Source organism: Gymnoscopelus braueri, assembly GCF_963280865.1.
Source record: "Gymnoscopelus braueri genome assembly, chromosome: 22".
In the NCBI taxonomy this organism is placed as follows: Eukaryota; Metazoa; Chordata; class Actinopteri; order Myctophiformes; family Myctophidae; genus Gymnoscopelus; species Gymnoscopelus braueri.
The window spans coordinates 19,451,195-19,523,283 of NC_137624.1; the positions used below are offsets into that span (position 1 = coordinate 19,451,195).

Sequence of the window (72,089 nt, forward strand, 5' to 3'; positions counted from 1 at the left end):
GGGGGTCCCCTGTTCAAATATGATTATTTTGGGGGGTCGCAGCCTGAAAAGTTTGGGAACCCTTGGATTATAGAATGGTTAATTTCACCTTTTTTACTTGGTTTATAGTTAGACAGACAATGGTTTAACCAATTTAGACATGTCCTGGGGCCTTCTAAAACGCCTTCTAACTAACGTTTTCTGATTTGAAAAAAAAAGAGTGATTATGTTATATACTGTGTATATATGGCAACAACTTATGTGACACAGATGCTGTTCCGGATTGAAAGGTATAAATGTATAGGTTTAACAGGTCTATTGCTTGGCTCAGTCTAGAAACTACAAAGAGCTGGCCATTAAACCATCTCATGGTTTTGTGATCTCATTACATTTTCAAGCATGTAGAAAAGGCATGCTGGAAAACGTACCATCCTCCATGTGATGGTTTGTTCACGTATAGCCTGCCCTACACACATTTATTTTTGTGTAGGGCAATTTTCTTTACTACTGCGACATGTTGTGTTGCTATAAGCATTGAGACAAAAAAGTTAAAGCGTGCAGTTATGTTTCTGACTATGCGCCTTGACACAGCAGCAACGAGAAAGATAATCCCAGTCTGACTTTACCAGTAGCAACACTTTTCTCTCATCAGACCGTACAGGAGCGGGTGTGCAATCAATCACTTTAAAAGTAGATTTATTAGAAATCACTCACTGTAGTAATTATTCTGCTGTAAATGATGCATCCTGCCCTGTGAGGAAGCTGAACTAAATTAGTCACATCACCCCAGTCCTCCACTCCACCACCTTAATGTGATGTTGTGTGTTTGTCCCCTCCAGCTGCTGAATACAGCCCATGTCAGTACCAGTGATGTGTCAGGACTCTACGCTAAGCTGGACAGGAAGAAAGGGGTGATACTCAATTTCTTTTTTTTCCAGATGGATTTTGTGCATTCTAGCTGATTTTATTTAGGTTTCAGTAAGACAATCCAGTAATCCATTTTTTTTTTTTTTTAAACTCCAGGTGGATCACCAGAATAGTCGGGTCCATCAGTGTCCATTCCTCAGTCATCTCCTCAGTCATCTCAAAACTTGACTACTGCAACTCCCTCCTTACTGACCTCCCGGCATGCATCACATAAGCCCCTCCAAATGATCCAGAATGTAGCAGCACGTCCTAGCACACCTCGGGACAACGCTCCACACGCCGACCTCACCCCCTAGCACTTCACTCTCCCTGTACCCCTTCCTGCCACCTTCTGCCTCCAAGATTTTGGTCATTCGTTCTCATGTTTTTGTTAGTTGTATTAGGCTTGTTTTTCTAGACCACAATATTAAGAATGTAATTTAGATTAGCAGTTTATTTAAACGGATGCTAGGTTCGTTTTTTTTTACCTGGTATCCTATAGTTTCAGTATACAGATTAATATTTTTGATATTGTTTAAGCTGATGCTAGGTTCTTGATTAACGTTTCATCCTAGTTTCTTGAGGCACTACTACACTGTCTCTCTACTACAATTAGTCCATGAGCCAGACAAGATTTCATTATCGAAAGAGTGGGCAAAACCAAACCTATATTAAATTGTTCATAGGGTCAATACGAGTAAATAAATACATGATAACCTTTCCACAAGAGCAGCTTTTTCATGGTTATCACACATTTTGTCATTTTCCCCATACGTACATGACAGGTGAAAAAATGACAAAATTTAAAAAAGAGTTATCATAATGAAACTTCCTGAGTTGATTACTTACATGAAGACAATGATTTATCGTATTACAAGTTTTCTGAAATTGTATATTTAAATATGCAAATTAGGCATTTAGTCCATGAGCCAGAGCCCCAAAATTGAGCCAGATATTGAATATTCCCTCGTTAAAAACCTTTGACTCCAACATCTTAACAAAATGAAATGAGTATGTTGACTCTGGCTTTGTCCAATATTCCAATGTTGATTCTGGAAAGTTATGCAAATTTGGGCATATTTTCCTAATGCCTAATTTGCATATTTAAATATACAATTTCAGAAAACTTGTAATACGATAAATCATTGTCTTCATGTAAGTAATCAACTCAGGAAGTTTCATTATGATAACTCTTTTTTAAATTGTCATTTTTTCACCTGTCATGTACGTATGGGGAAAATTACAAAATGTGTGATAACCATGAAAAAGCTGGTCCTGTGGAGAGGTTATCATATATTTATTTACTCGTATTGACCCTATGAACAATTTAATATAGGTTTGGTTTTGCCCACTCTTTCGATAATCATTGCTCAATTTTGGGGCTCTGGCTCATGGACTAAATGCCTAAATTGTAATAGACCGCCGAAGTCTGACGTCATTTACACATCCTTTGTTTGTCTACCTGGTTTGCAGTTTTCCACCCCCGTTCTGAATCCCATAGACGTATTGAATATCGCGTCAAATAAGAACTGTGTTCCAAAAATAAACACATGACCCCGGCGGGTTGACTCTTATGGATATGAAGCATCAACTGACGGTGAGAAAACGCTAATGTTACTTCCGCCGAATTAGTTACATTTTCGCCAGAAACAGACTGTATCAAATATAAGTGACTGACTATCATAAACGATACAGAACCTCCTCCCTGACAATAACGCCGACACGCGGTGTTTATTTTTGGACCACAATTCTTATATGAGACGATTCTAAGATGACCCAATGTTATTCTCCATAGAGAAATTACTTCCGCAAACCTGGGGATGAACGAGTGACGTCAGGACTTCGGTGCTCTATATTGAAGTGATTTATTATGTGCTCATGCACTTTTAAAGAGAAATCATTCCAATCCGTATACAACTCAGACCACCAGAAGTGGGCTTGAGTCCTGTGGGGTGTACCTGAGTGAGGTATGTTGAAAAAACAAGACGGGTGCTTGGACCCCTAATAATTCAGGTCAATTCGGCCTAGAGTTAAATGAAGAAATGGAATGTCGTCATTGTGTAACTGATTGTGCCAGATTATATTTGAAGTTGAAATATTTTCTTAGTTAAAATAAGTGTTAAATACTCTGTATTTTGTTATAGATGTCTGTTCAATAACAGGGGTCTCCCCCCATATCTCCAGTTCTTTAGAAAATTGAAAATACATTTTGAAGGATACCAATTGTTTTCCAATCAGGAGAGAGAACGCATATGATGACACTGTTGGGCCAAAGTTCCAGTTGTCCAGAATATATCTCTAAATTCAAATTTGTGGAATGCAGGATGAACCCTACTGATTATAGTGACCCCATGGCCTTTCCTCTAGCAGTGGTTCTCAAACTTAAAAATGTCAAGGACCCCATAACTCTGAGAGTGTACAAATGGAACCTTTATTATTTAGTTCCATTTGTACACTCTGAGTTACAGTCCTGGCTTTTAGAACCACTGCTCTAGCACCTCCTTTGAATACACAATGTAAGCCCCCTTGTAGTGTGACTGTATACCAATCCTGTGAGGAAATACTGGTTTTAAATATATATATATATATATATATATATATATTCCATTTGGAACAAAGACTGAGGGTCTTCTAGCTGTAGATGTTACTATATTATGATAATTAATTTCTGAATTGCAAATGTTTTCAAATGCGGGTATATTTCTGAAGGGGGGGGGGGGGGGGAAAGGAGATTTCAGGGGCAATTTATGTATGTTTTGAAATGTGAAAGATGGCTACATGAAAGAATTAATTGGAGAAATTGTTTGGGAGGAGTATGAAAAAGCATGTTATCCATAAGAAATAAACTCAGCCTTGTGGAAAATCTACTGTGATGGACTTGGAAAGTGGTGGACTTGACGTTTACAAAGCATGACATAATGCATATGTGGATAGAACCTATAGTGTTAAAGCATCATAACATTATAGCGGCTGTGGGAGATTTCCATGGTAGGAGTCACAAAGACTGCCTATACATTTTCTACAATGTTTCATGCTGCTATATATTTATAGAAACTGTCAAATGTTTGTATGCTACCAATAGTGTAGGCTAAGCTAATATACAGCAATTTTGATGTTGGGCAGATTAGATGTCTCCTGTCAGAATTGACAATGAAAGGCTTTTATTCCTGAGGTGGGAAAACATGTTTTCTTGGAAGTTTTAAGAGGTAATATTATTTAAAACGGAAATAACATAATTGCATCCATCTCATGGAATGACATTATGAAATAGTTAATTCAACTCCAGTTCAGTGCATAGAGGTATAATATAACTAGAGGGCGGATTGCCCCGCCCCCAGCTATCATTTCAATGAATGTGCATGCCTTTGGCCCAGAATGCATTTACTGTAAATAGCCTATTGTATGTAGGCTACCCAAACATTTATGCAGTTATCTCACCTGCTTTCAAGGCCCAGCATTTGGTCATTATTGAAGATAACTCCAAGAATCTACATGTAAAAAAAGAAAATGCAAGGTCATGACAATGTTAAATAAAAGATAAACCGTTTTGCATTAATGAAGTCTCTGAAACATGTGTAAATAAAGCATAAATAAATAGTAATAACTTGAGCTCTAGCTGAGCTTCAAGTTCAGCAATCAGAGTGTCTTATCTTTAACGGTCTCCTCTACAGGATGTACCATGCCTTGTTCTACAATCAGACTAGGGGAGAGCTTCAGCATGGCTGTGTTGGATGGTATCTCTGGTGCATCTTTAACTGTGGTTGTTTCCTCTCTACAGGTTATTTCATTCCTTGTTTTGCGATCAGTATCAGTCAAGAGGGCTCTGCTGGGACAGCATGGCAGTGTTGCATGGTGTGCTCGTTTCCTCTACAGCAGCGACCCCCAACATGTGCCTCCAAATAATTGGCCAAAGACTAATATTTTATTGATAATTTAACATGTATATAAAAAAAAATCATGCCACTTTTTCTTTAAAACCTTGAAAAATGCATTTTCATTGTGATAAATCACCTTTTGCTTAATCCAAAATGGAACACAATCTATTGATTGATCATTAAAATAAACATGCTCTGAAAATGCATGCCTAACTAAAAACCAAACTAAAACCTAATGAACAAAAGGAGGAGGACTACCGGCCATCTGGGCCAAACTAAAATAACCAACTATGTCTAGCCTAAATAAACACTGTGGGTTGAAGTGCTGCTGGGTCAGTGTCCACCCTGAGGACTGGACAGGTTGGTTTTTAAAGCAGTGTTGGAGATGGGGCTGCAGCAATTTGGGATAGGCTGCAGGTGTGCCTGCCTGATGGGAGAGGAGAGACAATTAGTTCCACAGCCACCCATGAGAGAATGATAATGAGTGAGTGATGTCATGGCCTCGCGCAACAGTAACCAGTATTTTTCATAGGAATATGATAATATACACTACAGGAAAACTGTGGAATAATGAAACGTAGAATAAAACATACTCCTCTATTACGGTGAAATGTTTTTAAACCATTTCTACACAATTTGTCATAGATTATTTAGAAAAGGGTTTTCTCAGCATTACTGATCAATGTCACAAAACAACAAATATATCTAGAGATAATGCTAATAATAATCTGTTTTTATTTGATATTGGGAAACAAAGTAACGTTTTTTTTATAAGAATTCTTTCATTCACTTCAAGTGGATAATAAAATATTCAATATTTCAATTGTTTATGTGGTTACCATTTGATATTTTCAGGCACATTCTGAAATTTTCACCACAGTGTGGAATTGCAATCTGTTCCTCTCATAAATGAGCGTGGCTGATATTGCATGTTACTCATTATTAAAAATTAAGCTGATCAGTGCCCATAAGACAGCGAGCCACCGGATGCTACACTACACGTAGTGTACCAGTTTGCAAGAACAGGCAACTATAGCATGTATGCTATAGTTGCCTGTTCTTGCAAACTGGTAGGCTAATAGATCTATAAGTGCGCCTACCCAGGAGTGATACAAATGTTCTTATTTGCTGAAAATAAAATCCATGCTACTGTTTAATGCTTTAAGAACAGTTATGTAATGATAATAATAATAATAATATTTCACATACATGAAATATGTCCTCTGCATTTTACCCATCCTCCAACTACTAGGAGCAGTGAGCAACCATTGGTTGTAGCGGTCGGGGAGAAGTTAGGGATAAGTGTCCTTTGCTCAGGGACACTTCGACACATTGCTGAGGCCTGGAATCAACCATTCAGCTATGGCCGCCCTAAATGTTTGACTAATCTGCTCTATGCAATACAAATTTCAACTCATAATTTGCAAAAATGAAAGTACACATGTTTCTACAAAATATCAAATTTATTTTGATTAAAAAAATGTCCTTTTTTTCACATGCATACCCACACAGTTTATCACCATAAATATTGTCCAATGACACTTTTTTATTTTTTATGTTTTTGTTTGTTTTTATCTGATTCACAGAGCAAGCACATAATGGTGGACTGAAACATTTTATTTGGAAGGACACATGGAGAACGTTTGCACTCTTACAGGGAGAGGAAATCTCAGTGCACTAAAAAAAAGGCTGTCTGAAAATCAAGTATAAACATTTATAAATGACCTACAAATGGATCAAAGTACAAAAGAGAAACAGCTTTAACAGACACTACACCCATTCACAGATGATTTGGTATTTGGACTGTATGTACTTTAACTCCATATTATTACAACTAATGCATAAACATATCACAGTAAAAACCTCATTGTTAATTTAATGCCAAGAGCATGGGTAAATGTTTACACTCCGAGTTAAATTAACAGAGGATTTTGTTGTGTAGCTTTGGAGCAAAAATAATAGAATGTAAAACCTATTGCCGACTGAACTTTTCATACATTCCTTTTTGGCAAGGCCTCACTGCATCACTCAATTTCTGTACTAAATAAAATAAAGAATCTGAGAAGGAACCCTGTCATTTCTGTTTTTAACATATATGCAACTCATGTCTGCCTTATCGCTTGAGTGCAACTCTGTCATACACATGAGTCAACTGTCAATGAGGAAGAAACCACATTTTGTTTGCGTGCCAAGGCTATAGTATACAAGTCCCTCAAGGAATCCCTCACACCTCACTCAATATGATGAGCTTTTGAAATCCTTCTGACTTCCAACATGATCTTTGTCCATTTAGTACAAATGTCATCTTTCACAGAGCCACAAAATTAAATTAACTGTAATGTCAACAAGGGACACTATATGGAACGTCTCTAAAAATGATCAAGACAAGATTCTATAGACTGTTGCTTTGACAATAATAAAAATCTAAAAGTTTCTAGTGATCAGGTCAATTTGATGATGTACAGTATGACTTTAAACCCCATATGCAATTACATAAATTTGTTATCAGCCGGCGTGGTTCAGATGATGACGTAGACTTATGGTTAATCAGAATCAATCTTTAATAGACCTGTTCATTGTGTGTCAGAACAGGGCTATATTATATGGATATAGATCTGCTCTGCAGTAGATTTCCCCTTGAATTCTATTGTATATGTGCAATATTGAATGTTTTTGTACTGTATATATGATCCTTGCAAGAAAACAAGACATCTGGAGCGTACGTGGTCTTAAAAAGCAGCGACAGAAAATATTTAGACAACTTAAGAGTTTGTGTTTCTTTCTAGGAGACCTCTGTTGGATGATAGAAAACCAGAGGTCAAACCAGAGGGTAATTACTTTGAGGTGTCAAGATGGCCCTTTATATCACCAAAAGACAAACTTAAACAGTACACAGGCAATGGAGGTAGCAGCACATCACTATTTCACAAGGCCAAAAACTATATGGCCTCTTCAGAAACAAAAATAAAAAATGTATGCATCACACACACGTACTACACACACACACACACACACACTTTTTTTTTGGACCAATCATCAGACAAAGCACACATTTTTGTGCAATAGGAAGACAAACAAAGGTTGTCTCGAACTAGGCGTTTCATGACAGTTTGACAGCTATGACAAAAAAACACTTTCATTACACGTTGCACCAGTGATTCTTGGCAAAATAAAAACTGGTATAAATGCAAAATCAACTTTGTCAAATGTACAAAAATGAGGAATGTCATGCTCATATTGTATTGTATTTTATAAAGGCCACTTAGACGGCTAAGCTTGCCTGATGTCGCATCATGTCCTATTTGCTTTAATGCCCTGTCGCCAATCTGCAATCCTGTTTGATTTCCTTTCATCACAGAGCCTCTCCTCGCGCGCCAGTCCACCACAAGCACGAGTTCAAACAATGTTTTTCTTTTCTTTTTTTTCATAACCATGTGTGGATCAAACACTCATATATGCTTCCAGCGTTCTATGATATTGCACTGAATAAAGCCTTTGTTAGCAGCAGCATTTCAGAATGCCTCAATAACAGTGACAGTCTTTTTCCATTTTCTTATGGTCTCGATCTCCTAGTATTGACATCAATCCATCTCCGATTCGTCCCCAATATACTGTAGATGTTCTCTGTTGTTATTTTTTGCTGAGTAAGTACTGTATATTAGAAATTCAGATGTAACCCAATGTGTTTTTCCATGGCTACCCTGCTTGACATAAATACACCAATAAAGTTAATTTGATTAACAATGATAAGAGGAAAATACATGTCATGAAAATCCTAGTTTTTCATCGTTCCTTGATTTAAAATACATCACAGTAATACTGTATGTGCGTGAGCTGACCTTTCTCTTGATTTTGGCACACTGCACAGTACATACACAGTAAAAAGAAAATGGACCCGCAGGGACCCTATTTTTACGCTCAGAGTAAAATAAACTGAGGATTTTACTGTGTAAGTAACTCGTTTTGGAATAATCACCGAACAATAATTATACCACTGGTTATATTCAACTAAGCTCACACAAGTCCTTTATACATGACTCTTCACCGCCATGTGTCGTTGGATCAGAATTGATTGCATTTATGCACAATATATTATAGAGCCCGCCGTGTGCATTAAATGCACAAATATGTGTTTTACTTCACAGGGGACAGTCTCTTTAGTAGTTTCTTCCCCTTGGACAGCAGTCCCTTCTTCTTCTTCGATGCCAGATCTTGGGAATCCCGTGAGTCCAGTTGAAGTTGTGGGCCCCTCGGGGGGCTGAGGGGCCTCATGGTACCTGGGAGGAGGAGGGGCTGCACTATGGGGGTTGGTGCGCGGATGGGCAAGGCATCACTGTCAACCGTGTCAGTGGTTTCTGTGGTACCCTGAGGAGAGAAGCCATGGGGAGGTGGTGGAGGCATGGGGTTGGCAATTATAAAGGGTGATTTATACTTGGTTGCGCGGCCAGTGTTGCACACAGAAAATAGCCGATCTACAGGCTCTCAGCGTGAAATAGCTGATCTGCCGCCGCTTGTACATCAGCTATTTGTGGTACTATATGTACTGTAACAGCGCAAAACGAGGTGCGTCGAGCCCTTAAAGCAAGCAGCAAACTAAAACATTAAAACAAACCTTATTCACTATAGTGACTAAATGTTTTACTCCAGAGGGTAGTATGCTGAAAGATTTGAAACCTGATTTGTCAGTACAATCTCAATAGTTAGCCGTCAGTGTAGTGACTGTCAGCGTAGAGTCCATCCACATTCAACTGATCCTCACACATGGAAACAGACCCTTTACTGAGAAAAAAAAACATAACTAAATAGATGATTAGTTGGCCATGATTGTTCAAAATACATTTGTCAATACATTAAATGCCTATTTTAAAGTATATATATATATATATATATATATATATATATATATATATATATATATATATATATATATATATATATATATATATAGGAATGTAACGTTACTCAACTAAATCTAAACGTATCATACATTTAATGGTGAATACTCTATTACTGTAGTTCCTTAGTTACACTTTTTACTTTCCAATAATCTTGCTCGTTAGCTAGACAGATTAGCCTCACATTTCAACCCATTACCATGGAAATTAGTTGATATTTGGCCAACTTATACTTATACTATAACTTGTTAACTATAGTTAACAGATGCCATATCATGGGACGTTTGTCATGTGACAGAACGGTGATTGGGATTTATGTTTTATACTGTAAAAAAAAAAAAAAAAAAGTAGGAAGACTTTGTATGCCAAGTTGCCAACTGGTCATTTCCTTTTATGCTAGATACAAACAGCAATAAGCCATAATTAAAAAAGGGAGTTGACTGTGCCCAATAAGGCTTTCTTATCACGACAATTAATCCATCACTGAATACACATTCAAAGCTTTCACTTTACAAGTAACAATTAACTACAGTATTGTCGAGGTCAATAGGAATAAATGAACATAAAATCATATATAGCCTTCTTATAAATAATCCAATTCATGTATAGTATAGTTGGTAGCCTACAGTACTAGAAAGAAAGAAAGAAAGAAAGAGCGACTTTTGGCCACAAGGTGTCATATGAGATGTTTTCACACACACATTCATCTACGAGGAAGAGACACAGGAAAGGACATCAAACAGCGAGCACATTAGTACACCACAGTCAGATAGGCACCAACAGTATATATATACATATACAACACACAGGGACACAACTGTAGATACCAAGCCTCTTGTCTAATGCATTGGCTGAATACATAAACATACTGTATATTTTCAAAACTTCAGGAACAGTATGTTTTTTTAGTTTTTAGTTTTTTTTTATAATCATGAAGAGGAATTACTGTAGATCAGAGATAGAATTCTGAAATGTGATTTTGTGATCTGAACAATGAAGACTGTAAAACACCTTTTTCAGGTCTTGAAACATAAAAAAACGAGTCTTAACTTATAGCAGATTTTGGTAACAATGAAACATTGCAAAAAGTACCGGACTCTGATCTGATCTGATCTGATCTCACCATCAAACAAAGCATTCCTGAAATACTTATTAGGATTTTCAGTTTGGTATCTCAAGTTGCTGACGTACAAGACGGCAGAGCCATTTATGGTGTGAAATGAACAATCCTCTTTTGTTTCCTTTTGGTTACTGTCAGGCGGAAACCTTGTATGTCCTTGTATGTTCCAATGGGTCCATTGAAGCCACACAAGTCACAAGCTCTTGTTAATACTTTTCATTGGTTCAATATTTAAAAAAAAACAGACAGACAGACTTAACCACTTTAAACCTGGCGCCCATATTTTGGGCATGTCAAAAATGTTCAAATCTTCTCCTTTCATAACTAAAAACAGCCAATCTACAAGCTCACAAAGCATTGCGATGAGTTGTTGTGAGCTTGTAGATATGCAATTTTTGCAACTTTTGCATGACACCGTCATACGATGAAGTATAGGACATAAGAAAAGAAAACATAAAAATGATGAAATATGGAGATACAAGGTTTCTGCCCAACAGCAACGTTTTGTTTTGCCAAGCAGGTGAGGAAAAAAGAAACCAGATGTGGCAGCATCTTCATCATCAGTAAAACCCACAGCACTATGAAAAATGAAAATAACAACAACATCAACACATGAACACAGAGCGCAAAGGGATTTTTTTTTATATCCAATTTTTGTCTTTTATTGTTCCATTATAACAATACAGTATGGATGTCTCAGTGTAGCGGCTCCTTTTTCTTTCTCAGATCAAACATGGCATATGTATAACCACTTTCAACAGGCCTGAAAAATAGATATTTTGATGTGTGCGCAGTATACAAAAAGAAACAAAGCCTCTTTGAGTAAATACAGCAGTTGGGCCAAGAAAGTTATTATAAAATGTATCAAGTTTACTTTTGAAAAAGGCATGTTTTTTCTCTCCTATCAAACTTGAGATCATTTTCTTATTCAAATCTTTTCTTTCAGTGTCGTGGAGAAACAATTGGTATGTGTTCATAAAGCACTTATTTTCATACACAGCACCCATAATTAGATTTTGTGTGTCAGTGCAAAGAGATTACCAAATTATTTGTGTAAAGCCTAATTTATATATACTGTCGCACGATGACATGGCTTGTTGAAAAATAAAAAACATTTCAAGCTAACCACGTCGCGTGACATCGTACAATGGAGTATAAATTAGGCTTAAGGAATGACTTTAGCCTTTTGTCTAATCTTAACCCCCCCCCCATTGGCAATACTACATGCATAATCACACATACAGTTCTCTGTGTCCATATAGGGCTTTGCTTCTTCCTTTGTTGTGTTAAGACAGACAGGGGGGGGGGGGGTTATCCCCTTTTCCAAAGGGGAGGGGGCAGGGGGGGGGGGGGTTAGTTTGAATAGAGTCACCACTGTCACCACATGGACAAACACACACACTGAACAGCACATAGACGGCAAGTGGAGGAAGCAAGAGACGAAAATCAAGAGAGGACGAAGGATGGATGGACAGAGGGGCCTAGCGCTGAGAGCGGCGATGATGCTGTACCCGTTTGCCCTCAGAGACGGTGGCGGCGGCGGCGTTGGCGTCGGCGGGCGGCGGCCGATTGATGGGCTCATCCTGGGGATAGTGGGACGGAGTGTCCGTCAGATATACCTCCACGTCGTCAGGCACTTCTTCCAGGAAGTTGGAGGGGACCAGGCCGCGGTGGCCGTTGATCTCACCCTGCGAGATACGAGTGGGAGAAAAACAAAAAGGGTGGTGAGAGGAGGAGAGGAGGAGAGGAAGACAGGAGGAGGGGAAGAGAGTGGATGGCAGGGGAGGGGAGTAGATTGTTGTTGTTAACACATTCATTGCCAGGTATTAATTAATTAATCCGCCACTGCCAGGGGTCTTATTGTCTGAATCTTTTTGACGATCCACAGGAAAAAAAAATCAACGTGGATGTAAACAAACAATGTGTCTTTTTTCCACCGGAACAAAATACATTGTAACCGCTATCGTCCGGTTATCGGCAGTTGAATATAAAAACGCAATCTCGGAAAAGAAATGTATTTTTATAAATCTGATAACATTGTAGTGGACGGGGTGAAAATGTTTTAGATGACGTCATTTCCGGGTGTATCATTCTCTCGAAGTCAAGGCATCATTCATAGGTTGGCGAAGAGCGCCCTCTAGCGTGATCACTAACAAACATAATATTACGTCATTGGCAGTCAAGCGTTGGGTTTGAGATGGCGTAATATTACAGACATGGCAGTCAATGTGTTAAAATAAGTGAAGATCAGAACATTTCTCTGAATATTTAACCCATTCAATCCGGGAACGCATGTCTGTCATTTTAGATTTATTTGGCTATTCAAAAATAGAAGATATACAAGCTCATAGTGTGGCATCGAGTGCTATGAGCTTGTAGATCTGCTTCTTTTTTTTTTTATCGTAAAAATGTGTGCAAATCAAATTTTCACAAGCTTGTATATCTGCTATTTTTGAATAGCCAAAGAAGTCTAAAATGACACAGATGCGTTCCCGGTCTAAATGGGTTAAGATGCTAAAACGTGATGTGGCACTCACATAATAGAACCCATCTTCATCAATATCCCCAGAGACAGCTATGATGTCACCAGCACAGAATGTCAATTCAGCCTAGGAAAGACAGACAGCAACAGAGGGAGAATGTACAGTATGTCCTTATGATCTGTGAGGTCAAACCTATGCCAGAACAGCACCAGAACTCTGAAAGGATTGGGCCAACAAGCCAACTAAGGTCAATATAAATATATAAATTAGCTGACAGGGACAGAATAAGGGCTTATCCTTCCCTTTGGTTTGAATGTTGACTGTATGATCATATTGGAAGTTCTCTCTATATTCATCAAAGCCACATTTGAGACAAAGGAGTGTGGAAGTGTACCAGGCAACACATTCAAGCTTGATATGAATAAGTGAGTATTCCCTTTACTTTCATTCAGCGTGTTGTAAATGAAAATGAAGGTAAACTATGAGTTCAGGGGCCATATGTCTCATCCATACTAAATGGATGCATACACTTTGTTCTGCATCGGTTCAGTACCGAGCTCCTAAAGGGACAGTTTTTGTGTGTGTGTTTTTTTTATGCTTTTATTGATAGGACAGTAGGTTGACAGGAAATGAGGAGAGAGAGATGGGGAGTGACACACAGCAAAGGCCATCGGGATCGTGATTCGAACCCACGACGCGCTGTCAGGCTACATTGAGCCTAGGTGCACGGACCGCTGCGCCAGCCGTCCGGGCCAGCAGTGCACATTTTTAAGCATGCACACACCCTCGATACATATGGCCCCAGGTCTCTGAAATCACGATTATTAAGATAGTACTGTAGAAAACTAAACAGAAATACAAGGTGAGAGAATATAATTGTACAGTAAGTAGGGTTAACGTAGTCAATCATTAGATCTGCCAGTGGGTGTGAGTGTGTGTCTAGTCTACAGTACATGGTACTAGACAGTACATGGTACCTCAACATCAACATTAGGAGAGCTTTCCCTTGGGTCGTAGTCGTACAGGGCAACCATCCTCCGAGAGGCCTGGTCCCGACGGAGGCCTCGCCTGTTCTGCTCTGGAAGGGACAAGGAAAGCCCATTTAACATGCATCCTGCAGCAGTTGTACTCAGAATACCTGTTATTAGAATCCCCAGTATTTAAAAGCAAGGTTGTTTAGGTGCGTGTGCGCGCCACTGTGAGCGTGAGAATTAAACCAGGGGTTCCCAAACCTTTTCAGCTCCAGACACAACAGGTACATTTGGTCTTTAGGGCTTTACAAACAGACCGACACAACGCCTGTGTTCTGGCTTGGTGCTTCTTTTTTTTCTTCCGGAAAATCTTTCGAAATGTTTTCTTTAATTTCTTTGCTTTTCTTTTGTTAATTTCTGAAAATCTTTTTAACAAAACGCAAAAAAACAAAAAAAAAACAGGATATTTACTTGCGACCCATAAATATAAATACTGGTCTGACACCCAAGAATGGATCACCACCGCATGTATGGGTAACACTGAATTAAAGTGTGCGTTACCTATTCTGTCCACAGGCGTGTTCAGCGGCAGGAAGCCCTGCTTGATGAGTTGGTCCATGGTCTCTTCATCTTCAGCCCTGATCTCTGACACCATGTTGCACGGGATCAGCCCCATCCTGCCCCGGACCTCTCCTCTGTAGAACCCATCTGTGTCTTTATCACCATACACCTGGGACACAAAGGAACGGTGGAATTACAGTACTGATATCGTCCCTGACGACTGGAAATCTTGTTCAAAACTGTTCCGTTACTTTTCAGGAAATGGAAGAAAAGATATCCTGTTTTCCAATGGATCCAATGTAGTTGTTATTTAGTCACAATCTCTTAATTATCAATTAAGTTAATAAAGTTAATACTTTTCATTGGTTAAATATTTATAAAGCTCAAGGTTCAACTTTACCAATTACAAAGTAAAAGGCATGTGATATTCACTGTGCGCTACAGTCTCTAGAGTAAATATATATATATATTGCAATCAGTGCAAGCATAAGCATTTCCGACAAACACACACGGCACCAAGTAAAATCACGGTCATGAATAAAAAAAGAAGAGATGGCTGGAGAGGAAAAGCAAATTATCATGAACGCACACAATAGTTTAAAAAAACACACCCTAATAATTTGGCCCTCTTTGAAGGGCAGCTCCTCATCAGCTGCGTCTGGGTTGGGGGACATGGAGAGAGGGTCGTAGTCAAAGAGCGCCACAAAGATTCGAAAGGACTCCTCGGTCTCTGACTCGTCGTAGTATGGAGGGGAGCGGCGATCCCGATCCCTGTAGCCATCTTTAACATCGGAAACAAACATTTAAAAAAGGTAACAAAATGCCATCAACCTGCATCACAAAACAGATCAACCATTAACTAGGTGCATACGTAGTGGAGCAGATTCCAGAGCTCTTCCCTACAAGGAATTGTTGACCAAAGCAATGTAGCATGTATTTCACAGTTACATAAGACATAGTATTTTGTGTCATGTGCATTGTGAGGCATGTTAAACATGCTTCTGTGCAGTATGAAATAATAAACAAAAAGGAATATCTTAGTGTTTACAAGATACACCAACTCATGCAGTATTATATGACAAATTAATTATTTAACATCATCCAACAACCGTCTCTATCAGCATGCAAACATCAATCTCATGGTCAGTCTGGTCCTTTTCATCATTCAGTGCACACACAATTCACAAACCAATACAAACACGACCGTGCGCGCACGCACACACAGTTGTTTGTAATGCTTTTGTATTTGAATATACAGTACATTCATAAGCAAGTGCTCCACCAGGATAGTGTTGTGCTGCAGACAAATGAAGGGCAAAATATGGAATTATATCGACGTGAAACGTGGAGATGACATGTGATGTAACAGACACACACAGTAACAGACAAGCATGTACAGTAAGACCATGAAGCAACTGTGGATACTATTGCGAATTACTACAGTATTGTTTTGGAAATATAACATGATGTGTAACATTGCTGCATGGCTGATATCAAATAGGCATCATTTTGGGGAAAGAGTGATTTGCTTAAACTGTAACCTTTTTTGTGCTGTTACTCAGGGAGACATATTGTTTTGTTAGGGTGCAAGAAGCTGCATAATTTCAGATAATTAGGGCTTGAAAGTCTATCATAGGCAATACGTTTTTGTTTGTATGTAGTGTACTTCTACTTTATTTATTTATTTTTCTTATGGCTAAACATGCAGTGGTATTTCCAGAGTGAAATTGAATGGCAAGGTGTGGAACTTTATGAGGTGGCCAAGGAATATTGGAACTATGACAATCGTCAATCAGTTGTATAACGGATTTCCCCGCCCAGGTCCCTGTCTGTAATGCAACGGGCACTATTTATGCATTAAATACAGCAAGATACACCACATACTAAGAAGAAAAACAGTTACAGTGCAGTCACTACATACAGTATTATAAGCCCTTCAACTTTTGTCCCCCTTCATGCGTGGTCTGCCCTAGAACAGTGTAGAGATGGCGGAATTGTGTGACTATATCACAAAGGGAAGGGGTTTAAGCAGGCATCTGGAGTTCAGTGCAGTAGGAAGCATTCTCTGAGCGATCGATCAATCAATCAATCAATCATCCACAACAGTGGGGTGGCCATCTTGGCCAGTGATGCCACTATTTCAGTGCAGTGCAGTGAGTCATGCTGTGCAACTGGGATCAACATAATAGTACTAGGGGTGCAACACTTTGCTGACTAATCACATTCTTCATAAAATAATCGTTTTTTTTTTAAATGAAACATTGAAATCGTTTTTTTCCTCCTCCAAGTTCACAACGTGGTGCATCGCGTGGTGCAAGTATAAAATAGGGTTAAAATGGTTAATCAGACTAATCAGTTTATTTCAAATCAATTAAATTTATTTTCCGTCAATTCGTTGATATATAAGAATACAAATTTATAAATGAACCCCCCCACCCCTCACATGCTTCTCGATTATTTGATTAATCGAAAAAAGTAATCGATAAATCGCCAAGAAAATAATCGATAGTTGCAGCCCTAAATAACTGGCACTGGCAAGTGTCCACATCTACTCAAGCAGCGGTTTATTTATTTTCGTTTCGGGAGGCATTTTGGTGGCAGTGCTGTGGTGAAGGGGGCAAAGAGGCCGCAGGCAGCAGCACGTACCATAGGGAGACCTGACGCCTGAGCAGCCTGCGTGCCTGCGGGATGGCCACGTCCTTTGTCCACCTACTCTGCCATAGTAAACATCCTCGGAGATGGGGGAGAGGTTCCCCTCACTGTTACTCTCAGTGGTTATCTCTACAGGAAACACCAATCACAGAGGGTAGGGGAGGGGGTTCGGGATTACAACGCAAAAGCTGGTCCATTCGCTCCCAGGAACGCCAACTAAAACTTTCTATTGCAGCAAATGCGCCTGCCATGCTTTGGTAATGCTATGCTAGTTGACAAGAAGCATATAAAACTGAAAACAACTACAGCAAAATTATTCATAGGGATTTCATCAGTGTGATTGTCTGTGTATGATATCCTGCGGCCCGCCTAGTAGAGACAGGGGTCAGCTTGTTGAAGTATACTAGTTTGTTGTGCAAGCTCTATTGGTGTTCAGGGAATGTGAAGGGCATGAACATGGTTCAAAGACACACAGGGGGATCTGAAGACAAAGGGAAGCTTATGACAGTTTTAACAGAGCAACAGACTGCTAGAGCAGTGGTTCCCAAACGGAATGCGTGTGCCGTGAGACAAGTACAGGACTTCCTTGGGATTTTGTGACAACAACACATTATTATTGCAATATATACTATTCAAAACGTTTGTGAATTTTTCATTTTATTTACTATATCAGCACTTTGTGAGCATCATTTCTCAATACGGAAGCAAATTCTGCACCCTAAAAATATACATTTTGACCATTTTGAACATGGGGTTCCTAGGTTGGGCATGTCATTGTAGGCAAAAAGAAAAATATATGTATTATTATTATTACAAATATTTAAAGAAAATCACTAAAACAGAAGATCTACACGCTCAAAACGCATTGCAATGTGTTGAGAGCTTGTAGATCAGCTATTTTTGCTATGAATACGCGTGTGCCCGTTGGGTGTGCCTTGGGCCGGCACAGAGAGTTTGTCAACCACTGTGCTAGAGCATGGAGAACATCAAAGCAAAGAAACACTCAACAACAGCTTCCAAAAATGACCCTCGGAACCAGAAGCACCCCTTCTTTCTCTCGGCTCATGACCATACTGACCAATGGAGGGGACCATGAGAGGTCGTCTCTGGGGCTGGGGACCGCCATGTTGGATTCTTCTCCCCGTCTCTCGATCTATCCGACCTCCAGCGGCGTTGGTCTGAAACACACACACACACACAAATACAGAGGCATGTGCATGCACTCATACTCGCACACAAACACATACATACATGAGTTGCATGTGCACACTCGCACGCAACCACGCACGCAACCACGCACGCAACCACGCGCACACACACACACACACACACACTCTCACACACGCTCACACACGCACGCTCACACACACGCACACACACACACACACACACACACAACTAAATGTTCGCACACACACAACGCTCACAAACACATACACATTATGTGAAGACGAGCCCATAAACATACATGTGCATATACACTCACACAGCTATACACTCATGCAAGCACACACACCTACATACACACACACACACACACACACAGACAGACACACACACGCACACGCAGACACACACGCACACGCACACGCACACGCACGCACGCACGCACACACCCACACACACACACACCCACACACATGTGCACGTGCACACACAAGCACACAAGAATAATTTTTTTAACATTCCAGGAATAGACCAATGCAATGATATACAAGAAAAATACAAGAAAAATACACTTTATTTGATTAGTTTCTTTCATACAGAGAATATAACCCAAGGTGCTTTACAGAAAGGATATAGGACAATAAAATGGCAGTGACTCCTGAACCTGCAACATACCCTCGATGCATTGCACAAAATAGTCAGAGCTGAGCATTACATTTTCTTAAATTTAGCTGTAGGCCTACGGTTAGAAAGTGCTGTTTTAGACATTATGTTACATTTAGGTATATGGTTAAAATAGTTGTTTTAGGCATTACGTTACAATCACTTAAGATTATGTATTAAAATGGTAGTGTTTATGTATTAAGTTAGAGAGATGATTACGTTTAGCTATAAGGTTAAAAATAGAGTTTACTAATGGTAAATGGACTGCATTTATATAGCGCTTTTCTCCAAAGCGCTTTACAATGTATTTGACATTCACCCACTCACACGCACATTCACACACCGATGGCGGAGGAAACCATGCAAGGCACCAACCGGCTCATCTGGAGCAGTTAGGGGTTCAGTGTCTTGCTCAAGGACACTTCGACACGTAGCCAGGAGGAGCCGGGGGATCGAACCTGGAACCTTTCGGATTCCAAGACGGCCGCTCTACCTCCTGAGCCACTGGCGGCTAATGCTAAGAGATTGCGTGGATTCAAATTCCCAGATTCTGAGTTGTTAGACATTGAGTACCGGCACCGGTTCAAGAGCCACGACCCATAAAACCAAAAAGTTAACAAAGACACACGTTTGAGCAGCTGCTTTACAGTTCCCTGTTCTGCCACTCTAAAGTGTGCTTTTGTCCCGAGGCTTCGAACATAATATTTAAACATGTGTAGCCATAGCTTAACCCATTCAATCTAAATTATATGTGTTTGGCCGCCGACCCCCCATCTCAAAATATTTAGTTCCAGGGACCCCCCAGAAGCAAAAGTTTTGAGTTACAAATGTTCGCTTTAAAAAAACATATATATAAATAAAAAAAATGGCTTCCAATGTGGCCTAGAGTATGATACAAGAGATTTTAAGCACCTTATTTGCAAAAAGTGCTAATATATATTACAGTATAACTCAATATTACCACATCATATACCTGCAGAGCAGGTGAAATACATATGGCTACATAGAACATGCAGGCAAGCAATGAGTTGCCTTCCTCCTTAATGCCACGAGGAAGAGCGCTGAGCTCAAAACACGCACATGATACATGATACACTATAGAGCCTGTACTGTATGTTCTTTATGCCATCTATGGCCGTGTACCTCGCCAACAATGTATACATTATACATTATGCATGTTTTTCTGCCGATTAGTCACCCCATAGAGACTTGAAATCCTTTAATATATATATATATATTTTTGTCGCATTCCTAAGCCAATAATTTGATGACCAGCGGAAGGGTAGGCAGCGGTTCCGGTACGAGACACAAAGGAGACTCTTTGTGTCTCCTACCGGAACCGCTGCTGGTCATCAAATTATTGGCTTAGGAATGCGACAAAAAAACAAAAATATCCATGAATTCAAGTCTTCATGGGGTGAACTATCGGTGTTGTGCGTCTGATGTGCGAGTTGCGTCGCCGTCCCTCTACATAGATAGACTAATATAGAGTTATGTGCTTTTGTAGCACTAACATTTTGCAAGCAAGTAGCTTCCAATCTCTTAATAACAAGCCATTGAAGTACCGTAGTACATACTGTAGTTACTGTACTAGTTCTGCTACTTCTATTAATAATATGCAATAATGATAATACAATTTTACATATATACTGTGTGTGTATATATATATATATATATATACTGTGTGTGTGTATATATATATATACTGTGTGTGTGTGTATATATATATATATATATATATACTGTGTGTGTGTATATATATATATACTGTGTGTGTGTGTATATATATATATATATATATATACTGTGTGTGTGTATATATATATATACTGTGTGTGTGTGTATATATATATATATATATATATACTGTGTGTGTGTATATATATATATACTGTGTGTGTGTGTATATATATATATATATATATATATATATATATATATATATATATATATATATATATATATATATATATATATATATATACTGTGTGTGTGTATATATATATATATATATATATATATATATATATATATATATATATAGCTGTCGCGTGGAAACCTTGTATGTCCAAAACTGTTACTTTTTAGGATAAATCTGGAAACATTTGGAAGATAAACGTGAAAGTGGTTAAGTGTGTGTATGGGTCTCATAAGTAGTGAACCAATGAAATGCATTAACAAGAGCTTGTGACTAAACAATACACAAAGACAGCGGATCCATGGCAACACTGGCTCTTTTTTCATTTCCTGAAAAGTAACCGTTGTGGACACATGAGGTTTCCACCCTGACAGCGGACGATACGTTGTCCTGTAAAGGTAGACGTGACGCGCCTTACCTTAAGGGCGTTGTGCGAGTTGCGTCGCCGTCCCTCCTCCAGCTGCATCTCGGAGTACAGTTCCTCCTCGTCCTCCTCCATGATGTCGGACAGGTCCGACCCCCGGCTACTTTCACTGTGATACTCCTCACTGTGGCTATAGTGAGGCTGTGACACACCAGCCAATTCAGCACACAGCATGCATGTGGTGCATGTCGGCCCCACATCACATGCATACACGCACACACGCGCACACACAAATTAAAACACACATCGTACGTACATGTCGTGCATGCATTATATGCACACACAGGCATGTATGCAAGGCAGCAAGTGTAAGGCCAGCATTCATACACATACAACAGATGTATACGTACGTACATACACGTGCATGTGCACACATACAGATGGCAGATAGAGAATGCGTGCACAATTACAGACAGACAGACAGACAGACAGACAGACAGACAGATATAGACGTGACACAAAAAAGCATCATCATGTATATATGTACACCCATTATACACATACATACACCCATATATGCATGCACATGCATGCAAAGTTGCATCCATACATGGGTAAATACACGCGTACAGTACACACACGGGTGTGTGTACGTACGCACGCACGCACGCACACACACACACACACACGCACACACACGCGCACACAAACATACAGACAGAAAAGGTTATGCTGTATTTGCATAGATCCTAAAGTCACGCCTTTACTGATTTGGACAGGGCTCAGCTTCTCAAAAAAAAATGCTACTAGTTCTAGCCCGTTGTGTAAGCCAATTCCCAAAAAGGACCATTGCACAAAGACAGATGTGGGACAGAGGGTTTCGGGGAGGGAGTGATTCAGTGGGTTTATCGTGTTCGTCTTACCGGCCTGCCCAGTTCAGAGCCTCTGAGGAACTCGTCAACCGAGGCCCCTCTCCTACGGCTACGAGCATACCCGTCATCATCCTCCTCTTCCTCGTCTGAGTGATGCTGTTGGTGGAATGATTGACCTTGCTCTCCGTACCCACCCTGTCTCCTGCCCCCCTGAAAACACGCATGAAGAGTTAAAGGGTAGTTCACCCCCCAAAAAAAGGGGGTTTAGTCACCCCATGGAGACTTGAATTCATGGATATTTTTGTGTCTCCTACAGGAACAGCTGCCGGTCGTCAAATTATTGGCTTAGGAATGCGACTAAAACAAAAAAAAGGTCTCCATGGGTTGACTAATCATTGGAAAAAAAAGTCATTTTGGGGGTGAACTATCCCTTTAATTGAGAGGGGAGCATACTATAGAAACACTACAGTGCAGAGACTTCTTCTCGAGAACGCAATTTCCTGGACACGTCTCCCCTCTCCGTCTCACCGGTGGGGGACAAAGTACTCTACCCCGCCAGTACTTGAGTCAAAGTATAGATACTCCTGGTCAAACAGCACTCAAATACAAGTGAAAGTAGCGCAGTCACATTGTTCACTCAAGTTAAAATACTGGAGCACTTGCTTTAAAAAAAATACTAAAAGTACATGCTTTTAAAATACATTTTCTTTTTTATATCAATGCATAGCTATATTGAAATTTAGAAATATCCCCCCGACCAAAAAACAACAACAAAACAATTACAAAATAGTGAAAACAGCTAATGTACACGCTTGTACTGGGCTTGTACATTGTGCACCCCTATTTTTCTTCAATAGGGCTCACGTGGGTAATTCATAATGTATTTTTGTAAGTGTGGGTCCTGGGGGTCCCTTCCTGTGAAATGCGACAATGAAATGAGACAAAAGCACAATGTTTGACTTGACTCACCTTGCCACCCTCCGCCGCCACCCTTTGCGCCGCCTCTCGAGCGATGGCCTTGGCCACCGTGTCCGGAATCAGCGTCCCTCTGGGCTGGGGAAGGATCCTCTGGGGGGAGGGGGAGCGGGCGTTGGCGGAAGGGGGCGCCTCCAGGGTGTGGCCTTGCATGGGGGCGGGGGGAGGGGCCGACGGGGAGCGGGCCGGCGGGTCCCACCCGGGCGGTCCGGGCGGCGCGGGTCCTCCTCCTCCTCCTCCTCCTCCGTGGTGGTGGTGGGCGGCGGCCTGCTCTTTGGCGTTCAGGTCTCTGGCACTTACTGGTCTCTGAGGTACGGGGTGGGGGTGCGGGTGGGGGTGCGGCAAGAGGGGCAGCCGGTGCTGGGGCCTGGGACCCTGGTGGGGCGGCGGCGGGTGGTGCTGGAGGTGCAGGGGCTGAGGCTGGGGGTGCGGCGGCGGCGGTCCGACCTGGGGGAGCAGCGGGGCTCCCGGGTGAGGGAGCCTGGCCTGCGGCTGAGCGTGCGGAGGAGGAGGAGCGTGGAGCGCCAGCGGCTGTCCGTGTTGTGCCTGGGGCGGCGGGGGGGGGAGCGCCAGAGGCTGAGGGTGGGGGTGGGGCATGAGGGCGAGGTGGGGTTGCGGGTGAGGGTGAGGCGGTGGGCCTGTGTGCGGCGGGTGCAGGGGCTGGGGCTGGGGCAGCGACGGGAGAGGCACCAGGAGATTGTTTGGAATGGCGGCGACCGGGGAGTCCTGCGATTCTCCCTGTGCGGACAGCGTTCTGACGATGACCTCCCTGGCCTCCAGGCACTGAATCCTTGTCAGCTCCACGGTCACGTAGTCCGCCATGGGGTACATCACCTCTGCTATCTGGACAAAACCACAACAGCAGTACCAATCAGTGGTGGATGAAGTGCTCCGATTTTTTACTTAAGTAAAAGTAGCTATAGAGGCTATGACATCATCGCACCCGGAAGTTATGCGGGAACGCCTACTGAGTGGCAAAAAAATACTTTCTGGCCTTGACAGCCCATTCATCCAAACAGAAAAGTCCTATCTCATTGTATTAAATGACATTAAACTCACCAAAATGGCAGCTGTTCGGAAAGCTTGAATTATCCTCTTTCTATCTGCAAAGTTTTAGTTTCATAAAAATCCACCATAGAAAGGTTATGTGCTACTTTCTGTCAAGACATTCCGTGCAGCACATTATTTTTCTAAGTGTCAGAGTTTGGATGCGCTCGTTTTCAATTACGCAACGTCCTGCATTATGTGCAATTTAGTAACAGGTGAAACGCAGGACCGTTGAGTGATTTCCAACGAGCGCTTCCAAAACTCCAATGCTCCATGCTGCTCCATGTTTTGCCACTCAGTCTAGATGAGGGTGGCGTGTCCCGGTGGAAAAATGACGCATGTGCATACTCTCAATAACACAATGTAGAAATACTAATAATCTAACGTCGTTGCGTAATGTGTACACTAGAGGGAGTCACATCTGACTGTGAAACATGCACTGACATTAATTTGTTGGTAGGGGGCAGTGTAGTGTACCATATGCTACCGTTGAAGGCACACGCCACAACGTCAGGCCATGTTCACAAAGGCAGAATCTTACTGATCCCACTAAATTCATGGTGCATCCTCTGCCATTTTTCAACAGACTGAGAAAAACAAGTCACTGACATGTTTTACATACATGCATGATGTACAATTACTGCTGTAGAACACATGCATCGTGACATCCCCATTATGACCTGCATCTCCTGTCTTTCTATGTTATGCAACATCCAATGCAACTGCACATCACTATCACTAACCCTAAGCTAGACAGCTTCATCTGCGCTCAAAATAGGAATAACGTCTTAAGGGCTTCAACAGTTAATTGAACTAATATTTAAATCGATAATAATAATAAAAAAATGATTTTAATAAATTAATTGATAAAAAAATAAGATAGGGAAAATGGCTAAATCAAAGGTTCAGAAGGTTGGATGGCTCACAGCAACTGACCCTGCAGCATTCCTTTCTGAGCGGTACTTCCGTATAGACAAAAGCTGTATTTAGACCGGGGACGCATCTGTGTGTCATTTTTTGATTTCTTTGGCTATTCAGAAATAGCAGATATACAAGCTCGTAGCGTGGCTTGTAGATCTGCTATTTTTTTTTAAATCATGAAGATTTTTTGCAAATCTTTGAATATATATATATTTTTAAAGCCAACATTTTTAACTCAAATCTTTGCTTCTGGGGGTTCTACAAATCATCTACAAGTTTTTTGAAAAAACGTATGTGGCTACAGTATAGTGGTTCCCAAACTTTTTTCATGTATTTGGCCACGGACCCCCATCTGAAAATATGTTGTTCCAGGGACCCCCAGAAGCAAAGATTTTAGTAAAAAAAATTGCTTTAAAAAATATATATATATTCAAAGATTTGCACAACTTTTTACGATTTTTCAAAAATAGCAGATCTACAAGCTCATAGCGCAGCACTCGGTGCCACGCTATGAGCTTGTATATCTGCTATTTCTGAAAAGCCAAAGTATAAAATAATAAAGAGGCTGCACAGATGCGTTCCCGGTCATAATGGGTTAAACTCTCGCTTCGCTCACCCTTTGCCCTTTGGTGCAGACCACGTAGCCAATGACGTTGGCCCCGTTGGACGTGCCCGTAGGGGACAGGAGGGGGGGCTTCCATCGGACCTGGAGGATCCCCGGAACTTGGCCGCAGAGGACCTGCACCTCTTGGGGAGCTTGGGGAGGGCCTGGCAGGCAGCGGGACAGGAAATGTCAATAATACACAACATGAAGGACAATGATTCTCAACCCCCTTTTTTCATCTCAAGGACCACCAGTTTGATATGCATTAGGGGCACGGGATCCCCGTTTGATGCCATTTCTTTTATCTCTGAGGCCCCCCGATCTATCACTGTAAAATCGTCGGTGTCAGTGCAACTCTGAGTGTATACAAATGGACCCTTATGGGTCCATTTGGACCCCCTGGTGGTCCCCGGACCAGACGTTGAGAAACAGTGATGTAGGATATCTGCTGAGTGTGACACAGATGGTTGTTTTACAGACGATACACAATAAGGGAGGAAGTGGAAATTGGGGAACACTCTTAATACACTCACGTGTGTACAGGTGCACGCACGCAGTATTTAGGGGAGTGAAACATTCGCGCGCGCGCACACACACACACACACACACACACACACACACACACACACACACACACACACACACACACACACACACACACACACACACACACACACACACACACACACACACACACACACACACACACACACACACACACACACACACTTTAGGGGAGTGAAACATTCATGAGCAGGTGCTGAGCTACAGTTTACACAGTACACACACATACATACATGCAACATCCAATCAGCTTGAGTTGTGAGAGTGAAAGTGTCTCTCAGTGCAATTCCCCATGTCCCAAACACAAAGCATGTCTATGCTGATAGTAGATATAGTAGTAGTAGTAGTAGTAGTAATACTTGTAGTAGTAGTAATAATAATAATAATAATAATAATAATAATAACAATAATACGTAACATTTATATTGTATTTTTCTAGATACTCAAATCAAATATGCTTTACAAAAACAAGACAAATAACTTTAATAAGGCAAAAAATAAAAAAGAATTAGGTGGGGAAGGCAAGTCTAACATTCTTTAGCATCGGTTATTCTTGGCTATAGGCTGTAGGCTGAGGAAATGACTCATCAAAATGACAGCTGATTGATGGCGCTCATGGTGCTTAATGTGATTAATTAGGTGTGTGCTCTGTGTAGTGAGTGAAATCGCAACAAAGCATTTGAAATTGGTTTGAAGTATTTTAAATATTTGATGTAAATAAACATGGCAACATGCCTGTCTCGCCAAGTTAAATTCAAGGAGTATTTTTTTTCTTCAACCATCAGAACCTTATTCAAATGCTATTTTGCCAAGATCTGGTAGATAATTGCTGACGCCAGTCCAGATAAAAGTCCCTGACAGTCATTCTCATGACAACAGCCATTTCCCCAAAACACTGTAGCACCAATAACAACAATGACAATTAACTTTAGCCAAAGTATAAAGCACTAGACTGTTTTCCAAGTAATTCAATTAATGAAATAATTAGGTCCTACACACAAGACGATACCAGCTATAAAAAAACTATACAAAAAAAGTGAAAAAGAAAGAAAAGGAAGCATACAAAAGTCCCACAGGAGGGGACAGAGGACAGAACATATAAAATATGAAAATACTTTCCTATAGCTCTTGTTTGTTTTGTCCTCTGTCTTTTTCTAAATATGTAGTAATATATCTGCCTAGCTACGTTAGGTGCTAAAATGCTTTTGGGAAACCCTGCCAAAGACTGTGCTGCAAAATCCTGTGTTGATTTAAGTGAGTGTGAAAATGGACACTATACATTGTGGTGTTTCTTTCTGACCTGTTCTGCAATATGGTGTTGGACCTGGACAAAACACAGTACACAACAATGGGAAGGTAAGGCACTGTGTTCTATCTAATGCCATAGATGCCAGTGTAATTAGATACCACAACATCGTATTGTAACCTAATCCTTGTCATGTCCAAGTTGTTACATTGCAACAGACAGAAACACAATATACTGTATTAATAAACATAGTACAAAAACATAGAATTTTAGACCCGCATCCTCCATTTCCTCTGGGATTACAACAGTAGTAGCGAAGTAAAATAATAAGCAGGCCAGGGTTAGTAGTAGTTGCTCTAGTAGTAGTAGTAGTAGTAGTAGTAGTAGTAAAATAGACTTTCACACTGGCTACATCCGTATTTACTATACATCTACTGACAAAGTCCACTATTGCAACACTAGAAGAGAACATTAAAATTGTCACTGTTGGGTTGAAACCTTGTATGTCCAAAAAACGTTACTTTTCAGGAAATGGAAAAAAGAACCGGTTTTCCAATGGATCCAACGTAGATATTATTTAGTCACAAGCTCTTGTTAGTACTTTTCATTGGTTCAATATTTATAAAAACCCACAGACAGACACTTCTAAAATGTTCAAAAGTAGTGAAAATATCAGATGTACGAGCTCACAACATGTGGTGATGAGACGCGTTGTGAGCTTGTAGATCGGCTATGTTTGCACATTTTGCGACACTCTTGTATGATGAAGTAGGCATTCAATTACAAAAAAGGAATGACATACAATTTGAAATATGAAGTTACAAGGTGTGTGCCCAACAGTGACAATATGATATTGTATCACATACCCAGCCCTTATTTGCCCTTGGGGGTGAAGAGGTTGATTGGTCAGTTGCCATACTGTATCTTCCCTGGGGATAATACAGCAGCTGACCAATCAGTGCAAGCTAAAGTGCCACCACCCGCTGAACGTGAACTGTCACCGTGAGTAACCTCGCTGCTGGAGGAACTCCCAATGTCACACATGGATGAAACTCGGCCACCAAACATACTGTTGATGGTTTGGTAGAATTCACATCTGAGGACACACTGGAGTTTATCTGGGCGCAAAGGAACCAAAACACAGAGTGGAAAACAGAGACCTTTGACAGTTCACAGAATGTGTGTGTAAAGGCGAGGCCGTCTGTGTTTTTATCCAATTCATCCAATTCCCTCACCACACTGTTGGGGAATCCCAGCATTTTGTTTACTGGGGCAGCTCCTCATTGACAGTAATGCCAAGTTAAGTCTTGATAAATGCTATTTTCTTGTCGTCTTTGTGAATAAATAAGGCTATGGGTATGTGATAAACAAATTATTGCCCGGCAACGACAAGTGCCCTGGAGACAATGGATATGCATCTCCGAGACAAACAGTAAATTAAAATTGACTTGCTCACCCGCAGCCTGAGTACAGAACTCAACCCCAGTTTCTTTCTTCTCTCTCTGCTCCAGGGGCAGTTGCCACGGCACCTGGTGTGGCCGTGCCACCACCGTCACCTTGTACACCGTCATGGCCTTCAGGTTGTGGAAACGCAGCCTGTACCTCCCCGGTTTCACCATGGCGTACTCCACCCCGTCCAGGAACACCGTGTGCCCATAGTTACTGTTGCTCGGCAGCCAGGAAAGCTCCGCCGTGTCGCGCTGGATGTCGTCCACGCGCAGCCCACACGGAGCGACCACCACGTTGGCTCCGACCAGCAGGGTGCAGCGCAGCTCGTCGGACAGGCCGCGGTCGGTGACACACTGCGCGGAGACGCGGTGCACGCAACCGTCCAGGTCCAGCTTCTCCAGCAGGCTCTTGGTCCGACTGCCGTACTGCACGCTGGCGCGCAGCTCGCCGTCCACTAGCACGTTGTAGCTGGAGACGTTACCCCAGCCCGGCGGCACCAGTGGGGGCTCCCAGGCTACGATGACACTGCGCGCCAGCTGCTTAATCAAGTTAATCTTCCGGGGGAAAGGCACGACATCTTCGGCCAGGTCCTCGGGGTCCAGTGGTCCCCCTGTCCCATTGCTACAGGGACCCAGGCTGTTGGCGGAGCCCAGAAGACCGTCCTGCAGGCAACCACCGTCCACTCCCATCAGAGCTAAGGTGGTATGGCCCAACGGCCCCTGGTCCTCCCCTCCCTCCCCTGCCTGAATGGCTGCTTTCTCCTTGTCCTGGACGTACTCCACGAAGTTGGAGGGGACGAGCCCTCGCTGGCCATCCAGTAACTCCCCTGAATATATATATATGAGAGAGAGAGAGAGAGAGAGAGAGAGAGAGAGAGAGAGAGAGAGAGAGAGAGAGAGAGAGAGAGAGAGAGAGAGAGAGAGAGAGAGAGAGAGAGAGAGAGAGAGAGAGAGAGAGAGAGAGAGAGAGAGAGAGAGAGAGAGAGAGAGAGAGAGAGAGAGAGAGAGAGAGAGAGAGAGAGAGAGAGGGATGGAGTGTAATTAGGTAACCGATGTAATATTATTCCTTTATTTTGTATGTACAGTTTGTATTGCAACTTGTAAAATGTATCCCTTTTGACGTTTAAAAAAAAATGTACAGTACATAAGCACTAAGTAACAGTAGTTCAGAGGCGATAGATACACACCGAGAACCAGCACTAAAACTAAATAAGCAAAATCAGACTACTGGGGTATGTATTCCATTTATTCTCATATACAATACATTAGACGTCCATCCAGACAAGATATATTTTTGACTGTTAATGAAACGTACTGTATTGCTAGTCTTGTCAGAATGTTTGCTCTGTCGGCTCGTTTTATGTCCCGTTTTAAAAATGTCACGATGAATGATTAATAACGTTTTTAATATGTTTGCTGTCTGGTTTAGTATCCTGTCGGTATGTATATCCTGCAATGTCTCACTGCATTAATGTGAGCGTAGTATGTCCTACTAGTGGTCCTAAATTAGCATTAATTGATTCATCTTGTAATCTAGCTGCACTACAGGCAAAAGAAAATTCTTTGTTTATGTAATGACGAAGACAAACATGAGGCAGAGGAAGTGATCTTTTCTGTCACACTGTCACACTAAATCACAGTTTCTGATGCTCGTAGGACCATGGTGGCGGGCGTGACATGTGAAGCTTATTAACTATGACTCACTGAATACTTGACATTACTGCTGACCATTACGCTAGCACACCACGGTTGGCTTGGTCTTCAAGGAAGCCAATGTTCTCCATTAATTTCTGTACAGTATGAAAATACAGAGACTTGAAACTTGCTTGAGATAGTTAAGCCAACTAAATTGTTTTATGCTGTAATCTTTTGTGAAAGTTAAGTTATCGTGGCATTTTAATGCATTCTGTATGGGCTAATTTGAAAGCCGAGCTGAAAATAGTCCCGGGAGAAAAGACTGATTTATGAACAAAATTTAAATGTCCTTAACTTAATAACTGCACAGTTTTGTTAAGCCAACATTGACTCAATTATTGTCAATTATTAAGTAAATTCTTTGAGTATCTGTACTTTAGGTATTTCTTTCACCCCACTATATTTCAAAATACGTTCACGAAAAAAGTTCATTATGAATTAAACACTTAAACCCTCTTTCAAATATAGTGAAAATAGCTAATCTTCAGCTTGTAGATAAGATAGAGAATACATCTGCTATTTTCACTATTATCTTTGATCTTTGATTTTGGGGGGGAAATGTCAACATTTTAATACAACAATGCATTGATATTATATTATATTAAAAAGAATATGTACTTTTTCAAGTGTACCTTTGAATACTTCCATATTTAAAAAAACATGTACTTTTGAATACGGACGTATTTTTAATAGCAAGTACTCCGGTTTTCGCTTGTAGTTTCCACCACCACTGCTGATTGCAGAGAGTGGCAAGACAGAGCAGATCTAATTGCTGCCATGACAGAGTCTCTCTCTCTCTCTCGCTCTCACTCTCTCTCTCTCTCTGTGTGTGGGGATGACCGATGTATCCTGTGTGCATTTATTAGATGGATGCACTGCACAACAGGTGTCCAGTCACACCCAGCTCAGAGTCCATTTAGCTTGGATTCAGGCCAGGTTTGACTGCTTAAATCAGCCATCACCCACACCACAGAGAGACTGTGAAAGTCCCTGAAGATGCTAGTTTTTCTCCCTGCATTCCTGACAATATCTTCGACGCTGTCTTCGGTAAAATGACGGCTGTGTGTGTGTGTGTGTGTGTGTGTGTGTGTGTGTGTGTGTGTGAGTGGTGCTGTCCAAGCAGAGGCTTGTTGGATTAGCCATTGAACTAAAAAGGACCATGGTCCCCATCTTGACAACAGCTTGGTCTGAGCCATCAGCCTGCCTCCCCAGGGGTGTAAACACGAGGCTTTCTCCAGGATGCAAGGCCATCTTACCAGTCACCACCCACAGACGGTGAGTCACAGCAGCTGAACATGACTGCAAAGGGCTGGGCTGCGCTGGCTGGGGAGCATATGAGCTATAAGGATAAGCATCGAGTCTTATAGAGAAGCCTTCATAATGCTAATATGAAGGGGTGCGTCAGTTAATCGAAAGAATTACTAATTAATGTAACCGATATTTTTTTAATAATAATCAAATCTTAAATGCAGTTGAAAATAATATTTGCTACTGCATTTAAGAAAAACAACATTTGTTGGTAATATTATTAGCAGATCTACAAGCTCAAAACGTGTCACATCACGACTTGTGAGCTTGTTGATATACATTTCGTATTGTTTTTGTGTGACACCATTGTATGACAAAGTATAAAATAGGGTTTAAGTAGTTAATCAGACTTCCTTTCTAGATTTGTTGAAAAAACAACAACAACAGCTTCTCGATTATTTGATTAATCAAAAAATACAATCAGTGCAAAAGCCATACAGGAATCTGCCTTGGTGACATAGATGCTGAGAGTGCCAGTTTAAAATATGTCACAGTAAGTGTTGACAAACGGAAGGACATAGCATACAGGCTGCTGTTGCTACGCATTATTACATCTTGTGTGAGATTAGATGAGACAATGTCATACAGGCTTGATGTGACTGTTGCAGATTCCTTACAACAGTTCAGGGCACCCCTGTCTAATAGGGCGTAATCATATCGCTGTCAGTTGGATGCCTTGCATGTCCAAAACCATTGCTTTTCAGAAAATGAAATAAATCACCTGTGTTCCAATTGATCCAGTGTGGTTATTTAGTCGCAAGCTCTTGTCAATACTTTTATTGGTTCAATATCCTATATCAAAATTGCCTAGAGGACGGGTGGACCAACGGTGGACACAAACACAACATTCGGACTTGTGAGGCGCACCGTTGCTACGTTCTGCACACTGTTTAGGGGTCTGCCATAAAAAGTTACACCAAAAAACCTAAATTGCACACATGCGGGGCACTACAGCAGTGTTACAGCAGTGTTTAACACTTCAAAACGCCATAACACGGTGAGCATTGCTATGATCAGCGCAATATAGGACTAGATTTGAAGGCCTGAAAATCCAGTTTATTATATAAAACCCACAGACAGACTAAACGACTTACACTTTAAAAATGTTTCAGAAATAGCAAAAAATTGCATTATTGTTGCTACTTTTGCAAAGTCACTCTTGTATGATAGAGTAGGGCATTCATTTACAAAAAATAAATAAAAGTTTAAATATATATATAAGGTTTCTGGGCGACAGCAATGATAAGTTGAATGGGATAAAAATACACTCCCAGTAAGTAAAGTAACCATTTCATATAGATTTGAATGAGAATAGCCTTTCCAGTCATAACAGGTCAGTGGATCAAGAAGCCTCGTGTTTGATTCAGATTTTATTGTGCATATTATCCACATTTGATCACAACTCAGCCTTTTACCTTCATAGAAGCCATCATCGTCCATGTTGCCATACACGTACAGGTACTTCCCGGCCACAAGGGGGAGCTCTGCTTCGGGGTGCTCATTTGGTCCATCATAAGGGTTATAACTGAAAGGAGAAAGAACCTTGTTGTGGTTACATTTGTAATGTAAAATGATAAATTATCATTATTCATTTGCTGATTGAAGACATTATTGGATAACCTCCAAGAAAAGCATTGAGTCGGAAAACATTGACATTACGTGTTTGACAAACCAAAAGGCAAAAGAGGCAGATTTTTTGTAAACAACCCGTGTTGACCATTATAGCTTTATCTGATCTGTCCTTTCTGAATAAAGTGAATAACAAGTTGATGTGGTTGCTGATATCCGTCCTGCATCTATTCTAAACTGATCTAGATCTGCAAGCGGAGCATGTAAATAAGGGTCTCTTCTACAATGGCTGCATGCATCTCTACACTCAAACAGATGTAATATATACATTTTTTTCCCCTTCAAATATGGCCATGTGTATATTATACAGGACTGAAGTCTTACAATCTACGGTTGTGTAATGCAATTTCATTGTATTTATTGCTATGTTCTTTGTTATGTTTGATCTTATTGTATTGTTTTCTTCTGGGGGTCCAATGGTCCATGGCACAAAATCTTTTCAGATTTTCCGGAGCCAAATGCATAATGAAAAGGTTTGAAAACCACTGGTCTACACTGTTACCATCAATACAGGCAGAAAAAGCACAGAAATAATTGACAAGAATTCATGCAATTTACTCTAATCTTTCACTTTGTATGTCACTCTGAATAGGAGCATCTGCTAAATGCCTAAATGATATAATGTAATTGTTAACCCCAGAACTTGAGCTGGTCTCACTCACCTGTAACGGGCAGTGCAGAGGCGGACCTGGCCTGTGTAACGAGGCTTGGACCTGGGTGAAGGGTTGACCTCATCCTCCATCTGTTGAAGGGCATGGGGATCTAGTCATTCACATTGACATAACGCCATTCAAAACCAAAAACTCCAATGTAGCTGCAAGTAAGCTAGGAAATCATGGACAATGTAACAGCGCCAGGAATACTCAAACCTGTCCTGACCTGCTGGTGGCCTCTACATCAGTACCATGCCATTTTACCACGCCTTATTAATATATATTACCGGTTTTATATTTTCCATCAAGCCCATGAAAGTATATTTGACAGCAAGAAATGTGTTGAATGTTAGCCTTGTGGGTTAGTTTTAATCTTTAATGGCTATGCATCAAACTAGGGGTGCAACATTTAATCACAAATAATCGATTTAATCGACTATACAAAATAATTGGCGCTCCACCTCAGCAATCCATCTCCCAGGGGTCTAGTGCATTGTAACGGGGAAGACTCCCACGTTCTCGGCTGATACCGACAATAAGCCTCTCCGATCTACTTACTTACTTTATTGTTCAACGAGGTATAAAATAATCGCTGAAGTGATTAATCGTTGACGATTTATTTTTAAACTCACTTCGCAATTATTCGACAATGTAACCGATAGAATAATCGCTAAGGACATACTCAATAGTTGCAGCCCTAAAATCAAACATTCTAAATACTAACCCAACGTTATGACTTTTAGATTAGGATCGTCCACTACGAGGAGAGAGAGAAGACAGTGTAGGGATGATGTGACGTGATGCTGCACATACACACATGCATTAAGTAGTGCACATAAAGTATTGTCATACATACTGTATATCGTTGTCAGGCAGAAACCTTGTATCTCCATAATTCAACTCTTTATGTTTTTTAATGCGTCAAACAAGAGAGCGGTGCAAAAGTAGCCAATCTACAAGCTCGCAATGCAACGCGTTGTGAGCTCGTAGATCAGCTATTTTTCCTTTTTTTTATTTTGAAAGTGAAAGTGGTTAAGGCTGAGAGTGGGTTTTATAAATATCGAACCAATGAAAGGTATTAAGAGGAGGTTTCTGCCCGACAGAGACAATATGTCAACCCGACACACCTCCGAGGGTGTTGCCCGTCGAGGGCTGCTTGGATGGTCTGTCGTCACGGCGTCGGGTTTGACGGACAGCTGTTCTAGCCAATCTCGGTCTCCGGTCTGCGGTGGGCGGAGGAAGAACTGGGTGATCAGTGAAGGCGTGTTTGCCACACTCTCATTGCCTGGGAAACATTGATTTCCATAGCAAATGAACAGCTTCTATTCAGTGGCCATGGTATGGCCTCTGTTGCCGCGAGTATACAGCAATAGCCAGTGGTGGAAAGTAAGTACATTTTACAGTACAATTTTGAGGTACTTTTATTTTTCAATACTTTACACTTATACTCCACCTCCATCTCAGATCACAAAACACCAAGTTACAAATCTCAAAATGAGGATCTCAAAAATACAAATCATTTTGACATGATTTGATCAAGTAGAATCTGATTTTATTTTATTTTATATCTTATAAAAAATAAGAAAATAATAGACATGTGTATATAATTCAACACTGACTGTTTCAACAAATACCTATGTAGTTATAATGTAAATGTGGGACATTTGTATTCATGATGGACTGGATGCAGCGACAACATTTTACAAACAAAAATCTATTCTGACAAAGATAAACAGGATCATAATAATGGTATTTGCAGTACAGTGTTGTGTGGAGTTTCTTAATATTTTGTTATGAGCTATCCCAGTAAAGCAAAAAGTATTATCACTCGGGAGGGAGCATATAAAAATTAACACAAACAATTTCCTGTATTGTTTCTACGTTCTGACTGCAGTGGAGATATAGATCAAATAAAGTATTTGAATCTTGATATACTACCGGCCCACCTTGTGCTGCCTGCGTGTCCAGTCCGTTGAGGAACTGTGAGACTTTGTCTGGAGAGAGGGGAAACTGGGATGTGGAGTTGAGGTCAGAATGAAGGACATCCACGGTATCTGGCCCCTGGTGGAAATTCAGCAGCGTTTTTGAGAGCTGGTGGAACTGCTCATTCTGTGACCGGCATTTCTGTTCTAGGTCACAAACCTTGACCTTTCACAGTGAAAGAAAGTAAGAGTGAAAGGGAGAGAGGAGCAGCAGTAAAACACAGAGGGTGGAGGGGCGAGAGAGAGAGAGAGAGAGAGAGAGAGAGAGAGAGAGGGAGATTGAGAAAGAGAGAGGGAATGAAAAAGAGAGAGAGAGAGAGGGAGAGAGAGAGAGAGAGAGGTGTCAGTGACTTGCAAGTCACGTGCAAAGCCATCAGTTAAGTTGTCTTATTGTTCATAATGTGTAATTCTCCTGCGTATATGAGTTCTCTGTAGATTAGCCTGCATTCTATTTGTTTATGCAGATCAAATGCAGAACCAATTACCACACCACCCCCCAAAACAGATGCTTTCTAGCTTATTGCAATGTTAAGAAAGCTGCAGTCTAATCCAGTGGTTCTAAAAGTGGGGTCTGGGGAACCCCAGGGGTCCCTTGAGGGCCGGGGCTCCCCCAGCAAAATGCGTTTATATGGCATCAAAATCTGTTTAATCCATTCAATCCGGGAACGCGTCTGTGTCACTTTAGATTTCTTTGTGCTATTTTGTGGGGAAAAAATCGTGAAAATGTGTGCAAATCTTTGAATATATATTTTTTAACATTTGTAACTCAAATCTTTGCTTCTGGGGATTCTACAAATGTCTTCTAAATCAGTTTTTTTATTAATGTATTTGGCCGTGGACTCCCATCTCAAAATATTTTGTTCCAGGGGGGACCCCCAGAAGTTGTAACAGAGTTAAAAATGTTTGCTTTAAACAATATATATTCAAAGATTTGCACAAATTTTCACTATTTTTGAATAGCCAAAGAAATCTTAAAATGACACGGATGCGTTCCTGGTCTTAAAGGGTTAATAAACTTTAACCCTATTTTGTACTAGACTATTCGGGACGCGTTGAGAGCTCGCAGAGCTGCTATTTTAGAAGATTCTCGAAAAGTCCCTGGCACAAAACATAAACCAAACGAATGAATTGTAAGTACATGTACATATTGTTATATATTTTGATATATTGTAAACATATAAACCAAAACAATGAATGGAATGTACATATACATATATATATATATATTTATGTACTTTTTCTTGTATACTTGTCCAAAGGACCTGAAAATAAAGCCGAACTGAACTGAGAACTGAACACATAATCTTTCAAAGGGGGGTCCACGGCCAAATGTACATTCATTTAAGGGGGTCCTTGAAATGAAAGTGTTTGAGAACCACTGGTTTATGCAGATCAAACGCAGAAGCAATTACCAGGCAACCCCAGCCCCAGCTTAGAACAGCTTGCGATATCAAAAAAAGCTGCAGTCTAATCAAAGCATCTAGAAGTGAAGAGCCCTCCATTACAGCTACAGATCGTCTCTGTCGAGTGGAAACCTCATATGTCCAAAACTGGTACTTTTCAGGATTCAAATAAAAAAAATAGCAAAAGTAGCAGATCTACAAGCTCGAAACGCGCCGCAAGCTTGTGAATCTGTTAACTATGCTTAGTTTTGTGTGACGCTGTAGTATGATAACCCATTCAAATCTGTGTAACCACTGAAAAATCTTGGAAGATTTGTCCAAATCTTTGAATATATATATTTTAAAAGAGAACATTTTTAACTCAAATCTTTGCTTCTGGGAAAAAAATATTTTGAGATGGGGGTCTGCGGCCAAATACATTTTGGGTGATCCTTGACATGAAAAAGTTTGAAAACCACTGATTATAGCAACAAGTTTAAAAAAAAAACTGTTAGGATTTAGAAGACATTTGTAGAATCCCCAGAAGCAATAAGATGTGTTCGCTTTAAAAAATATATATTAAAAGATTTGCACAAATTTACAGGCACTCGGTGCCACGCTATGAGCTTGTAGATCTGCTATTTTTGAATAGCCAAAGTATAAGATAATGGTTAAAGAGGTTAAAATCTAAAAAGACAGATGCTTTCCCGGTCTTAATGGGATAAAGTAGGACTAATTTACGAAAGAAAACAAAAAAAAGTACGGAGATAGGTGGTTTCTGCCCGTCAGCAACGAGATGCATCTCCGACAAAACGCTGCTACACTTTGATAACAAAGCCCCTCACTGCAACCAGTTAAGAGGCTTATAAAAGTTAAGTACGTTAAAGACATTATCAGAGACAACAATGACTTGGGACCTGAGTTAATAACTATGAGGTTATATAAATATAGAGAAGTTATGCATACACATACATACACGTATACATATCGCCACTGTCAAAAACTGTTACTTATTTTACAAAACGTTTCGAAAATAGTGAACTTGTAGATCTGCTATTTTAGCTTCTTTTACGTGACACTGGCATACAACGAAGTATAAAATAGGGCGTTGATTAACTCTTTGACTGCGGACGACGCGATAACGCGTCAAGTGCTACTTTGTCCAGTTGGCCGTCGACGCGTTCGACGCGCTGGACGCGCGTTCATTGTTTAATCTCTGATTGCGCTATGCTGCTTAATATTCAATGTTATTTTCGAGTTCCACTTACTTCACGGACATCTGCATCCGGTTTCATGACCTGGATTCCGTTTCCGGTTTTTGATTATTTTCCCCGGTCATTTTCGTCCAAAATAGGTAAACAAACGGTTTTTCACACGGTATAACGGACAAACGGACAGGTTCTCTTCTATAATCTATGGTCTGGGTGACGATCAGTCATCGCCGTCGTGTATCACATCGTAATTTTGGCCGATCAAAACAATCTGGGACTACGTCACGTCCGTTTTCATGTTTTTCCCTGTCTAATCTATCAAGAAGGGTGAGAGTAACCCAACGACCTGATCAAGCTGTCATGTGCTGCTCTCTAGTGGCGGATTTGTGCTGGGTCTTTAAATTATGTGTCTTTAAATTATTTTCATGAGAAAAATTCAAAATATAAAAATAAAAAAACACGAAAATTGCTGGCACTGGGGGAGTACTTTATGAAAATACTCTGTCAGTCAAAGAGTTAAGGGGGAAAAAAGCAACAACAGAAGAATTTCGAAATATGGAGATACAAGGTTTCTGCCCAACAGTGGCGATACTGAAACTTACAGGGGACGCCTTGAGCCCCGTGGCCTGCTTCACAGCCAGTGGTGGAAAAAGTACTCAAATTTTTTACTTAAGTAAAAGTATCAATACTTGATAATTCTTATCAATAAGAAGTACTCTGTTACAAGTAAAAGTCCGGAATATAAAATGTACTTGCGTAAAAGTACAAAAGTATTGGTATCAAAATGTACTTAAAGTACCAAAAGTAAAAGTACTAAAATGTTTGAAAATAGCAGATCTACAAGCTCACAACGCGTCGCGATGCGACGCGTTGTGAGATTGTAGATCGTCTATTTTCAAATAGCCTATGTATGCAATATGGCAAAAGTGGTAAATGTGTGTTTTATAATAAAATGATTTATATCTGCAAAGTAACTACTAACTAACGTCAAATAATTGTAGTGGAGTAAAAGTACAATATTTGCCTTTGAAATGTAGTGGAGTAGAAGCAAAAGTATTGAAAATTGGAAATACTCCAGTAAAGGAAAAATACCTCAAAATTGTACTTAAGTACAGAGTACTTGAGTAAATGTACTTAGTTACTTTACACCACTGTTCACAGCAGATAAGAAGACACAGTCAGGGCCCGATATAGCCACAGGGAGCGTTACTACTAGCCTTGCTCTGTGATGAAAGCACATTTACAGAGTCTTGTGGACTCAGCAGAAAGATGGAAGTAGATACAACAGTTTGAGAGGGCAGAATAGCTCCACCTCGGAGCCATTACTGAGCTCTGATGGATTTAGGAGAAGCTGTACAAAAGGAGAATACAACACATACTGCACGTGTACAGCACATACCGTGTGTGTGTGTGTGTGTGTGTGTGTGTGTGTGTGTGTGTGTGTGTGTGTGTGTGTGTGTGTGTGTGTGTGTGTGTGTGTGTGTGTGTGTGTGTGTGTGTGTGTGTTATATCTATATAGACCCCCATCTGTGTAAACATGTCCACAGATATCAAGAATCATGAATCAGGATCGACTTGAACTTCTTCATCGTGCATCTTTTTCATTCATTCACCCAGAGAGGCCGTGTGGTTTTCACAATGTAAATTATCTTTATTGCACCATTAGTGCCATGACTAACAGCTGAAATACCGTGAGCTCATTTTTAGATGGCTTTTGGGGTTTGGGGGGTTTCAACAGGCTGCGTTAAAATGCTCTACTCTGCGGTGGCATGGGTCAAGGCTCGCCTGCTGAACAAAATCACATTAAAGTGTCGCGGATGGATAATAATAATATGATCGTAGTTGAAATAGGCTTAGACAGGGGCTGATCCTAACCTTTGAGTACATATTAAAATATTATCAGCATGTACATTCTTCCTATGGCCAAGGACAACCCAGTCGGTGTTTAAGGAACAGGGACAGAAACACTGTCCACACTACTTTGTGCTCCTGCGTGCTATGGAATTGGATTAAAAAGACTTTTTCGGCTGTGGGGGAATGGTGTAGCGCTGGTGTAGGGCTGGTGTAGCGCCCAGGATCAATTAGGAAATTGGCACCGGGTGAAAAAAAAAGGGTTATAAAAATAGCGGGATAAAAAATTATATTAAAAAAAAAAAAAAAGACTTTTTCTACATTCAACTTTACATTTGACAAATGAAAAACTCTCAAGATTGATAAGGTTTGCTCTGTTACATACCTTTAACAGGTGTACTGCTCCTTCATGCTCGCCATCAGCTTCAACCTGAGCCTGCAGACACAACCCAGAAGCACTTGGTGACATAGGACAATGACTGTCAACATTTCTACTCTCAAGGACCCCCTGTTTGACACGACTTGTATCTCTGGGACCCCAATCTAAACTGGAAAAAAAGTGTTAATTTGCTATGAGCTTGTAGATCTGCTATTTTTTGAATATCCAAAGAAATCTAAAATGACACAGATGTGTTCCTGGATCGCCGTTATTTTTGAAACACCAAAAAATAAATCTAAAATGACACAGAGATGCCTATCCCCTGAATGAATGGGTCATACTGCCAAAGCGTTAGCTTTAGATCTGATCGGGGTCTTTACCCTTTGCAGTTGACTGATCTCCTGCTGCTGGGTGTGAAGGACCTCCAAAGCGTGGTCATGCCTCCGCACCGCAGCCTCGCACATATGCTGGAGAGAGAGAGACACAGGGTATGGTTATAGTCACAAGGATGAAACCAGCGGAAACTCAGTACATTTTAGGGCTGACCCAAATAACTCGAATATTCGAAGCTTCGTTCGATGGCACATGATTCGAACTTTTTTTTCAAAAATCGAGTAATTGGCCGTTTTTTTTTATTTGATTATTTTTTCTCCAAACATGTACAAATGCAAATTATAAGGTGCTTACCCGCTTGCCCCAAATGTTAACTAGGTATCCGGAGTATTTGTGCAATGTATTAGTCCATATTTTTGAATAAAGACGTGTTTTAATCCCGTCTGTGGACGAACGCCATTTTCCCCCCTCGTTTAATTCCTGTTTACATTGAGTGTAATTCCGGCTTTCACCGGACGCGCCCCGTCACTACCGCCCATTGGGAACTTCCGACAGAATCGGTCACAGACGAGATTTAAACACTTCTTAATTGAAAAGTATGGACTAATATATTGCACAAATACTCCGGACACCTAGTTATCATTTGAGGCAAGCGGGTAAGCACCTTACATTTTCCATTTGTACATGTTTGGAGAAATACAGGCTTTACTGGTGACATTCCAGGGCGAACTGGGGGGGTGGTCGCTAAGACTCTCGTAGATACGAAAATGAAAGTCACGACGACTCGATAAAATACATTTACTACGACGTTTGTGACTGACAAATAAATCCTCTCGAATTTCCAATTGACAAACATAGCAAGTGTTCCGCTGCTCATTTTAATGCAAAAGAACCTGAGCATACGTTTATTGTCAATTACTGCTGGTCCTTCCATGTCAACAAATAACTAGATCCTACCTATCACGTGGCGTAAATTAACCCACTTTCGATTTAAAACTCCAGTGTCTTCCATTATTCCTGGGATTTCATCTTTTGGAAACGTTCCACCTTCCATAACTTCACAGTGGTAAATCCGTGCTACTTTAAGTCATACATTAATGAGAGGGGGAACGGAGCACAACATACTTAATAGACCATATTCACACGGCGGCCATGTTTCTATGAAGTCAATGAAAGTAGCCACCCCGGGTGGCGGCACTTTCAATGTTAAATTCCAATATGGCCGCCGTGTGAATATGGTCTATTGCACACTGGTGTTGCATGCCGTAAATAGCAGATCTACAAGCTCACAACGCGTCCTATTCGTGACACGTTGTGAGCTTTTCGATCTGCTATTTACTGCGCACGACACCGACACACAACTAGTATAGCTCATTGGGTGTCGGGTTACATTCAGTGGGTCGTGGAGCAGCATTCTACAGCTGATCTTAATAGATCACTAACGGAGCACCGGGCACCTTCGTGGTGCCCGGTGCTTGGACCTGGTTCGGTGCCCCCCAGCACCATTTTGACAACGGGGGGTGGGTGGCTTCAGCGCGGACCCGGTTCGGTGGGGGGGGGGGGGGGGGTGTGCTCCGCGTTTCAATGTCGTAGTGCTCCTTTAGCAGCTCTGCTACTAAATTTCTGCCTTTTTTAGACTTTTTTTTTTTTTTTTTAAGCGATTATTCGAAGTTTTATCGTTTTTTGGCCTAAAACTTTGATTTCCAAAATTATAATCGAAGGTCAGCCCTATCATTTAATCAAATACTGTACTTATACAGATACAGTACAATTTTGAGGTGCATTTACTTTACTTGAGAGTCTTTCCATTTGTTTTGATACGTCACATTCCACTCCATTGCAGGTGCCGCGCTATGAGCTTGTATATCTGCTGTTTTTGAAGAGCCAAAGATGGCACACTGCAATGCTTTGCCACTACAATTATTTGGCATGCTTTAGTTACTAGTTACTTTGTAGATTTGGGTTATTACAAAACAAACATTAACCACTTAAAGGGATAGTTCACCCAAAAATACTATATATGATTAGTCACCCCATGGAGACTTGAATTCATGGATATTCTTTTGTTTTTGTCGCATTCCTAAGCCAATATTGATGACCAGCGGACCGGTAGGCAGCCGGTCTCCTTGGGGTGACTAATAGATAGAAAAATGTGTCATTTTGGGGGTGAACTATGCCTTAAAGCCCTGTTTTATGCTTCTGCTATTTTTGGAAAAGGTTTGAGAAATTGATGCCAAATACCTTCACACTTTACCTTCAAATTTTGAATAAAGGCCTTTTACTTGCAACAGATTCTTTTTTTTATATTGTTGGTATTGCTGCTTTTACTTAAAGCGGCACTATGTAACTTTCTACATAGTCTGCTATTTTTGAATATCCAAAGAAATCTAAAATGACACAGATACTTTCCCGGTCTTTAACGGGTTAAGTAAAAAATCTGAGTCCTTCTTCCACCACTGGCCAAATACATATCATTTTGGGGGTCCTTCCTTGACATGAACAAGTTTGAGAACCACTGATATAGCAACATAAGTTTTTCAGAAAACCGTTAGGGTTTAGAAAACATTTGTAAAGATTTGCACACATTTTCACAATTTTCCCCAAAATAGCAGATCTTCGCTGAAAATAGCCAATCAACAAGCTAGCAAGACAAAATCGGAACTGGAACACTGTATTAAAAAAAAGTAAGCTGATAAAAGGGTTCTCTGTCTCTACTGATTGGCTGAAATTGGTGACCCATCTGAAAATGGATGTTCTGTTTACTAAAAAGCTGGGGAGATTGGGAGACCCCTGTTGCTGAACAACTCCCATCACTTTTACAGCACCTTGAAGTACTTATCGTTGCTTGCTGTCCGGCAGGAACCAGCTAACTCAATTTTTCAGATTTTGCTTTTTTTTTTCTTCATAAATCAGTGCTACTGAACACCCTTTACGTCTGTGTGTTGGTAAAAGAAAATATTGAACCAATGAAAAGTATTAAAAAGTGCTTCTAACAAAAGCAGCTAACTCCATTGGATCCTCAAACTTTCTGCTAAACCGCTGACTCCAGGCTCCACCCCCTTTTGACCTCCAACCTGATTGTGAGCTTGGAGGTCCTTTCAGCTGTTCTTATCAATGATGAACAAAACCTCCTAACTCCATTTTTGTTTAGTTTTTTTCATTTCCTGAAAAATTTACATTTTGGAGTTAGCTGGTTCCTGCCGGACAGCAGAGTTATATTAAAGTTATGAAAATAACATTTAACTTAAATTATACAATGAACAAAAAAACAATCTCTGCATTTCTGTTCTTCTCATTTTAGATTTATTTTTCAACAACAGAGTGCCGCGCTATGAGCTTGTAGATCTGCTATTTTTGAAAAATCCTGAAAATGTGTGCAAATCTTTGAATATATATTTTTTAAAGCGGACATTTGCACAAATATTTTGTTCCAGGGACCTCCAGAAGCAAAGATTTGAGTAAGAAATGTTCGCTTCCAAAAATATATATTCATTCAAAGATTTGCACAAAATGTTAAATATTTTTCAAAAAAAATAGCGCTATGAGCTTGTATATCTGCTATTTTTGAACAGCCAAAGTATAAAATAATGGTTATAGCTCAAATCGGTATGACACGGTATGCGTTCCCAGATTGAATTGGGTGGTACCAGGGGGTCCCCAGCTAAATTTGTTAATATAGCGTCACAATAATTTTAACCACTTTAACCATATTTTCTACTTTGGCTATTCAAAAATATACAAGAGTGCCGCGCTATGAGCTCGTAGATCTGCTATTTTAGAAAAAATACATGGCACAAAATATTTTTGAGACGGGGGGTCCGCAGCCAAATACATATCATTTTAGGGTTCCTTGACATGAAAACGTTGTGAGCTTGTATATCTGCCATTTTTGAACAGCCAAAGAAATCTTAAAATGACACAAGATGCTTTTCCCGGTCTTAACGGGTCAAAAGGGAGGGAGCTTCCAGCATACTCTTATTGGTCTGTCAAGTTGTCATTATATACGTCAAAGCCAAGAGCGAAGGCGATACTCGATGAGTTTTATAGGGTCGGGCTGCTGACTCAATGAATAATGCATCCAACAGCTCCATACTGTAATGTTCCCTTTTTTTTACCATCTTCCTGTTCTCCTCAGAGTGTGAGGAAATCCATTAACACCACCAGATCTGATCTCCTGAGGCTGATTCTCAAACATTTTCATGACAAGGACCCCCAAATTTATATAGATATTGGCGCGGACCCCCCCCCCCCCCCCCCCCATCTGAACAGGTTTGTGCCCAGGGAACCCCAAAGGAGAAGATTTGTGATTAAAAAAAAATCTGAATTCTTCAACATTTTTCAAACACTTGTTAAATTTTTTTTTTTAAATAGCAGATGTACAAGCTCACAGCGCGGCACGAAGTGACGCTCTGTGAGCTTGTAGATCTTCTATTTTTGAATAGCCAATGCAAAAAAAAAACTGTCTCTGTGCTCGGACCGGCTTTTCTGATCTACAAGCTTACAATGCGTCTCAAAGCTTGCAGATCTGCTATTTTCGTTCCACTCAGAATATGGATGCTGGGGTTCAAGTGGTTAACCTAGCCATGATGAGATAATGGCTGCATAATCGCACTGATTTGCTGATGCAGCACTGTGGTTACTACAAGGCAAGAATGCAAAAACAGTGATTTGTGTATTCCAGACATGGGAATTGCTGGAGCAGATGGTTGGTCTAATTAAAGTTTTATAAAGGTTTAATATTCTGCAAACCTCCCAACAAAAGACAAAAAAAACATGTAATTATAACGGTCTTGCCAGATATCAATAATTTTTACAACTTGTGGCATTGTGGCGCAAAAATACTCTACTCTCAAGAACAGTTTTATGTCATATTACTTGTATTATTTATATTTTTGTTTTTCATATTAGGTAACTGCAATGTCAAACGAAATAGCACAGTAAATAAGTCTGTCATTAAATCTCATATGCCATAATTTAATCCAACTAAAAAAGCATCTAAAGTAGAAGATCCGCAAGCTCGAAACGCGGCTCGAAACGCGGCGCGAAGCGACGCGTTTCGAGCTTGTAGATCTGCTACTTTTGCCGTTTTTGAATTTGAATCCTGAAAAAGCAACAGTTTGGGACATGTGGAGGTTTCCACCCGACAGAGACGACATCAAAGGAGCTTATCATTAAGAACCCTACTTAGACAGTTTAGAAGTCTATGCTACTCTCCCACGGTTTGCGTTTCCTTTTTTCTCTTCCTCCTCTTCCTCCAAACTCCCAGTGTAAAATTGGCCGTAGCTGAGTGGGTAGAGAGAGACGCCGTCTGGTAATCAGAAAGGCCACCGGTTCAACCCTTGGCTCACTCATCTACATGTTGAAGTGTCCCCGAGCGAGACGCTTAACCCCCAGCAGCTTCCCACGAGCGCTCATGTGAGCAAGCCATCTGCTGTGTGAATGCAGCAGTGGTGGAAAAAGTACTCAAATTCTTTACTTAAGTAAAAGCACCAATACTGCAATATAGAAATACTCTGTTACGAGTAAAAGTCCGGAATACAAAATTTAAAAGTACAAAGTTATTGGCATCAAAATGTACTTAACTCTTTCAGTGCCAATGAAATAAAAAAAATATTGCGAACTGTGCCAACTTTTTTTTTTTTTTTTTCAAAGAAAAAAAAAAGTGTTTAGGAAGCGAGATACAGCCTTTTTCAGTTATAGGTTAAACAAAGAGTGGATGGAGCTGCAAATCTTCAGATAATGATATCTTGGGTTCTGAACATTTTTTTCAAAAAAATAAATAAAAATAAAACTCGGGATTTCTTGTTCTGGCACTGAGGGTATAACCCTAAAACTCGGGATAACTCGGGGCCTGGCACAGAGAGTTAAAGTACCAAAGTAAAAGTACTAAAATATTTGAAAATAGAAGATCTACAAGCTCACAACACGTTGCGACGCGACGCGTTGTGAGCTTGTAGATCGGCTATTTTCAAATAGCCTATGTACTCTATAAAATAGGGCTAAATTTGTTCATGTATGTTTTATAATATAATAAATTATATCTGCAAAGTAACTAGTAACTGCAGTTGTCAAATAATTGTAGTGGAGTAAAAGTACAATATTTGCCTCTGAGATGTAGTGGAGTAGAAGTAAAAGTATTGGAAATTGGAAATACTCAAGTAAAGTAACAAATACCTAAATTTTTTACTTAAGTAAATGTACTTAGTTACTTTCCACCACTGGAATGCAGACAATGTATTTTCCCCTCAGTATGATACAACGCTGCTTTTTTTCCCCTGTAACACATAGTGTCCCCATCCACATAATCAATACACAATGAGAAACTCACACACCTTTCTTTTCTATATTAAAGAGTGGGTCAATTTCTCCTCGTACATGGACATTTCTCTCTCGAATGCAGCCGATCCGTACAAACAGACAATCGATAGAAGATGCAGGAAGGCAGGGCTTTGTAATGGGAGTGCATTTCACAGCACTATAGCCTGTGTCTGATTACTATTGGCACAACAGAACATAATGAAAAAGAGTGAAACCGATGACACCGTAGCTCGTGAGGTATATCACTTTTGTTCTTGACTTTTTACGACAAAGCCAATGTGTTAAACTGGGAAGCGGGGCAAGGGACATTCACAAAAGCAGCAGTGAGAGAAGCAACGGATAGACAAGTGGAATCTAAGGCAATCAGCCGGTGAAGTGTGCTATACCACAGCACTGTCTGAAATGTGGTCCAGTGCTGATGAATGGGTTGAGATGGCACGAAACATTGCAAGGATGAAGAGATACTGGGATAGAGGAATGTATGGTAAAAAGGTGGCCTGTTATGTAATGAAAGTGTACAAATGGACTCCATGTTTCAATACTATAACCTCACCCATGCAGAGCATAAGCAAATCTGGAGCCCATTTTCACTTTCATACAAAACCAGTTCAAATTTTTTCGACCTTAGAAATATAGCCAGACTGAAGCCACCACTCCATACACAATCTTTTCCCAAATTGATTATGGCAATACACTTATCAAACATCTACAACTGATGCAGTGCCTAAAGAATGCTTACTGGTTCTAACAACACAGTCTAATAACAGCGTGTCTTCCATGTGGACTCAGATGTCACATGGCCAATCATCTATGTCGTCAGTACTATCTATGTCTTTTTATCACCAGCAGACCTTGAAAAGGTAATTCACGCATTCATTTCATCACGTTTGGACTTCTGTAACTCTCTATACTCTGGCCTCTGTAAAAAAGCCATTTCCCGCCTCCAACTGGTACAGAATTCAGCTGCAAGACTATTAACAAACACTAAGAAACGTGATCACATTACACCCATCCTAGCTGCACTTCACTGGTTACCTGTTAGATTCAGAATAGATTTTAAGATTTTACAGATAACTTTTAAAGCCCGGCAGGGATTGGCCCCCAGCTACATCAAAGACTTACTGGCCCCCTATGTACCTGGGCGCAGCCTTAGATCCACAGGTAAGGCTCTCCTTACAGTCCCGAATTCTAATCTCGTCACCCGGGGCGATCGGGCTTTCGCATTCCGGGCGCCCACGCTTTGGAATGCCCTGCCCATAGAGCTGAGGCTAGCAAGATCCGTGTCTTCTTTTAAATCACTTCTAAAAACCTACCTTTATGTTAAGGCCTTTTCCTAGCTGTTTTGCCTTGTGCTTTTGGGTTTCATATTATCAGCTTTTAATTGATCTTTCTTCATTATTAATTGTTGTGATCATGTGACCTATTGACTATGTGTTGCTTCTATGTATGTTGTTTTAACCTGTGTGGTTATTATGCTGCCCTTTTATATGTAAAGCACTTTGTAACCTTGTTTGGAAAAGCGCTATATAAATAAATTCATTATCATCATTATCATTATGTATGAGGTCAGTAATCTCCATATTTGGGTAAAGTTTCAGCCCAATTTGCCCTCTATTGATTCCAGTATAAAATGTATAAGTTAAGTTTAAAAAAGTTAAGCATTTCAGAAAGCATAACAAATGTTGCTGTCCGGCAGGAACCAGCTAACTCCATTTTGACGCTTTTGCATTTTTTCCCATAAATCAGGGCCATTGAGCACCCTTTACGTCTGGGTGTTGGTAAAAAAAATATTGAACCAATGAAAAGCATTAAAAAGTGCTTCTAACAAAACCAGCTAACTCCATTGGATCCTCAAATTCTCTGCTAAACCAGAAATGTCTAAAGTCCACCGGAGTTAGCTGGTTTTGCTGACTCCAGGCTCCACCCCCTTTTGACCTCCAACCTCATTGTGAGCTTGGAGTTCCATTCAGCCGTTCTTATCAATGATGAACAAAACATCCTAACTTCATTTTTTTTCATTTCCTGAAAAATTTACATTTTGGAGTTAGCTGGTTGCTTCCGGACAGCAGAGATATAAAACATATACAGGGAGTTACTTCCTTGGCTTACTGGCACCGTGAATAAGACATTTAGCGCTGATCGGTCCAGTGGTTTGCAGCGGACAGACACAGACACACACAGGCAGACATTCTTCTACACGGCACAGTCCCTATAGTGTCGTGGCGTAAAAAAAATGCTGTTTTCAGAGATGTCCAGTCCCACAGTTTTGACTGAAACACTCACAGCCGATAAGAGCCGTGACCTGCAGTACGCGATCACATGACCTCAAGTACAAGCCCGTGTAAAGATGTGTTCTCTAGTACAGTACATTCTTCTTAACTCATTCACTGCCAAGGACGTAAAAAACGTGATTTTCGTTTTTCGTGGTTTTATATAAGATCGCCCTGTTCTCCATCACCCGGAGTGACCACTTTCGCTGTAGCTCACCCGGATACGGAAATAACGTCATCCGAAGATTTCCGTTTCCGTCATAAAAACGTCTCTATCTCGAGGTGACAGTTTTTGTTCCGCGAGGCACGCCGTTTTCAAAGTGCTGCTACAGGAGAAGGAAATGTTGCGGATGGAATATTTTTTCTCTGGGCGACACACACACACACGTACCGTGCGTGTTTACAAACAGTCGGACACGCGATCATAAGGGATATACCTTTTCTGTGGCGAGTTCAAAAGGTAAGAGAAGCGTGCATGTGCGTGTGTGTTTACAAACGATCGGACATAATGAATATACATTTTCTGTGACCTGTTGAAAGGTAAAAAAAAACGAAAATTGCTGGCAGTGGGCAAACACAGACAGAAATAAATCTGCCTCTTTCTTGTTCTATTTGACAATTTTGCAAATGTTTGACCAGTTTTTATAGTATAGTTTGTTGATTATACTTTTGATGCAGTAAAGGTCTTTTTTTTTTCTCCTTTTTTTTTTTTTTTATATTAAAAAGGTCTTAAAAGTCCTTAAATTGTCACTTTACTGTCATCTGCATGTGGGGGTCCCGACCCACAGGTTGAGAACCCACTGGCTTGGGTTACATCTCACCTTCAGAACCTGTTCCAGGCTCTCCACTTTGCCTTGCAGCTGACTCCTCTCCCACTGTGCCGTGTCCCTCTCCTGGCTCACAACGGAAAAGGTCTGTCTCAGCTGGTCATAGTCTGACTGTACCTGCAGGAGTTATGGTGGGAAGAAGGAGAGGCAGAGGGAAGGAGGGCCAGAGAGAGAGAGAGAGAGAGAGAGAGAGGGGTAAAGTGGATGGTTAGTGTCCGCTGACAGACAGTGACGAAAGTAAGCCAGAAAGAAAAAAACTCTGTTAATCAGCACCATCACTTCCTCCAGTCAATGCATGCATAATTTATTCTCTTTTTAATTTATCGTATAAACATGCATACATAATTCATGAAGTTCACTCTTGCTTCATTATGATTTGCCCCCCCAATCTTCTACTTTCTTTTTTGGTTGGAGGGTTGACTGGGAGTTCACAATCTGGAGGGAAAAAAAATTATCAGCTCATTTCCATCTACAGTAGCCTTGATGAGAGAGAGAGAGAGAGAGAGAGAGCTGCTGACTCCAGTGCCTCTGCCTCTCAATTCTTCATCAATCAGTGGCCTTGAGGTGAGGTGGTTCTTCTGGTGTTGGCCTCGCAGGATCTAACAAAACGATGCCTCAAACCACACACACCAATCAATGGTGTGACAGATAAGTTTGCCCAAGGTGATTTGGAGTGACCCAAACTGCCTTTTCAAGCAGAATAGCGCGTGTAATTCCCTGTTTTACAAGACAAAGGGAGGAAGCCACACCAATATTTTGCGGAGGCGCTGACCACAGTGAGGATCATGGCCCTCAGACATGAGGGCCATGATGATGATGCCATCATCATCAACATGAGGGCCATGATGATGATGCCATCAGTCTCTACATGATGGCAGAGGCAGATACTGTTCCTACACTGTTATTTACACAGACATTCTCTACATCAGTGGTTCTCGACCAGTGGTCCGGGGACCACCAGTGGGGGTACCAGGGGGTCCCCAGCAAAATTAGACAGGCACCGAGTGCACCGAGTGCCGCGCTATGAGCTTGTAGATCTGCTATTTTTGAAAAATCTTGAAAATGTGTGCATATCTTTAAATATATATATTTTTAAAGGGAACTCAAATCTTTGCTTCTGGGGGTCCCTGGCACAACATTTTCAGATGGGGGTCCGCGGCCAAATGTATATCAATTTAGCGGTCCTTGGCATGAAAAAGGTTGAAAACTATTGCTCTACATGTTTTCAGAGACAGACTGTACCCTGATCAACTCGTCACCTGCCCTTTTTCTTTCAGTGTCTCCACTTTAGATCTCTTTGTTCTCTTTCATCCTCTTATTGTCGCTCTTATGGTGCCCAGGCAGTGCGTTTACCTGCATACCTTTGCCACGGTTGCCTGCACAAGCCAATCTTGTTCATCTGCATCTCTGTTGTACTACTTGGGCAACATTTTTGACCCACTTTCATTTAATCTTTGCTCCCACCTTGTCAGAGAACAGATGGCATCTCTTTGTGTTGCCTGATGTAGTGCGCTGCGCTGTGGAGCAAAAGTTCTAATCCGTGTCCCTGGATGTGTGTCAAATCTGGCCCAAATGAATGTGATACTATTAGCACCCAGCTAATTGCTTGCCACTACAGACGGACACCGGGTCTCCAGCTGTGTGTACGTGGGTGCGTGCGTTAGAGCTAGGCGACTTCAAATCAATGTCACCATTATTTCAAACTTTTGCCTCGATAACGAATAATGAACAATAATGTAAAAAAAAAAACTGGTGAAAATATCAGATATCGGTTATTCTATTGGCCTACATCAGCAAGATTAAGTTATTGGTTCTAAATATTGATATATTTTCGGTTAATTGCCCAGCCCTATAGTGTGTGTTAGTGTATAAGAATAAGGCTGTCTGGAACCTATCATAAAGAGTGATGGGATTTGAAGTCTTTTAGCTTACTAGATTTTCAGGCTGCTATGCGGCCTTCAAATCTAGTCCTATATTAGGCTGATGAGAGCAATGGTCACAAGTTATGGCCATTTGAAGTGTTAAACACTGTTGTAACACTGCTGTAGTGCCTCACATGTGTGCAATTTCGTTTTTTTTTGTGTTTTTAACTATTCTCATGCAAGACCCCTGAAAACTGTTTTGTGCCAAGTTTGTTGTGGATTGGAGCAAGCTTCACCTGTGGCCGACGGGGGCCCCTGACAGGGCCCCTGGGGGCCACACATGGCCCCTGGTGTGACTATTGTATTGGCAGACACCAGAACAGAGTTTGTGCCAAGTTTGGTGCGGAGTGGACAACGGTTCACTTGTGGGCCCTGGTGTGACTATTGTCATGGCAGACCCCATAACAGTGTTTGTGACAAGTTTGGTGCGGATCAGAGAGTGCGTTTGTGGCATCCACCGTAAGCCCACCGGCGACCGGCCCTCAAGGCAATTTTAATATCGGATAGATTTTTTGCTGCGACAGAGGACCCACTGTGACCCACTTGTTAACGTACATGCAATTTGTTCAAATATAATCCAAAATCGAACTGTACTTGAAAACAAACACTGAACAGTCCCAAATACAACAACAAGGTTTCAAATCAATACCAGGCATAATGCCAGAAATCCACACACAAAAATTCTCAGGCACACATGATACACAATACATTCTTTACTTAATGTATATGATTACAGTGGAGGTGCTAAAAGGGCACGATCTCCTGTGGAAACAAGGCTATTCGTGTATTGATTTCCAAGAGATGGATCACTGACTGCAACTGTAAGACTGATGCAACGGCTGAGACATACTGTACAGTAGCGCAACATAGCGAGTTACCTATCGGTCTTACATCACTGGTACTGCAAAATAAAGCCTCACTTTGATCAACAACCCAATCATGTCAGTGGCAGTGGGTGTGTGTGTGTGTGTGTGTGTGTGTGTGTGTGTGTGTGTGTGTGTGTGTGTGTGTGTGTGTGTGTGTGTGTGTGTGTGTGTGTGTGTGTGTGTGTGTGCGCGTGCGTGTGTCCTTTCAATACATGCTTGTGTGTATGTGTTTATGTGTGAGTTCATGTGCTCATTGTGTGGCATGCATTTGTGCGTGACATACCTGGTCATACTTGGACGCCTTTAGGCTGTGGCCAATCAACTCAATGTTTAGGCTGTTTTTCTCTTGCAAGACAGTGCAGAGTTTAGTTTTCTGTGGGAAATAGTGACAGGAAGGATAGAAGGGGCGGGGATAGAGAGAAAGACCAAAAGAGAGAACGAGAAAGAGACAGCATTGAAGGTTACTACTGCGTGTGAATCTATCCCAAAGCATTCCCATTATCTTTTCATGCAATGCAGTCTTATACTTGAATGCATCATGCATGCATCATGTAGGCAAGCCACACTCCATAGCTCCATCTGCAAGCTACACGGTTACATAAGCAAAGGATGAAAGACTCACATTAGCACTGATCCCACCCTTTTGAGTGTGTGCGTGCGTGTGTGCGAGCTATTCTCTGTGTGTCTAAGCTCTAAGATGCCGTCTGGAAGACAAAATCCACAGCTGCATTCTGTCACACTTCATTTGTTGTGTGGCTTTAGGACTGGACGGAGAGATGGAGGGGAAATAGATGGAGGAAGGAGAGAGCACATGGGGAAGTGAGTGAGTACGGGGGTGGATGATGGTTGTGTCAAGTTGGGACAAGGGGACAGGTTCAGAATAGGTGCAACAGCTAATCGAACGAATCGATTGTATAAAACAAAAGGATAATCTTTTAATAACAAAACTGATCCCTATTTTGGGCATGTCATTATAGGGAAAAGCTTCAGAAATAGTGAACCGGTACATCTGCTATTTCACTATTTTTGCAAGACAGCGTTCTATATATATATATATATATATATATGTAGTATAAGTGTTTCTCGATTATTTGATTAATCCAAAAAGTAATTGATAGAATAAACGCTAGGAAAATAATCCTAGGGTATAGTTGCAGCCCTAGTTCAAGATAGGAATAGGAGAGAAAGAAAGGGACGAAGGGAGAATGACAGAAGCAGTGAGGTTGAAATTAGCCGGGGGAGAGGGTAGGATTGAGGAAACAAGTGACACTAATATGTCAGTTTCAAGTGAAGTGTGATCTGTAATACTTTACTGTAATGCTGCCTTTTAAGACCTGGAAAAGACAACATTTAAGCTATGCAACGATATTAAAATAACAAGAAATCCCTGGCAATGTACTGACAGTGACATCACATTACATAGTCTAATTCCAGACTAGCTAACTTTCATATTATTGCTGTCAGGCAGAAACGTTGTATCTCCATACATCAACTTTTTTGTTTATTTGAAACATTTTGAAAGTGAAAGTTAAAGTGGTTAAGTGAGTCTTTGTGTGGGTTTTATATATATTGAACCAATAAAAAGTATTAACAAGAGCTTATGACTATATATTAATAACCACATTGGATCCATTTCCAGCGACAATATGCTTTCAGCACTTCAGCGGTGAAGAAGTATGCATTCATTCTCTCCACCACTCCTCTGCCTTCATTCACATTCTGAAGATAGTCATGCTGCAGGTACTCAGTCGTTACATAATTACTCCAGAATCAAACTAGGGCAATGTTTATAGCTCAGCATTCATAAGTGATTCCAGTGGCCTCTTCAACTTGTCCAGTCCGGATACATACCTCCACACCGTTAAGATTGATAATTGCCATTACTATCAAGCCTCACAATACCGCTTATTCGCGGGGGCTTCCGAATGCCCCCAGACTACATACTAGCCGATGCAAACCAACAGGTGGTAAAAGGGGTGGTGGAGGGTTAGCAACAATTCCTAGGAGGGCAGCAGCAGCAGCATAATGAGCAATGCAAACTTCCCCAATTAAACGGGGTGCTCTTTTAGTGAAGTGTGTATGTGATTGGTCGAGAATAGAGCTGAGGCCGGCCAATGATTGGCCACCAGCACTTACTTCCAAATTTAGTGGGAGAGGTATTCATTCATTCATTCATTCATTCATTCATTATTTTTCTCTCTTTTTTTCTTTCTTTCTTTCCAGCCAATAATGTAATACCTTATTATACTATGCAAAATAGGTTAAATTAATGATTTTTGGTTGTAATTTTAGGTAGATTGTGGTTGTAATGTTGAAATATTGGTTATTATATCAAGAATTGAAAAGAAAATTATGTTATTGCAAGTTATTACATAATAGGAAGCTATAACATTATTGGCTGCTACAACAGTTTTCTACAGACTGCAGTGCAGTGTACCAAAGCAACATTAACAGCTATTAGCAGTGAGTGAGTTGCTCTACTTCGTTGATACTACATTTTTTCCATAATAGTCTGTTGCCAAAAGGACACACATGCACATTTCTGTTGCAATCCAACATTCAGATGAGCGCAAATAATGCTTTATTGTGTTTCTCTGTGACAACCTCGTGTCCCGGTTCAAGGAATAGGATGAAGAAAGGAATAATGACGCTTTCTACTAGGGAAATAAGCTAAAAAGCAGTTAAAACAGGAGAATAATGGGGCTTTTAGGATTTCTGTGGAGAGCCCCGTTTTAGTAAAATCATGAAGTACTGTGTGAGACTTTGCTGGTGGGGTGTATGTGTGTATGTATCCTCTCCTATCCTCACTCATGTGCACAAATAAACACACACACGCACGCACGCACGCACGCACACACGCACGCACACACGAACGCACGCACCTTCCATCACCACCAACATTAACATTCTCCCCACAAACCCTCTAATTCAGCCTCTGGCACTGCATCTGCTCTGTCCACTCTGACCAATCTCTTAAGCCTAATTTATACCATCATGTGACAAAGTATAAATTAGGCTTCAGTAGAATGGCACTTACACAGTCCCTTAAGTCTAAAGACCTAAACCTCTCAGGTGATATCAGTGAATTATCATAGTCCTCACCATTGTTCCAAGAGCAGCATCACGTTTTCGGCTAAACATCTATGGCTGCAACATGCCAATGACGTGTTTGACGTGTTTTTGAAAGAATTGTAAAAAAAAAAAAAAACATGTTCAGAACCCAAGATATCATCATCTGAAGATTTGCAGCTCCATCCACTCCTTGTTTAACTTAGAACTGAAAAAGGCTGTATCTCGCTTCCTAAGGAAATTTTTTTTACTTTGAAAAAAACTCTGGCACTAACTCAATGAGTTAATAAAACAAATGCATTATAAGAAATAATCTATACAATAACGGCTTTAACCACATGAACCATAGTGTCCCGACTGTAGGGGTGAACATTCAGGCTATGTCCACCAGTACAGTAAACAGGTATTTTTCTCCTACTTTATAAAAAAAAATCCTGTCTACTCAAGAACATCTATAAAACAATCTTCATCCACATTAAAACGCTAAAACACAGCTGCCATCCTGATACTAAAATTATACAATGTGCACACAAAACAAGAGATCAGAGAAAAATGTGGGAGGAGACGACGTCACACAAGCAAAAAAAAAAACTGTATTCTATGACGTGAAGGCTGAAAACGCAGTTTATCTTGTCCATACGACAATGTAAAAAGTTTCACTGTGGCTGGAGTTTCATGAAAAGCCAGTTTGCAGGGGATGGGGACAGTTGCAGGGGACAAAAACGTGATTGTGTGTGGACGAACACCCCCAAACGCATTAAAAAAGTGACATATTTAAAAAGAATCTGTGTATGTGTGAACAGGGCCTCAGCAAATATTGCAATATTGTGAGCTTGTAAATAGACAGAAAGACATTCAGACAGACCAGGCCAAGGATAGATGCCTGAGACTGCAGTTCTGCTGCTAATAGCAGCAGCGGAGCTGTCTTTTCAGCACCATCTGAGGTCTCTGAAAGTCAGACGTTCAGAACCCTGGACAGCTCCTCATCTGCCAGCTTGTCTGCTGCTGCTGAAACCATTCAAACTAGATTAGGAGCACAGTGTTGGCTGGACTCCAATGCTAGGACTGTAACAAAGGACCTAACATGTAGTTTCTTATTTGGGCTTGCTTCCTAAAGTTGTCTAAAACACTCTCATTCTCAAAGTGGGGTCCTTGAGAGGGGTTCCAGGGGGTCCCCAACAAAATGAGTTGATATAACATCAGAATAGGTTTAACCATTTTAACCCTATGTACATCGGCTATTTGAATATAGCCGTTGTACAAGCTCTTGTAGATCTGCTATATTTTTTTTTAAGTGAAAAATCTTGAATACAAATCTTTTAAGGGGTTCCCTGGCACAAGATATTTTCAGATGGGGGTCCATGGCCAAATACATATTAATTTGGGGGTCCTTGACATGAAAATGTTTGAGAACCACTGCTTTAAAATCAACAATAATAAAGTTTGACTGGCTGGATTGCCCTGGCTCCCTATTGAATCACATGGCCTAGTCGCTTACTTTGGGCTTCTTTTCATAGACCTGGTTGCTCGTTTCTCTCGCAAAATCTGGCAACGCTGCTTACCTCCTGCCCTAATTCAAAGACACAAACGTTTTTCACTATTTTAAAATGTCTTTAAAAAAGGTAGGGTAAGTGATTTTCTTTGGTTAAAATAAGTGGTAAATATCTCTATATTCTGATAGTACTCATTGCTATAGAGTGTTTGTTCAGTAAAAGGAGTCTCCTTGTCTCTCCACCTCTTTATAAAACAGAAAATGCATTTTCGTTTCAGTTTCATTTCCAATTTTATCCAATCAGGATAGAGAACTCAATCAGGATATAGATTAAACAAGTGAAATTGGAAGTGATGACACTAAGAAAGGAGCAGGCAAAATTGGAACTGGAACACTATACAAATGAAGCTTAAAAATGGGTACTTTCTCCTGATTGGCTGAGATTTTGACACCTACCGAAAAATGTATTTTCTGTTTATCAAAGAGCTGGAGAGACGGGGAGACTCCTGTTACTGAACAAACACTCTATAGCAATGATTACTATCAGAATATAGTGCTTTAACCTTTTAACAAAATACTTTTTGTTTGAACCAAAACATATCACTTACCCTACCTTTAACACATTAAGACCTGGAACGCATCTGTGTCACTTTAGATTTCTTTGGCTATTCAAAAATAGCAGATCTACAAGCTCATAGCGCGGCACCGAGTGCCGCGCTATGAGCTTGTAGATCTGCTATTTTTGAAAAATCAAGGAAAAGAAATTTGGGTTTTTCTTTCAAAACATTTTTAGGATTTAGAAGACATTTCTAGAATCTTCTCAGGTCTTAGGAACGGCTTTGGACACAAAAGGTTTCCACCCGACAGCAACGCTATGGATAAAGTGTGTCTGTGTGGTGCACAAGGGGGCCTACACGAAGATGATTCGCCCCCCCGGGCCCTGTGATGACTTATCCCGGCTCTGTGCCGACGCATTGTGCACATGTAAATTTAGCAATCTGCCTACTTTTGACTGTGTTGCATTATTAGTCCCTGGAACAACATATTTTGAGATGGGGGGGGGGGGTCCGTGGCCGAATACATATCATTTTGGGTGGTCCTTGACATGAAAACGTTTGAGAACCACTGATATTATAGCAACATGATTATTATTATTTTTTTTAACTGTTTTTATTTAGAAGTTTGTAGAATCGCCAGAAGCAAAGATTTGAGTTACAAATGTTCGCTTTAAAAAATATATATATATTAAGATTTGCACACATTTTCACAAGAAAAAAATATATATAGCAGATATACAAGCTCATAGCGCGGCACTCGGTGCCGCGCTATGAGCTTGTATATCTGCTATTTTTGAATAGCCCAAAGAAATCTAAAAATGACACAGATTCTTTCCCGGTCTGAATGGGTTAATATAATAGCAGGGCGTCCTCTTTTAGTAGGCGGGAGGTGTATAACTCCTGGCATGTGCAGCTGTAGTTCATGTGTACATACTGTAGCCAAAGGAAGTGTGGAATAAATACAATCAAAACAAATGGTCCTCACACACCACGCAGTGTTTATTTTGTGTGATTAATTTGCATTATGAACGGCTGTATGTGTCGTGAGTACTTCCACACAGAATGCGAGGATTTCACAGAGATAAAGCGACGTCATTTATTTTCGTAAACAAGGTCGATTTTACGCCGCGAATATACAGGCCATTCATATCGCCCTGTATGAATGAAGCGCGACATGTTCACGACTTCACGGCGCATTTTCAGAATGTTTATTCGTCATGCTCCAATCTGGGAACCCATCGCCAACTGAAAATGAAAAACAGCGCCCTCTGCTGTTTGTTCTATGTCTGTTGGCTCTGGGCGGAAGAAAACGTGACACCAGTGCGCAAGGAAACCGGGGTTTAGAGGTCTGCCTTCAGCTTTCACTTCCGGTGGGTGCCACTATGTTTTCATTCCCACTAACAATATTTCTACACGGAACACTAACACCACTTCTCCCGGAGAACATGGATCGTTTTGGTTATAAGCCCACTTGTTTCTATGATGAAAGAGTAAGTTAAAATGTGAATATCTTTCCGTGGTTTTGTCTGCTCCGCGGACGCTATTGTTAAATTAGTTTGGGTTTGTTTCGAGGGGGAAAGATCGACGGACATGTGAATCCCGCCCACTACATTTGATTGGGTAAAGCGCGGCCTGCTTCCTGATCTGAATGCGCACACGTTATGACGAACCTCCCCGACAGATTCCAACGCAGTGCAGAATCTGTTCTTGAGAGATTAGTCATGCTCCCAGTGTGTTGAGGAGTAAGGACCCTAAGAAATGTTGTGTACAATTAAAATATAGGCCTACTAGAATAAAGACATGTGTGAACAGAGCTGTGCAACTGTGAGCTCAAAACTCGAAAACTAGCGTTAGAAATATAAGCTGAAGAATTGTGCTTTTGCAACGCATTGTGAGCTTGTAGATCAGCAATTTTCAAATGGCCCAAATGTATATAGGGCTGAAGTGGGTAATGTTTGTAATGTATGCGTGTATGTTTTGTAATAATAATCCAAATCTACAAAGTAACTAAAGTTTTCAAATAATTGTAGTTGAGTAAAAGTACAATGTTTCCCTCTGAGATGTAGTGGAGTAGAAGTACAAATACCTCAAAATTGTACTTGAGCACAGTACTTGAGTAAATGGAGTTAGTTACTTTCCACCGCTGGTTCACACTGGCAGATACAAAGCTATAGCCTACCATTAATTTTCAATGGAAGCCAGCGACGTGAAGATACAAAGCCACACCCGGCGTTTGCAGCTGCTACAACATCTACGCTAAAGCTACAATCCAAGTTGAGCTGGCTTCAACTGCAGCTACAAAACCAAAGTGTTGTACAAAAGGGTTGTTCCGCGTTTCCACTCAACTTCTATTATTATTTCCAGCCAGTTCCGTGTTCTTATACATCATCGCTGTAGAAACCTCATATCCAAAAGTGACACTTTTCAGGAACCAAATAAAGACATGCAAAAGTAGCGGATCTACAAGCTCAGATACTTTTGATGCTTGTGTGTGACACTGTAGTATGAGCAAGTAGGGCATTAATGTACGAAAAAACACAAAAGAGTTAGAATATGGAGATAAGGGGTTTCTGCCCGACGGCAACGTTATAATATAATATACATGAAATCATATAAGGCTCCAGGCTTTATGTTTTCCTTTATATTCTCCTCTTCGGACGAATGCTGACGTCAACGAGCATGTTGATCAACACTCGAACAGCGACAGATAAGCTCTGTAGCTCTGTATCTTTTGTAGCGGGCAGTGTGAACGCAGCATTAGTGTCTGTGTGCATGTGCCACAGGCAGGAGTTCTAGAGGCCATCTCTAATGTAGCGCTGACTGACTTACATCAAGGGCAATAGACACAGATGGCAGCAAGTCATACTGATATAGTTAACCCATTCAATCCGAGAACACATCTGTGTCATTTTAGATGTTGAGCTATAACCATTTTTTTTATACTTTGGCTATTCAAAAAATAGCAGATCTACAAGATCATAGTGCGGCGCTAGATCTGCGGTTTTTGAAAAATCTACATTTTGTGTGAGTCTTTCAATACATTTATTTTTTTGAAACAACATTCAAACATCAAATCTTTGCTCCCTGGAACAAAATACTTTACAAAAGTTCGCTTTCACATTTTCACGATTTTTCAAAAATAGCAGATCTACAAGCTCATGCGCTATGAGCTTGTAGATCTGCCATTTTTGAATAGCCAAAGACATCTAAAGAAAAAACACAGATGCGTTCCAGGATTGAATAGGTTAACTCTGTGATCTGACTGCAATAGTGTGTGTGTGTGTGTGTGTGTGTGTGTGTGTGTGTGTGTGTGTGTGTGTGTGTGTGTGTGTGTGTGTGTGTGTGTGTGTGTGTGTGTGTGTGTGTGTGTGTGTGTGTGTGTGTGTGTGTGTGTGTGTGTGTGTATAGTTGTAAGTATGCACGTGCCTTGCGTAACATAATAATGAGTGACTCCAGGCATACAGTACATTAGCCCTAAGCTCTTGTGCATCCTCTGTGTTCCAGAAGCATCATTATTTAAACCCTCGGGATTCAAAAATCCATGAAAAGATATTATTCATGTGGCAAAAATCAGCGCACATGAAAGACACTCGATCTCCTGCTTATTTAACAGAAGGCACACCTCACCCATTCAAGACGGGAACGCATCTGCGTCTTTAGCTATAACCATTATTTTAGACTTCAAAAATAGCAGATCTACAAGCTCGTAGAGCTTGTAGATCTGCTATATATATCTGCTATATATATATATATATATATATATATATATATATTTTTTTTAAAGGGATTTTTTTTTACTCAAATCTTTGCTTCTGGGGGTCCCTGGAACAAATCAGATGGGGCTCTGCGACCAAATACATTTGGGGGTCCTTGACAAAGTTTGAGAACCACTGATATAGCAACACACGTTTTTTTCAGAAAACTGTTAGGATTTAGAGGATATTTGTAGATGCGTTCCCGGTTTTAATGGGTTAAAAACATTTATATGTTTCTGGTTGATGAACAATCTAGAGGCTGCACCCTGCCTGTTAGTAATGGCAAAAAAAAGGAAGAAGTAGCAAATTTCATAATTTCATAATTTAACTAATCTGAAGCTTGAATACAAAAGCATAAGCATTTAATTATATACAAATGTCAAAGCTTTTTATTTTCCAGTATTGTTTAAAGATATTTTTGGGTCTTTTCTGCCTTTAGTGATAGCACACAGTAGAGATAGACAGGAAACTGGGAGAGAGAGAGAGGCGGGGAGTGACACGCAGCAAAAAGGTCATCGGGCTCGGAGTCGGGACTCGAACCCGCGACTCGCTGTCAGGCTGCATTAGAGACTATACTGTATATGTGGTGCTAAGCGCCCTGACCGCTAGGCCAGCCCGCGCCCCTATTGTTTATTGTTTTTGTCAAAATGCACATTTAGTATGTGGTTATCAGAAGATCTACACTACATTACTGAGAAATATAAATAAAATAAATCAGCCTTAGAGTGATCTATGTATTTGCGTCATCTCGCAATGTGCATGTGGAGGCCCTGGCCTCATTATACATTGTGTGTGTGTGTGTGTGTGTGTGTGTGTGTGTTCCCCATTGCACTCCTCTACATAGCAGGAGACAGTCCCTTGGAGGCATGAGAGGAGAGACAGGATAGGAGAGACAAAGAGAGGCCAGTACCAACGTCATGAGAGATTTACTTCTCCGAGCAATGCACTTCTTTACTTCACCTCCTCTCCTTTGGCAGTCATACGAACTGTGTGTATCATTATACAAGTATTATTATGTATAGCATACAACAACTTACAATGTAGGCATTCAGCAGACACTCATAGTCTCATCCAGAGCGACTTACAAGTAAGTGCGAGACCAGAATAAGCAGGGTAAAGCTCAATGCATGCTCCCTCAAACATCCGAACTTTTTTCGGAAAGGGAGGTGAGATAACTAGCGTTTGACATCATTCAGAACTTTTTCGGAAGCTCCTGCACCCCCGAAACGGAAGTGTCTTAAGCATGAACTCAAGTAGAGTGCAGAGAGGACAATGTAGTTTCTCAAAGAAACTAGGAAATCAAATAAACAATCAAGCTAGCATCTGACCAAACAACATGCTAAATAAATACAATGATTCTGCATAGTAAGCTAGCATCTATAGCGAAAAAGAAAAACCATAGGTTCATGCATATTTCTCTGTGTGTTAATTGTGTAATTTGACTAATGAGCTTTGACTGGTAAGAAAACAAGGTCAATTTCCTGTGATTTCCCAAGATAGTGGCTTCATTTCTCGTTCTTGAAAATGCCAAACAGTTGAATATTAGAGAGCTGGAAATATACACTAATGAGAAACACTTGAGCTGGAAAGGGATTACCTATGCTTGGGCAGACCTCCATGTATTCACACAAACACACACAATGTGTGAACACATATATTGCATGTAAAGCTACCCATCGTTGCATGCATTTGCGCGCCGCACACACACACACACACACACACACAGTTCATGAGCGCACGACTGTACAAATCATGCATGCACAACACAGAAGCACACAACTCCCCGCCCCAACACACAAATGCATGTCTTTGTGCAAACCCATTCACCAACCCACCCACCAACAGACACACACACACACACACACAGCCCAATCTGTAGCAAAACATACTGCAAAGGTACTAAATAATTTATATCTGACCCCATTGCACAGTTGCGAAAATGTATGCTAGAGATACAGGCTGAGCAGAGGTCGCCTTACTGACTATTTCTATGGTGATGATAATGGAAAGCCAGATAGCATGTATGAAATATTGTTCTCTTTGCAATAGTGTAATAGAAAACAGTAATGGCATATAGATGCACCACAGTGATAGTAGTCTTCTTCATCGTAAATAAGGTGGGAAAACTGTGCGTAACGGTGTGTAATGAGACACTACAGTAGAAGTTACACACATTTCATGGGGAAGTTTCCCCATCCTGGAAACTACGCTGCAGCAGAACTGCTGGATTTGCCCAAATAATTCCCCTGGGGTGGAGGAGGAGCAACAATGCAGCAGCAGCGAAAAAGGCTCTCGGTTGTGGATGGAACAATATGCTTTTGTGCGAGCCTTTGTTGAAAGGTATACCGATTGTGAGCAGTTGTATAATGCCTTACTATGGCACTGCACTATACTGCAACGCCGGATGGAGCATATGGCTGAGTCATACTGTAGTAGTATACAGTAGGTCCCCGGTGACCAGGGCTCAGTAGTGAGAACTGATAGGTGACAGTAACACCTGGACAGGCCTGTCATGTTGGCTGTGTCTGAACAGGCCAGAGTGGCTGATGCTGTGTATTCCTCTCTCTCTCTCTCTCTCTCTCTCTCTCTCTCTCTCTCTCTCTCTCTCTCTCTCCATCCCTTTACTTCCTACCCGTCCTCATCTCTCGGTCCATGTAGCTGTCCTTGGTCTGTGTCCAAACTGAGGCCGTGTCTCCCGTTTAATGACTAAAGCCCTGCCAGGCACGAGTCACCGGGTGACTGACTGACAGAGAGAGAGGAAATGGACTTAGGCAGAAACGAAAAGGGAGCTCCAGAGGGGGAAAGAGAGAGGGCCGACGTAGAACAGTGGTGCTCAACCTGTGGGCCGGGGGTCCCGACAGAGGTCCTTTTGATTGCCGCATCAAAAGTAAACAAACTATACTATAAAAACTGGTCAAACTTTGACCAAATTGTCAAATAATAAAAGAAAGAGGCAAAAATTGTGAAAATGGCCGATCTACACAAGCTCACAACGCCTCGCGTTGCGAGCCGTTGAGAGTTTATAGATCTGCTATTTTCACAATATGTATCTGTGCAACCGAGTCAAACTAAATGCCTCAACTCCTACAATGCCGAGTGCTTGTCAGGGTCGGGGGGGTCCACAGTTCAAATACGATTTCCTTCAGGGGGTCGTGGCCTGAAAAGGTTGAGGACCACTGATGTGGAAAGACAGAAAATAAGGATGGAGTAGTTGGTTGAGAAAATAAAACACTAAGTAATGAGGTCACAGAAAATGACACATTGTTAGCTTAAAGATCAGCTCTTGTCGCAAGTGACATCGTTTGCACTAGGGCAGTGGTTCTCAACTAGTGAGACGGGTTCCAGGTGGTCCCCAGCTAAATAATGGAGAGTTGGTAACCAAATGGAGCCTTACAGATCTTGAACTCTTGAGAGCGTAAAATGAAACCAAAATGGACCCCTACGGGTCCATTTTGGTTTCATTTCACACTCTCAAGAGTTAAATTATTGTTAAAGATCTGCATTACTTAATTTACAAGGAAGTCTGCACAATTAGAGAATATAGAAGAATTGTTATTTCGGTCAACGTTGGTCTGTTATCTCTCCTATGGTACCAACATCGATACAGCATGATGGAATTGTGGACAAAATCTTATCCAACGATAACAAAATATTCTAAGTCTTGAGCCTGAGAGTCTAATTCTCATCAAATGGTGGTCTGTCGCTCAAATGCCGAATAAATAATGGACCTTGATATGAAAAAGGTTGAAAACCGCTGTACTAGGGAACAGATAATAAATTAGGCTCAACAGGCCTCTTACTGTATCTGTACCAACATGCTCTTCTTCAGTCGCATCACACCCAACCCCAGCGGGGATTGCCAAGATTTACAATACAACTCAAAGCCAAAAGAAAGGCTACACGTTTCCTTTTCTTTTTTTAGTCTGAAGTTGTCCTTCCAAGTAATGTCATCCAGCGGACTCTGACCACTTAAAGTTAATTAAAGTTATGTAGAGCCCTATAAAATGATGTCACACAGTAAAACCCTAAGTGTTAATGTAACTCTGAGACCGTAAAAAGGACCCTAAATAAAAAATGTAAAGGTAGGTCCATTTTCACTCCCTCAGAGAGAGTTAAATTAACACCGAGGGTGTGGCATTGACAGGCCAATTATGACAAGAGTCAGGACTGAAATGTTACTCATGTGAATTGGTGATGGAAGACCTCTTCAAGGGATACATGATACGACATAAATAGTGTAAAAGGTAATTTTCCTATATAAATCAAGACCTATTATGGGAATATTTGTATACTTTCAGGGGTAAATTAACACCTGTGTGCTAATACAATTTATCTTCAGCAGAGGAAAGTCTCTAAATTATTTTCTTTCCTTTTCCTCTCTCCCTCTCTGTCCTTTTATTTCTTGTCCTCTTTCTGCAGTGTCAAGTGTCTGTCTTTGCCTTAACTTCTGTGTATCTTGAAAAGCAGCCAGGAAAATGTTCTCCGTCTGTCTCTCTGCTTCTCCAATGGCTTAATGACATGAAGTCACTTATGGTGTGCTTGCTTTGCTAGCAGTCAATACAGCGCGCGTGTGCGCACACACACACACACACACACACACACACACACACACACACACACACACACACACACACACACACACACACACACACACACACACACACACACACACACACACACACACACACACACACACACACACACACACACACACACACACACACACACACACACACACACACACAAACACATGAAATCGGGAGAGCATCTATGTCATTTTAGATTTTACCATATTTTATACTTTTGCTATTCAAAAATCATGAGAATTTGCGCAATCTTTGAATACATAATATTTTTTTAAAGTAAACATTTTTAACTCAAATATTTGCTTCTGGAGGTCCCTGGAACAAAATAATTTGAGATAGGGGTCGGCGACCAAATACATATAATTGTCGGTGTCCTTGACATGAAAAAGTTTGAGCACCACTGATATTATAGCAAAATAGTCAGGATTTAGAAGACATTTGTAGAATCGGCCACAGGTCTTAATGGGTTAAAGGGGTGGGGGAAGAGGGGTTGCTATAGAAACTGTTCTCTTCCAGGTACAGGTACAGAGTGCAAGGGTGGTACAAAATAAATAAAAAAGGAATAGAAAAAAAGTGTCAGCCTCAATTACGTCATGTTTTTAAAATGCCGCTCACAGCTGCCATATCTGATGACCTTTTGCCTGCTCTGGTTTAAGCCTGCATTTGAGCACTGTAAGCAAAGGTTGGCTGTTATTCAAACATGCAAGGTATATGTAATGAGTAAATGAAAACCTCAGATAATAGGACGTGTGTGTGTGTGTGTGTGTGTGTGTGTGTGTGTGTGTGTGTGTGTGTGTGTGGAGATCATGCAAATACACCACACTGTCACACCTAAAAACCCACACCAGGGTTAGGCAACATGCGGCTCTAGAGCGCCTCTCCAGTGGCTCCCTGCTGATGTGGCATAGTTATTTTTTTTACATTTGAATTGATCACTATTGTAGGTCTAAAGTTATTCTTCCATTCTCACTCCAACTGTAAAAAAAAGTGTAAGGTCTTATAAATTCAATAAATACTGAATTTAATAGTTCATGGATAGATTTCACCACACCGCAATTTATCCTAGACTCCCCATTGCACCACACCGCAATTTATCCTAGACTCCCCATTACACACACACACACACACACACACACACACACACACACACACACACACACACACACACACACACACACACACACACACACACACACACACACACACACACACACACACACACACACACACACACACACACACACACACACACACACACACACACACACACACACACACACGTTCTATCTGTCACTCTCTCATGCAGGGATATATACTACTAGGGCTGTCCCCAAGTTGTTTTTATATAGAAAATAGGTCTTTATGACCTTATTGGAGGCTACAATTGCAAGTGTTTCAGAAACTTTCTGTGCTGATTTAGAGCACATTACAACGTGAAATGCCATAGAGCCATATGAATATTTTTTTGACATTTAAAAGCAACGAATCCGTTAACTACATGATGGCAGACTGCTTATTTTAATTGACAACAATACTGTGTAGGACTACATACAGTTTGGAGCGCAACGCTACTGTATCAAAGAGCTATGTTGCAGATCCAGTAGTCGCTGGTGTAAGACAAAATAAATAACGGTAAAGAGAAAAGACCGAGATTGTACCTGATAATTGCACAGTAAACTTTTTATCAGAGCTACAGCTGTGTGGACGTGGACTCTTTACGTTACTTTAGCCAGCATGAGATAATTAACTAGTCCACTCACCTAATGCTGCTGAAGAGTTTAACACACTTCCAGACGGTGTACATTGTTTAAGTCACAGGAGCATGGTTTACATATCATAAATATGAACTTTTGCCAAAATCTTGCGTTTAATCCACGTGATTTCTTATTTACTTCTGAAAAGTATCATAGTAGCTTAGCAGCAACAGAGGAAGTATTTCCTCTCAAAACGGCGGATTTCAATAATAGATTAGACAACTGATTTGATTTCTAAGTCTACTTACAGGAAGTAGATGGACTAAATTAGAAGTCTATGACACACCAGAGCTCCGCACCGTATAGCCTACTAGTAACTGACGCTATAAAAAGAATTGACCAAACAAAACAAAAAAACACTGACGGCTCGAATCAAATCATTTGCGTCGACTGAGGGGTCTCGACTGACTAATGGACTTGTCGACTTTCAGGGGACAGGCCTAACAGGTACACGTTTGGCTAAGAAACAGGATACAAGTGACATGGATTTACAGTGTAAAGTGTAAGCATAGAGTATAGACACAAAATGTGTTTTTCTGTGATATGATGCAAAGAAAGTGTGGGGCACTTCGGACATGTTTGTGTAGCACTTTGGACATGTACAGTATGTGCATGTAGATTAGAATTAATCAGCACAACGCCGTATTTGCGTATCCATATTTTATTAATACGTGTTACAGTTTGTTTGTCTGTGCTGTGTTTGCGTGCATGTGTGTGTGTGTGTGTGTGTGTGTGCGTGTGTGTGTGTGACTGTACTGGGACTTCTCCATGCCTATATATCCTGAGGAACACGGAGATTGTTCAAGGAGGCTGTCTTTTGGCTGGGAGGTTGTTTTACTGCTAATCTCAAGAGAACAGCCCAGGAAATCAGCCATGGGATTCAACACACACACACACACACACGTTTCTCTTCTACGCTGCTTCTCTTTCTTTAATCCCTCCTTTCTTTCTTCTCTCAGCCCCACCCCCTCCTCCCCCCCAGCATCAAAGTGAACTCAGCTACCAGTGTGCCGCATTGAGATGAAGAAGAGGACGATGAAGAACTTAAGACAGAGATAGAGAGTGCAAAAGAGAAACGGAGCAAAAGACAACACCTCCAAGACCTACCTAGACAAGTCTTCTAGCTTGCCACTAGAAATGTACCCCCCCCCCACAGTTTTTCTGTAAATATACTTTTATTTCTCCTATTTGATGATTTCTTCCACAGTATTGTAGGTCTTTATATGTCTTGATGAATTGAATACGTAGGACCACAATGGAAACAAGCCCCCGGGGCTTTTTGTGTTATCCTTTTAGAATTATTGTCTAACTGTACTACTGTACTTTTCGCAAACTGTTAATAAAGTATTCAATCAATCAATCAAATAAAAGAGTCAAAGGCATCAGAATGCTGCAGAGGAGTCAGAGCCATGCACCACTCCTTTCTCATCTCCACTCCCTCTCTTTTGGTCTCTCTCTCTCTCTCTTTGTGTCTCTCTCTCGCACGCACGCACGCACGCGCACACACACAGCTACACAAACAGAATGCTGTATTCTCAGATTTACACTTGCCACATACACACAGCCACGCAGACAATTGTTTAAAACATGCCTTGTTTCAAGAAAACACAAGCTTAACGTGATTGGCAGTACAGTAATTGCTTTAGTTTCACCATTGTTTTTAAGAATTCTTGCTGCTGAGATTCAAGGAGAATGCTGCTTGGTGTGCTCAGGCAAGCAGGATTGTATAGGGTGTATACACAGTATACGTATCTATCTATCTAAACTGGCTAGGGGTGAAATAAGGCAACATGGATGCATGGACAGGGAAAAGACAGAGCCACTAGAATAGAGGGGTCTGGGCGTCTGTTCTCTCTGGGTATAATTTAGTGGATATACTAGGATACACACAGGTGTGTGTACAATGTCTAGCTGGATATAAATAGCCAGCCAGGGACCGTGGACTTGGGGCGGTGCCAGGCTGTGTGGACGGTCCACGGGTCATCATAAATGGTTTATCCCACACTTTATGGCTGAATTATTTTTGCAGCTAATCATAACAAACTTTGAAACATATTATGCTGATCACTGAGCATATAATTAAAAGGCCCTGCTACTTTCAATAGGACTGCTAGGGAAAACACAGTCACCTATAGCAATAAACAAATCTCTAAACTCTTATACCAACATTTCTCTCTGCTCTGGTGTAGTGAACTAACCAAATAAGTAATCCAGAAATAAGCACAAAACAATTAGACCCGACACACACAACATTAATGTTGGAGATAACGTTTCCAGTAGACTCACTCGGTTTCCCATTATTCTATTGCAGACGTTCTCAAACTTTGGGTCGGGACCCCAAGTGGGGAAGAGGGAAGGTGACGGTGGGGTCGCAAATTGACAACTGAAAAAAGAATGAAAGAAATCTATCCTTCCCATTAAATCGGTTTCATTTGTTTTTGAAAAGCGTAGCCTGCGAATACAATTTCTATTTCATTTCTTATGATTATCATGATTAGTTATTATATTTTCAAAGAAAATAGTCAGTGCATATAATGTCAGAACTGGTTAGTACGGACTCGTTGCCTATCGTCGACAAGCTGTGTGTGAACTAACATTTATTTCATGTTTTCATGTTGTAACCAACTTTGGACAGGTCGACATCTATAAAGTATTGCAGAGTGACCCATTGTTTTACCTGGGTTACACTTTCTGACAGTTCCACTTGAATGTTGTCAAACATTAAATAATGACTTGTGTAGCCTACTGGACCGGTACATGAATCTGACCAGTGTTTCAGCAGTGCGAGAGTCAAAAATATAGACAGCACGCTCAAGCATGGCCGCTCCAGGCTGATTGGCAAAAGGCTGGAATGAAGACACAAAGGCTGCGACAGGTATGCCACCGTAATGGGAAGTGTTTCAGTCTTGTGGATCCCACTTAAAACACTTAATCCCCAGCATAGGGCTGTCATGATTAAAAACAAATAGTTGACCATGGTTATCACACAAATTATAGCAATTAACGATTTCATTGTATT

At 40.9% G+C, this 72,089-nt stretch overlaps 1 protein-coding gene across 1 annotated transcript; it reads right to left on the reverse strand.

Annotated features, from left to right (window-relative positions):
• Nucleotides 1–8,894: 8,894 nt before the first annotated feature.
• Nucleotides 8,895–51,181, reverse strand: rimbp2a (RIMS binding protein 2a; the record flags this gene model as incomplete). Its single annotated transcript, XM_080419575.1, has 21 exons — nucleotides 51,064–51,181; nucleotides 41,702–41,788; nucleotides 41,328–41,378; nucleotides 36,463–36,664; nucleotides 35,644–35,801; nucleotides 34,526–34,605; nucleotides 33,650–33,759; nucleotides 29,240–30,058; nucleotides 27,838–27,861; nucleotides 25,986–26,137; nucleotides 23,396–24,244; nucleotides 22,478–22,636; nucleotides 21,609–21,755; nucleotides 18,521–18,620; nucleotides 17,437–17,571; nucleotides 15,402–15,571; nucleotides 14,791–14,959; nucleotides 14,236–14,336; nucleotides 13,313–13,384; nucleotides 12,287–12,463; nucleotides 8,895–9,125 (listed from the first exon to the last, which is right to left on the reverse strand). Exons 2-21 carry the CDS (start codon nucleotides 41,783–41,785, stop codon nucleotides 8,895–8,897), a joined length of 3,990 nt encoding a protein of 1,329 aa, XP_080275701.1. The 5' UTR covers nucleotides 41,786–41,788; nucleotides 51,064–51,181.
• Between the last annotated feature and the right edge of the window lie 20,908 nt (nucleotides 51,182–72,089).